This window comes from Camelus dromedarius, chromosome 2 (genome assembly GCF_036321535.1).
Source record: "Camelus dromedarius isolate mCamDro1 chromosome 2, mCamDro1.pat, whole genome shotgun sequence".
Lineage (NCBI taxonomy): Eukaryota > Metazoa > Chordata > Mammalia > Artiodactyla > Camelidae > Camelus > Camelus dromedarius.
Genome location: NC_087437.1, coordinates 31,890,965 through 31,951,629, shown reverse-complemented (window position 1 = coordinate 31,951,629; position 60,665 = coordinate 31,890,965). Strand labels below are relative to the sequence as shown.

The window sequence follows — 60,665 nt, the reverse complement described above, 5'->3', positions numbered from 1 at the left end:
ACGTTGTTATATGCGTTTCTGCCTGATTTTTATACTTCTTACCCACTCCCAGCCTCATCTAGCATTAAATGACACCATAGAAGTTACTTTAATTCCTGCGATCCCCTATTCCTATTTATATAAAAACAGAACTATAATGGCAATGCTTTTTCTGGGAAAATCTCCAAGATATTTAGACCAAAATTGTTATACAAATATAAAGTATTATAATGGTAGGTATTTATGATAAGATTTATTAGAATGTCAAGCTCCCCAAAATATGTGCACTGTTTGATACTCCTTTCTTCTGTGCTTACAAGACTGCCCTTCCCGACCTCGGGTCCAACTCTCCAGAACTATCTATGTTCCACCTCAGTGCTAAGCAACCATGTAGATTACACCTCAAGTATGATGTCACCTCTGGTCTGCTTACAAGGATGGAAAACACACAATTACATACCAGAAGAAGAGGGGCTCAGGGTAGGTGAACTGCACCTGTGTCACACATTTCAAAATGTAATGCATCCTTCAGGTGACTTAATGATTTCTGTGGTGTTGGGTGTTGGTAAACAGATACCACCAGATGTGTGTGATCTGGGCACAGGCATGTTAATTTCACTTCCTGAATCTGATATAACCACAGCAGCACTGACAAGTAAATCTGTCCCATCTTCCCTCTGTGCCCTCATCTTCTTATTTTCTTTCTCAATGCATATCCCTGGTCCTCTCTCACCAATGATTGCATTATGACTAATGAGTTCATTGACACTCAGAAAATAAATAGGCAAAGTTGAGAACTAAAAGCACATTTCTAGCCATCCTCTTTCCATTTTGAACAAGAGAATTAATGGAAACAAATAAGGCAAGGGTCAAAGAAATTAAAACAGCCAAAGTAGGTACTTAGAGCAAATATCCCCTAAGGGCTAGGTACCATTCAAGTAAGGCTCAAATAATCTGCCACCAGAATGATGCAAACAAATAACAAAAACATTTCTAATCTTATTACTTCCTAGTTTTGAGGCTGATTCTTCATAAAGAGAACAAATCAATTCAATAAAGGATTCAATCTGAACTTACTTTTGCCTTTAAATGAGTATTTCAGATTTTGCATTTTAATTACCTTGCTCACATTTTCACTTTACTTTGCACCTATAACACATTCTCAAGCATGGCTTTATTTTTCTATTCTTTTGATCAGAAACAAAATTAAGTACTTGATATGTCAAAATACCTTTGACCTTGTCCAAAAAATTTCAACACAGCCTCCAGAAAGCCTTTAAAACCTCATCTGTTACTTCATGGGATTGCGAGTACTGAGGTATTTGGTAAGTCCTGTGATGTTCAAGAGTATTATCTTCAGATAGTCTTTGACTACGAAAGATGCCCTCAGTACAACTAATCCAATCAGCTATTGCAAACACTATTTTCAAGCCTTAAAGTGGTCCACAAAATCTACCCTGAGAGATAAAGGCAATATATTTAAAATTCTTTGAGTCTTTCCCCTACTTTCTACACAGGAAAAAAAAAATTCTTCTTTAATTTTTTTCCCAGAAAATTACAAACTTACTACTTCTTTCTTCCTGTCTCCTCTTAATTGTATGGAATTTTCCTATTTTCTTGGGCTGAAATTTAATCCTTCAGAATTCCCAGTTTGTCCCACATGGTTGAATGGAATGTTCAGCATTTTGTATATTACGCCTCATTAGGCAAGTAATCAGCCAAAATAGATGTTTATGACAGACTTAAAATTCTCTCGTTTTAAGTAAACATGTACTCTAAATGTTTTAATAAATCATACTTTGAAATAGTCACTAAGGGTTTTACATTGAAAATAAACTACTAGAAAAAAAAAACCATGTAATACCTGTGTCCTCCAGACAATGTTGTTGCAAAAGGCAGAGAGATCTAAGTCTGAAGGAGTGAGAGTACCTCAGCAGACAGTTGAAATCACTGGCATTATTATAACTAAAATTTGGCCTTTTATTTAATTAAGCAAATAGCCTGAAGAAATAAATACATAGTCATAGAGCATGACTCAGACGTACAGGCCACGTTCTGTTTGTGGTGTTGGCTAATCCTACTCCGGGCTAATTAGCTGAGGAAGTACAGGACAAACCCAAGGAAGGCTAAAGACGATGAAAAGACTCCGAGGGAAAGCCTCCAGCAACCGAGGGAGAAAGAGGAAAGAGACTGAGGTTATTCCAGCGAGGGAAGAAAAATCGGGAGGCTGCTTCCCAGTCAGACTTCAGTTTAAATCGCTGTTGACAGGTCAGGGGCAGAATGCTCTCCAACAGGACAAAACAGGAAGGGATGTCATAAATGACAACACACAGAATCAGACACAAGATAGACTTCATCATAATGGGGCCTGTTCGTCTGCAGTCTGGGTCAGCACCGCGTGGAGAGTATGTAACCCCGAATCCTGCAGGTCCCAGCACACCCTAGTATCAAACTGGAAACTGTAAAAGAGGGGAGGGAAGAGGAGTGTGTTTGTTGACAGAAGGTCTTGAGGCAATCAGGAGGGTGTCACTCCAAATGTTACAGAGCAAGACTGCCTGAGAACCCTCTCTACTTCCTCCCCCCCAACCAAATGCCAGTCCTTCTGGCAAACTCCACCACTTCCATCTTCTCTGAGTCCCTCTCCCTGTAAAAGCCTCTCCTTCCTCCTTCTCTCCCCCTTCTCCACATCACTCCCTCCCTCCCTCTTTGTCTCCCTCTAATTTTCTCTTTTTCTCCCTCCCAGCCTCTTTCTACTTCCTCCCGCCTCCACTTCCCTCCACCCCTTCAGTCTTTCCACCCAGCACACACTGTTCCCACTGTGGGGACATGGGGAACTGAAAGAACTTCAGGTAGAATTTGTTTTTTAATGACACACTATAATTTATGCACATCAAAAGATTGTGGGGTCATGCTGTTTCTATAAATGATATAAACCTCCTCACAAGCCCACTGCTGTGGACTGAATTGTGTCCCTCGCCCAAATTCAGACGTTGAAGCCTTAACTTCCAATGTGATGGTATTTGGAGATGGAGCCTTTGGGAGATAGTTGTGTTTAGTTGAGTCATGAGAGTGGGGCTTTCATGATGGGATTAGTGCCCTTGTAAGGAGAGGGAGAGATGCCAGAGCCCTCTTTCTCTCCCATGTGAGGACATAGTGAGAAGGTGGCTGTCTGCAAGCCAGGAAGAGAATTCTCACCAGGAAACAAATCTACTGGCACCTTGATCTTGGACTTCCAACCTCTAGAACGGTGAGGCAATACTTTTGTGTTGTTCAAGCCACCTAGTCTGTGGTATTTTGTTATGGCAGCCTCAGAAGTCTATCATAGACCCATTCCCACTTTTTGAGATGGTAGGATGAGACAGGATAAGAGAGACACAAAACTTACTAGTTAAGAATCAGTCGGTCACTTTGGTTTAAACAGTCCCAGATAAATGTGCAGTCAGTCGAAGTTCAAACTCCCTCGAAGAGTTTCCCCCTCTCCTGTTCCTTCCTTCTCCCAAGATGGGGACTTACAGGTAGGGCAGAGATTGCATACCCTTGGGGGCAGCTGAAGGGTTTGACCCCAGGGCTGGCCTCCTCAGAGATGTTCCCTGTACCACCTGGTCATACCCTGCTAGACACATTCATGGTCAGTTCTTTTGGCAAAGCTGGAGGTCTCAGGGGCCTTTTTCTCTATGAACTAGCTCCACTGTAGCCTCTGTAGTAAATCCTCTGAGTCTATCTCCACCTCATCCTCTAGCCATGCCTGAAAGAAGCCTGCATGGGGGTCCCACTCATTGCTACCACAGTAGGCCTCTGGTTTCAATCCATTCATCAGGACAAGCAAGAACTTCTGGGTCCTTCCACATCACACAGAAGCCAAGGGATCCTTGGGACTCTGTATTTGATCCTGTCTATGTTTAAACACTACCTTCAACCATTTCTGCTTTCTTGCCTGGGTGATTCCATATTGGATACTGTGATTCTCTTAGATGTTTTGAAGTTTTCCCAGTCTGTATGTGATGAAACTAGACGCACTGGAATTGGTCATTAGAATTGTACCTGGCTTCATCCATATTCCACATTTCCCTTTCCTATTATTCCTGGACAAATTACCTCACTTTCTATTCACCTTTGGTTATTCAAAAAAAATGTATAAAATTTCAGTTTCAGACTCTTGTGTAAATTCCATCTCTTCCCTCTCCCACCGCTCCAGAGACAGAATGAGTTGAACTTTTGACTGCATAGAGTGAGATGGGGTTGGAGGGAGTCCTGGCTGTGAAACACCCACTCCTCTCTCTCCCAGCCTGGCTCCATCAAGTGTTGGAATCAGGAAGAAGGGGAAGGAAAGGAAGAGCTGTAGCCCTCTCTCTGTTGGTTGCTCTGCTTCTGCAGTGAGCCTGAGTGTGTTTTCCAACATCCACAGTCTGCCTTCAGCATGTGTGAAAATTAGCAAGAGAGATCTTCTCATTGGAAGATTCAGCTCTAGCTGGACCTCTCCCACCACCCCCTCCACTGCCCCAGTAACATACCCCCATCCATGGTGCATAGTCTTAGAGGGATCGGAGGGTTGTACAGCAAGCTGGCTCAAGGATAACTCCCTTCTATGTGTCCTCTTGTCCTAAGGAACTTCTCACACCCTGGCCATGCCACATAATGGTGAGCAAGATCACTGCTCCGCTGTCACCTCTTCTGCTTGGCCAGCCGGCTCTTCCCAGCTTTCATCTTATCTGCTCTGATAGGAATGGGTAGTCAGCAACTCTGCTGTCTAAGAAGAGGTCGCTGTGGGAGCCCATGGTTGGGTTAATAAATTGTAACAGACCCCAGCAGCTTGTGACCTTTAAGAAGAACAAATGTGCTTAGTAACTGCTTTGCTAGCAGGTGCCTGTGCATCCTCACTGCTGTCTCCTTGCCGTAAAAAGCAGAGACAATGCCTTGCTTGCATAGTTGAGGTTCTAGCCTAGGAATTCTTCCAATGGCAAAGCCATTGTTTGTCCCCTGCTATAAATGCAGGACACGTCTTGTTTATCATAAGCAAAGGTCCATAGTTCAGGGTTTACTCTTCTCGTTGCAAAGCGATGACCAATGCCCTCAGCTATAAACGCTGCGCATGCTTTCTGCTTTTTAGATAGTCTACAATCCCCAAGACAAGGAACTGGCTGGTCTGGTGGTTTGTTTTGTAATCAACGTCTTATGTCCGAAGAATTTACCTTGTTCCCCTCTCCCCATGTCTGTTCTGAAGATAAATTAAGCCTTTGTACTCATTGTTGATTCTATAATCTCTATCCGATCCTGTCTTTCCTCCATCACCTACCTTCCATGACACAGCTGTTGGTGATTTTTCCTTTGATTGTACACAATAAATGTGGGAGCATTTGAGAGGCTCGAGGAATTGGTGCCCGACTCCCTCTCGCTCTCTTGACTTTCCACAGAGTCTCGAGTAATTCATCCCCTCTCGGTGAGATTTCTGGACAAAACCCACAGGTCACCAGGAATTGATCCTAAAAGCCGTTGTCTTGGATCCTCTTTCTTCACTTGGTGATACGAGTCAGGAGAAATCCCTCCCTAATAGCAAGGAGAGGAATCACCCACCCTCCTCTTCCCCAGGCTTCTTTTATAGACTAGGGACTGGGTGTTAAGGGGCAGGGGGTGTAGGTGGGGACTGATGCCCAGTTCCTCAGCCCCTTAGGAAAACTTTGGAAAAAGTGGTAGACCCCAATTACTCTTCTTAGCTCTGGGCCTTTTCTGTCCATCACAGGGCAAGAGAAAAAGTTCCCCGTGCCATACTGTCATTCTTATACTTGAATTTCCCCTATCATGATAGAATCCCTTTCTTCCTAATTCTTTGAAAGCAGTTGGACTCACTTCCCAAGATGGATGAAATGAATTCTGACCAGCAATTGCTGAAATGTGTCTCATAAAATTTCAAGGTCCCTCCTAAAGATCCTGTGATTCTAGGAACACAAGGAAAGAAAAAGCAAGTTACATTTATAAAGTTAGGTAGATGATTAAAACTAATTCATTATCCTTATTTCTGAATGATTTGGAAGTTTTTTCTCTTAAGTTGATCTCTTATTGATCAAATATCTGTTTCCTATAAGTTAGCAAATATTGAATCATTCATTTTCCCTTCTACTCCATCTTCTGTTCAACTCTATATTTTGATCAGTATCTTTACTGCAAAAATAATTCCTACCAATGAATTTGGCTGCCATATATGCTATTTGTAATTTTAGATGTGTTTAATCTGAGCAGGATTTGGATTTTATAACTGTTCAATATGCAAAGCTCTAGTGATACCCAAGAACAATTGCCTGGAAAGGTTTTTGGATGTGTGTGATTAGGTAGTCTACAACTTTAAAGAAAGAAGAAGAAAAAAAAAAAAAAAAACACTTAGAATCTTTGCAGAACCATCAATTTAATAGTAAAATGCTGCCTCCTTCTGGATAAATTGTATTAGGCATGATAAACTTGTAAAACTGCTATAAAGTTATGTCATTTTATGAAGAAAACATTTTTAAAATAGAGTTCTACTTTTTTAATTAAAACATAAAATTAGAGGACTAGAGTAACTCTTGAAAGATTACCTAGATTCTGCCTTTGAGAGTGGAAACCCAAATATCTAACCTACAGTGCTGATTTGATCTCTGACTTTCTTTCGAACATCTCTAACAGTAACTGAGAAAGCAGGGAATAGAAGATAAAATTGCAATTAGCATGATTTTCACTTTAAATCAGGCAACCTTACTTAACATGCATTTGACGTCGTCATTTACGTATGCACACATATTTACACTAGTACCTGGAAAAATGTGTGTGTGTGTGTTAATAACACAGTGGAATGCCAGGTATTCTGGTCTTCATTCTATGCCAATATTCATGTGTATTTTGGCAAGCCACTTAATCTCTCTGAGTCCCAGTTTCCTTATCTGTTCACTGAGGATAATAAACCCATTGTTATAGACCTCAAAAACACTTTGTGAGGCTCATTGAAATCAACAAAGCGCTGTGTGAGGTATTAACTTGTTATCTTTAAGGCTTTCGCCTATCACATGCCTGAACTGAAAGAACAGAATCAGATTTGTGACCACCAAGAAGAAAAATGCTTATTGATGTCCTATTTATTGCATTACCACAGACAGGTAGTTTGCTTACATTCAAGTCAATCACCTCTCTGCTATCTGGAGTAGAAAGCTGGAGAGGAGGTTACAAATAACCCCAGGGCACAATTACACAAAAGTGAAACCTACTCTCAGTTCTCCAGAAGTTTACCCCACAGAGCCAAAAGAACAGGTAGGTCTAACCAAGGCTGATCTGATCAGGGACCCAGAAAGAGCCTTTTGCTCTGCCTCATCCCTGAGCCAATATCCTCAACCCTACCTGGCGCCCCAGGCCGCGATGATCAAGGCTGACTTTACTGTGGTTCTATTAAAGGGACTTTTTTCATTCTCCAAAAATCCTTCAACCAAGTGATACCAGCCAAAACTCAAACCAGCTAAGAGACCAAAGGACACGTCAAATATTTGATCCCTACTCAGCCTTTCAATAATGGGCACTCTATGCCTCAATTTTGTCTATAAAATTATAATAGTACCAACTCATAAGGTTGTTGTGAGTTAATATGGACGGAGCCTTCAGAACAGCGTCTGGCATTTAAGCCTTCAGCAGCGTCTACTGCTGCTGCCACCATTATTTATCACACTGATTTACTTGCCCATGGCATTCATTTATGGTCAAATGCTATGTCTCTCTCATGCACTTCAATTCTCTGAGGCTGAAGATTGTCGATCCTTTAAATCTTCTGGTCATCAATATTTAGAATTTTGTTCCTATACTAGTTACCTCACATTACATATAATACTGCTTTTTGTTTTTCAGTTACAAAGTAATAAGTTATAACTACTGGTGCTATTTAATGCCGTAGTCACCAAACCAAGCAACAGCTCTTTGTTTTGCAGCTATATAAGCAGATGCGCCTGGAGTAAGAGCTGGGAGTCATGTACATTTCAAGCTGTTAAATGCTTTTTATGATCAAGAAATATTCCAATTCCTTTTCACTCCAAGAGCAGAAGCTATAATATCCCTAATTCAAAACTATCTGGTAAATCACTCTAAGAAAAATACTAGAAGGCACCAAACCTGTTTCGATTGAGGACTAAAGATGACACTTGGCCACTAGATGGCATTTAAATTATGCAGCGGGTTTCAGCTAATGCTTGATCTATTTAAAACTTTAATTGGTTTGCACTTGGCTCAAGCACTAGCGATTCATATATTTTGACACTGTGGAAACTCACAATTTTGCTGAACTGAGGCTCAGGGATATCTACAGCAGATCCTGTAGCTATGGAAGTAAAATCATAAAATCCTTTTGGAGTTACGAAAAGAGAAAAGTAATTTTAAATTTCTGCCTGAAATCTTCAGATCAGTTTTTGGTTTGGTTTGGTTTGGTTTTAAGTAAATTATTGATGGTAAGACTGAGAGGCTGGATAACATGTCTTTTCAATTCACTGGGGTAACATGAAGTCTTAATGACCGCAGAGCAGCATAATTCACTGGCAGCTTGTCTCAGCTGGCCACAGGTACCTCCAAGCCTGGCCTCTACTGTTCAACCAGGTCCAGCAGCCTAATCCTATCTGCAGTTTCCTTTTCAATTAATTCCTAAGAGAGCCAGCCAGGAACTAGTGAAACATCCCAAGGGAGAAAAAAAATTGTTGAATAAAGAGGCTGTTATAAAGAAAGGAGAACCATCAGGTCAGTTTTTTTCATCTCCCACAAGGATATTAGTAGAGAAACATTCTAAATTTCAACAGTAAGGCTTTAAGATAGCCATAAAGATGAAATAGAATGAGTACTAAAATAAACGGGTGTATGACCTTCCCATCTAATAGATGAGACACTTCTATTTGGGGAGATTTTGCATAGAGACATACAAGGCATTATAAGTGATGCTTTCTAGCTCTTTCCATAGGTTTCAGAAGTTGCCCTGTTACATTTGAAATCTATGGTGCTAAATTCAAGTCGTCCACTAGATGGCCCTAACACACATGAGTTTCCTTTAACTGGTGGAACATTTAATCCCATGATAAAATAAAGTACGGCATATTTAATTATATCTGATTTGAAGAAGTCATTTTCTAAGGAAAAACCATGCAGTGATCATCTACAAAGTTTAATAATGAATTATTGATTACCTAAAAAGATGGAAATTGAACATATGCTTTTTATTTCTTCTCCCAAACTCCCCGCCTCAAAAGATAGAAAAAGAAAGTAAAAGTTATAAATCCACAGAGAAATAAAGAATGAGAAAGATAAAAACAGCAGACCAAATCACATTTTTAGGAAGATGGCAGCGTGATGGCTGAGTGTGACTAACCTAGGAAAAAGGTAAAATCCAAGCGTCACCAGAGAGGGGAGCAGTGATTAGCAAGCCTGTCCCATCCCAGGACTCTGGAGACTCAGAGATCAAGTGCCCCTCCCCCTCCCCAAAAGGCAGGGGCCAAAAGTGAACCGAAAATAGAATAATATTGGGGGACATCTTCATACTGGTCTGCAAGACATCCCAACCTCTTTGCCCACTCAATTCCCAGAAAGCTGTCAGATCAGGCCAATTTGCCACTCCTCCAAAACTAGAGCGTGACAGATCCTTCTGTGTGCTAACATGGGCAAGCCCTCTAGAAATCAAGTTACTCTAGGAGTGTTAATCCTCCATGCATCAGGCTTCCCCTTTACCACCAGAATCAGCCTTTTCCACCATACTCACTCTCACAGACAAAGATCACCAGACATTTTTAGAAAGCCTGCAACATAAAAAACACAGAGCAAGAGGAAAAGGAAAAAAAAAAATTAGAAAGAAAAAAGTTAGAAGAAACAGACAATGTAGATAGCAGAAAAAAATTTCAAAGAAATTAGTGTCCTCTGGAAAAGAAGACAGGCTGTCGCACCCATGACACAAGAATAAGGTGCCAATAATAGAGACTACACAGTAAAACTCAGCAGATTCACTTTTTTTGTGTCAAAAAAAGAAGGTGCTATTGAAAAGGTTTTTTAAAAAGAAGAAATCAGAGAAGAAGAAAGGGCTTTTGGAAACTAAAAGTATAATAACCTGAAGGAAAACTATTTCAATGGAAAGGTTAGAAGAGAATTTTAAGGAAACTTCCCATAAAATAAAAAGAAGAAAAAAGTAAAGAAATGGGGAAAATAATAGAAACATTAGGAGATAAACTGAGGCTCCACAACGTTATAATAGAAGTTCTGAAAAGAAATGAGGCTAAAGTGAAGGTAGAATATTATTGAATAAATAAAAGAACATTCCCCCAAACTGAAAGAAATGAGTCTCCAGATAGAAAACACCTACCTAATACCCGACTTATTGAATTAAAAAAAAAATCTAGGGGGGAAGGTATAGTTCAGTGGTATGGTGCATGCCTAGTGTACACGAGGCCCTGGGTTCAATCCCCAGTACCTCCATTACATAAATAAATAAATCAAATTACCCCCCACAAAAAATATTTAAAAAAAATTTAAGACATTACTGGGACAGTTGGGGAACTTTGAATAAGGGCTACATATTAGAAAATAGTGTGTTAGTGCTAAATTTTTGAGGTATGATAAAGGAATTGTGGCTAAGTATATTTAAAATCAACAGTATAGGTGATAGCCTAGGGAAAAAGACTTTTCCCCATAAAAGGTGAGTCTGAAGAAATAAATACTGTGAAGATGGGAGGAAGGGCATTTTAGGCCAAGACAACATAATACCTTGGAACGTACGGGGTCAGGACAAATCAAGACTGTCTTCCAGTTATTCAACAAATATTGTTGATGGACATTTGAGTGATGGCCATTCTGACTGGTGTGAGGTGATACCTCACTGCAGTTTTGATTTGCATTTCTCTGCTAATTAGCAATAGTGAGCACTTTTTCATGTGCCTATTGGCCATTTGTATGTCTTCACTGGAGAATTGCTTGTTTAGGTCCTCTGCCCATTTTTGGATTGGGGCGTTTGCTTTTTGGTATTAAGTTGTATGAGCTGTTTATATATTCTGAAAATTAAGCCCTTGTCAGTCACATCATATGCAAAGATTTTCTCCCATTCTGTAGGTTGTCTTCTCGTTTTGCTTATGGTTTCCTTTGCTGTGCAAAAGCTTATAAGTTTAATTAGGTCCCATTTGTTTATTTTTGCTCTCATTTCTACTGCCTGGGTAGACTGCCCTAGGAGAACATTGCTAAGATTTATGTCAGAGACTGTTTTGCCTATATTTTCTTCTAGGAGGTTTATAGTGTCTTGTCTTATATTTAACTCTTTAAGATTTTGAGTTTATTTTTGTGTATGGAGTGAGAGAGTGTTCTAACTTCATTGATTTACATGCTGGGGAAAAGGGAACTCTCCTACACTGCTGGTGGGAAGGTAGTTTGGTGTAGCCATTATGGAAAACAGTTCGGGGATTTCTCAAAAAACTAAAAATAGACTTACCATATGATCCAGCAATCCCACTTCTGGGCATATATCCAGAGGGAACTCTAATTCAAAAAGATACATGCACACCAATGTTCATAGCAGCACTATATACAATAGCCAAGACATGGAAGCAACCTAAATGTCCATTGACAGATGACTGGATAAAAAAGTTGTGGTATATTTAGAATGGAATACTACTCAACCATAAAAAAGAATAAAACAATGTCATTTGCAGCTGCACGGTGGCCCTAGAGATTGTCATTCTAAGTGAAGAAAGCCAGAAAGAGAAAGAAAAATACCATATGATATCACTCATATGTGGAGTCTTAAAAAAAAAAAAAGGAACATTGTGAACTCATCTACAAAACAGAAGCAGACTTGCAGACATAGTAAACAATCTTATGGTCACCTGGGAAAGGGAGTGAAAAGGGATAAATTTGGGGGGTTGAGATTTACAAATGCTAGCCACTATATATAAAATAGATTTTTTAAAAAGTTTCTTCTGTACAGCACAGGGAACTATGTTTAATATCTTATAATAACTTAATGAAAATGAATATATGTATGCATATGCATGACTGGGACATTGTGCTCTACACCAGAAATTGACACACAGTAACTGACTGAACTTCAACTTAAAAATATATATATATTGGAACAGGGCCCGCCCTGCATCAGGCCCAGTCCTTGGCAGTGAGATTACAGCAATAAATGAAGAGACCAGCCTCCCTGCCTTTGAGGGGTGTCAGTCTAGTGGAGGGGGATGGAAGGAAGGGAGGAAGGGGCAGATAATAATGGTGGAGAACTGGCTGCAGAAATGTCCTGAGGGAAACACGCCCAGGTCTGAAGGAAGAATAGCTGGGAAGCTGATGTGGCTGGATGGGGAGTGGTGAGGGAGAGAGAGCAGCAGGGGTTCCAGAGAGTTCCTGAGAGACAAAGTCAGAGGGGCTTTTAGGGCATGATATGGATTGGGGCTTTAATTCTGAATATATTAAGCAGAAGAATGAAATGAGATAATGTAGGTGTTAAAAGGATCACTGTGGCTTCTGTGTTGAGAGCAGACAAGCTGGGAAGGCAATTAGGATGCCACTGGGTCACAGCTGCTGATTGGTCCAGAAAGGTGATGTGCAAGAATTAGCCAGTCTGTAGAGGTCTTTGTGACTTTGACAAGAGCAGGTTTGCTGGCATGGCAAGGCTGAGACCCGGTTTGAGTGGGTCCACAAAAGAATGTAGAGGAGCTGGAGGGATGTTGAGGTGTCTGCTGTGAAGGGGAACAGAAAAACGGAGCAGTAGCTGGAAGAGATGTGAGATCAAAACAAAAGTTGGCTTGTTTTCTAGTTGGACAAAGCACAGATTGTGTACTAGTGGAAATAATCCATTGATGATTGTATTCATTGATTGATAATTGATCGTGGACACAAGCAAAACAGCCACCCTTTGTTAGGAGCATGGATGGTCCCCCAACAGAAGCAGAGGGAAGGCAAAGTATGGAACCCAGATGCAGATGGCAGGTGGCTCTGGTGGTGAGAGCCATGGAAGTTCTATTTGGATTGCTTCTGTTCTCTTAAGAAAACGGAGAGTGAAGATAGAAGAAGTAGTGAGTTTACAAGAAAGAATGGAAGGTGTGGAAACTAGTTGTCTGAGAGAGTGTGCATGTTATCCAGAAGGGTTATCTAGGAAAGGGTGAAGATACCAGGGAAATGGGTGGTTGCCAGACAGAAGTAAAGATCTACTGGGAGTTGGAGTCATGCATTTAGAATAAGCCTAATTGGCATCGTTGTGTTTTTCTGCGGCTATGTTATGCTGAGTGGGTTTAGGTTGGGCACTGAGAGAGTTATGCAAGACAGTGATTGTAAGGACTGATCATAGAATTTAAGCCAGGTAAGTGAATATGACAGGGTGAAAAGAACTGCTAGGAAGGAGTTAGCTGTAAAGAATGGAGATAGGGGAGTGACACTGATTTTCTGGCTAGGATCTGGAATGACAAAATATAGGCAGGCCCATGGGAGGTGAACAGCTGTTAAGGGGAAAGGACCTGATTATTAGATGGAGAATCAAGGAACCATGAGGCCTGGCTACTGGATGCTCATCCACTCAGATCCTGAATTCAGGAGTTGCTTCCAAGAGTGGACATAAGCCTGGAGATAAAAATCTGCAAGAAATGAGGGAAAGGCACCAGGGCTCCGTCACTGACTGCATTATAGAGAATAGGTATAGTTGATAACAGAAGACTAACAACTGAGGTGGGGGGGTGTCCCGGTCACCCCACCTTTATTCCCAGGGATGGCCGGAGACCTGTGAGCAGCTACCAGAGAGGGTGACAGGGAGCAGTGTCCTCAGGGAGAGTGGGATTTCTGTCAGAGCACAAAAGTGAAGGCAGTGTTTACGGATGAGAGAGAGATAGGAGAAATCTGCTTAGGGCAACCAAATTTAGCAATTCCAAACATCAAAATATAATGTCCAAGTCATGCTGACAATTACAGCATTATATGTAATTCATTGTACTTTCTGCACCAAAATATTCTTAATATCTAAACCTGCAACAAATTCACAACTCCTTATTTTCCAAGCAGATCACAATCAATATAATATCCTATTGGAACATCTCTGTTTCTGGGCTGATAGCTGCTGTGAACTATGGCAGAGTATGGTGATCATCCAGAAACCTCTCTGGGGTGAAACCAGATAAAGTGTTGAGGGAGCAGAAGAGGCCAGAGTGGAGAAGGACCCTCAAGGGTGTTTGTTTGTTTGGGGCTGGAGGCAAGCTGGATGAGCATGCCAGTAAAGGAGACAGAGAAAGAGGACAAAAAAACATAAAAGCTTGAGTAAGATACAAGTTCAACTTGAGATGCCTGCAGGCCAGTAAGTTGGGCTCTCCAGGAGCCATTGGAAAAAGGAGTCTGGAACTCAGGAGAGCAGCAAGGTTGGAGATATTCTGGAGTCATCATTCAGGTATGTAGAAGCTGAGGCAGGTGAATGGGTGAAACGTCTCAGGAAGAATACACAGAGAGGCCTTCTAAGTCCTGGGCCCCAAAGCTGATGTGACAGCAGCTCACCTGGCAGTGGCCAGCCTATGCCAGCCACTGAAAGGGGGGATACCATGCTGAGCCACCTTGGATCTTGAGGCAAAAGGAAAACTCAGTACTACTGAGCCTGCCTGCAGTGCTGAATACTGTCTCCCAAAGATTTGTGTCCACCGGAGCCTCAGAGTGGGCCTTTATTCAGAAACAGGGTCTTTGCAGATAGAATTAGGTTGAGATGAGATGAGATCATACTGGATTAGGGTGGGCCCTAAATCCAATGACTGGTGTCCTTATAAGAGGAGGAAAGACACACAGACACCCAGGGAAGGAGGCCATGTGAAGATGGAGGTAGAGGTTGCAATGATGCAGCTACAAGCCAAGGAACACCCAAGGTTTCGGCAACCACCAGAAGCTAGGGGAGAGGCCTGAGGTTCCCCCTGAGAGCATCCAGCCTCCAGAAGTGGAGACAAGACACTTCTGTTCAGCCACCCAGTTTATGGTACTTTGTACAGAAACCCTAGGAAATTAATATGCCTGTATTGAAATTTTAATATTTTATTAGAGATTTCTTACTATTAATTTTGATTTTTTTTAATATTGCATTAAAATAATATTGATTACTGAGTGTTTTGGTGCCCCCTCAAATTTTGCCCCTAAAGCAAGTCTCACTTGCTTCACCCAAATCCAGGCCTTGGGGCAGGTTTTCACTACTTTTTTTGAATTACTAACACACAAGTTTCTCCTCAGTCAGTCAGTTTGGAGACGTAGAATGTACGTCCAAAGAACAAAGAGTAAAAGCAAGCGAGCATAATTTCTAAATAAAAGTGTTGATTTCTTCGGCAAGGGATGATTACATGTTCTCCTCCCTCACAGCAGGAATGCAGCCCATCTCTTGGAAGGGACACACAGATATTGGCAAGCCTTATTAAAAACAGTGGGCACAGTCTGACAATTCCATCTGCTTCCCTGGGAAAGAAAAATCATTGCATGGCAGTTTCAGTGGCCTTGAACCCTAAATAGGGGATTTAATGACTATGTTGTATTCACTTTGAGAAAACAGCTAAAGGAAATTTCTCTTAGAGTTGAATGTGAGTATGACAGAGTTGGGTATAGAATAAGTGGCAGTTTTAGAACATGGCCCCAGGACTTACAGGGTAAACATATAACATTATACAGACATTATGGGAATAATAGAATTTATCATTTTTTTTCTCTTTTCACTATTCAGCTACCAAATGTCATTAAAATAAATCATTCTTATTTTCCCCCAGCTTTACTGAGATATAATTGACATATAACATTATGTAAGTTTAAGGTGCACAATGTGATGATGTGATACACATGTAAATTGCTAAATATTTACCACAATTGGGGAGGGCGGGGATAGCTTAGTGGTAGAGTGCATTCTTAGCATGCACAAAGTCCTGGGTTCAATCCCTGGTACCTCCATTAAATAAATAAACCAACCCCACCACCCCCACAAAAAGTCCTGATGAAATAAAATTTATTTTTTAATAAAAAGAGTAGTTAACACATCCTTCACCTCACATAATTACCATTTGTTGTTGTTGTTATGTTGAGAACATTGAAGATCTACTCTGTTATTGGGAAAACTGGATAACCACATGCAGAAGTATACAGTTTGACTCTTATCTTACACTACTCACAAAAATGAACTCAAAATGGAGTAAAGACTTAAGCAGAAGACCTAAAGCCATAAAACTCCTAGAAGAAAACATAGCTGAAAAACTTGACATTGGTCTCAGCAGCAATTTCCTGAACATGATACCAAAGGCACAAGCAACAAAAGCGAAAATCAGTAAGTGGGACTACATCAAACTAAAAAGCTTTTGTGCAGCAAAAGAAAAAACCAACAAAATGAAAAAGCAACCCACAGAATGGAAGAAAGTATTTGCAAATCATATGTCTGATAAGGGGTCGTTTACAAAATATATGAAGAACTCATACGACTCAGTAAAACAAACAAAAAACGCAATTAAAAAGTAGGCAGAGGAACTGAACAGAGTTTTCCAAAGATGATATATGATGGTCAACAGGCACATGAAAAAGTGCTCCACACCTCTAATCATCAGGGAAATGCAAATCAAACCACAAGGTATCACCTCACTCCTTTGGGTATCATCAAAAAGACAAGCGATAAATGTTGGCAAGAATGTGAAGAAAAAGGAATCCTTCGAACTGTTTTGGTGGGAATGCAAATTGGTGTAGCCACTATGGAAGATTCCTCAAAAAATTAAACATAGAACTACCATATGACCCAGCAATCCCACTTCTGGGTATGTAAAGGAACTGAAATCAGGAAGCAGAGCTATCCACACTCCCACGTTCACTGCAGGATTATTCACATTAGCCAAGATCTGGAAACAACCTAAGTGTCCATCAATGGATGAATAGATAAAGAAAATGTGGTGTATATTTATAATGGAATGCTATTCAGACATGAGAAAGAAGGAACTTAAGCTGTTTGAAACAACTTGGAATTGAGGGCATTATGCTAAATGAAATAAGTCAGACAGAGGAAGACAAATACTGTATGATCTCAGTTATATGTGGAATCTAAAAAAGCCAAATTCAGACAGTAGAGTCACCAGGGGCTGGGGGGTAGGGAAATGGGAAAGGGTATTGGTCAAAGGGTTTGAACTTCCAGTTAAAAGATTAACAAACTCTGGGCACCTAATATGCAGCATGGTGATTATAACTAATAATACTGTATTACATATTTGAATGTTGAGAGTAGATCTCAGTGTGAATGCTGAAAGAGTAGATCTTAAGTGTTCTTGCCACACACAAAAAAAGGTAATTATGTAACAGGATGGAGGTGTTAACTAACTATGGTGGAAATAATTTTACAATATATAAATGTATCAAATCAGCACATGGTACACCTTAAACTCATACAGTGTTGTCAATTGTATCTCAATAAAGCTGAGGGGAAAAAGATTTACTCTCTAAGCAGCTTTCAAGTATACAGTACGGTATTGTTGACTACAGTCACCAAGTTGTACATTACATCCCCAGAATTCATTGTAACTAGTTTGTACCCTGTGACTAATATGTCCTCATTTCCTCCACCCCACCTAGCCCCTGGTAACCAGCATTCTACTGTGTTTCTGGGTTTGGCTTTTTAAGTTTCCACATGTAAGTGTGATCATATAGTATTTGCCTTTCTCTGACTCATTTCACTTAGCATAATGCCCTCAAGGTTCTCACAATTTTTAAATTATGGAATACAGAGCAGTGCATTTTCTTTCATATAGGGAACTAAAACATAAACCAAACTTCAGGAGTACCTTCAAATGTTTTGGCAAAATACAAACTATGTTCCCAACCAACTTCTGCAAGTTTTTGTTGACCAAGCACAATAAAACAACACCAACAGAGAAATTGGTAATAAGAGAGCATACATCAGTCAGCTGGCAATAGTATATGTTAGTGAATTGTATTACTCATTTTAAATTAGATATGAATTCCTTATTAGTAGGCATGTTCGCTCAGAGACCACAGAATTGGAAATAGCAGAAAAGGCTCTGCCTCCTGTCATGTTAAGCAAGTGACTCCCTGTTCTTTAGGTTCCCCAAGTGCAGAACAAGAGTAACAACATCCACTGGCAGAACTGAGAACAGGGGCCACCACGTTGAGAAGCCTTCAGGCTGGCATGTAGTCTGGAGCCCCTGGTATATTATTATTTCACAGATAGAACCCCTATGATTATTTCTTCTGGGGCAGCTAAAGCTACAGGTTTACTCGGTGAAAGACACATCATCTGAGGCAATGTATCACAGAGGCGTGCACAGGGGTTGACTGGAAGTGATGTGTCTCTTGGGTTTTATAGAACCTACTATGTTGTTATTTCCGAGTTGAGTCTTGTAGCATTTAGAGCACCTCTCTGTTTATATAATTTTTTTCTCCTGTTTCTGATTCTAAACCGCTCACCACACACTCCCTCACTTTTATTCACTATTCTCTCTCTCCTCATATACACTTCCTGCTTTCCCTGAACATCTACAGAAGAATGTAGGAGGCAGCTATAAGAAGAAAATGTGTATCTAACGATACACGAATTTACCCCTCCCCCCCAAAAAACACTTAAAGCAAAAAAAAAAAAAACAACTTTAAAAAATTCTTCTGTTTATTTCCTTTTATGGTCATCTAAGGGAGAGGCATTTAAAGGAGGAAGGAAAGGCTGGCTCAACTATCAAAAAAAAAAAAAAAAAAAAAGAGGAAGTCAAAGAAATAGAGAAAGCAAAGGAGGAGTGAGGAGATACAAGAAGAGACCTCAGGAAGAAAACCAAAATCATGGAAAGTAGAAAAAGACAAGTGAGGGAGAAGGGCAAAAAAAAAAAAAAAAAAAAAAAAAAAAACAGGCAAAAAACGCTTAGGCCCAGCGGGTTCTAAAGACAGCCTTCGTCAAGCTGGACACAGTATTGACCTGGCCTGAATTCCACCCCTCTGGGGCAGATCACAGAAATCTTTGGGTCTATTTTATCGTCTGTAAAAGGTACGCAAAACCTTTGCCCCTTGTAAGTTTAAGTTCATATTTTATTTTTGATACACCTCTTTTTTTGTGTGTTGGCTTTAAGGTTACAAAACTAAATTGAAATCTCATCAAGCCAGATGAGGTAATGCTTATCCCAGCCTCGATATACAAAGCTTTCATTTTATGGATGTCAGTCGTCCCCTTTACACACTAAGGGAACACACAAAACGACAAGCAAAAGCCTCCAAATACACCCAAATAACACAGTTTGTAGTTCCCTTTTAACAGAGCTCCCAGGTTGAAAGGAGATCAACTAGGGTGTGGGGTCGTTTTCACCCTTTTCAGGAAACGGGCACAGTTTAAAGGCTTAATTTGAAGTCTTAGGAAATTACAAAAGAGGTTTCCTTTCCAAGAGCTGTTCAGGCCAGAGGAGGAACAGACGACCTCCCCACCCCGCCAGCCCCGCGCTTGGCATCAGATTACGACTAAGCGGGAGGATTCTTCTAATGACGTCACAAGAGGCCGGCGCCGCGGGGGGCGGAGGGAGGGGCCGGTGACTAGCCGACCGCGCAGAGACGGAAGGCCGGCGGATGGAGAAGGCCGACGAGCTAGATCCGGCAGCTGGCGGAGGGAGCCGCAAGATCGCGACGCGAAGGCAGAGCGCGGCGCGCGTGCGCGGGGCGTGGCCCTGGAGTCGCCGTCTTTACGGCTCGTGAGTGGTTTTTCCCGGTTGCCGTCGCGGCCTGGCAGGCTGCAGCCTTCCTAGAAGTGATGAAGAGGCGCGCTCCTCCCTCTCGCTCGTTGTGAAATCATTTCGCCCCCGGAGTCCACGCCAGCCCAGCCAGGTCTTGCACGTGTTCAGTGGCAGAGCTGAGCGCTGTTGTCTGCGGGCTTGGCGGGGGCAGCGGGCCCTGGGGTGGGATGGGGCTGGGGGTGCACTCAGGGCACTTGTGTCCGGGTGTGGGCACCAGGCTGGCGCCGAGCTGGTTGAGAGGGGAAAAGGACTTTCTAGTTGATCGTCCCCTTCGTCCACTTCTCCCACGGCAGAGCCATTCGGGAAACCTGCCTCTAGATCTGAGGTGGCCCTTTAGCAGCTGGAGGAAGGAGTTATCGCCAGAGTCCTTACGTAAAAATTGTAAATGCCGTAATGATTACCTGTTTAATTAAATTCGCTTCTTTAAAGGAGGCGGAACGTTGGTTCCTTATTGAGAAGAGTGAACAAAGGGCAAATGATACGTGGCCTTCACGTTTAAAACCAGTTCCTGAAACTATTGAGAAGGGAGTACAATGGAGCTTTTCCGGCTTTTGTCTTCCCTGCAACCACCTATTTCTCCCTGAATTCCCTCAGCTCAGGGAAGAGACCAGGTTGGGACTTCAGGGTCTACAGAGCCAAAACAGCCGAAAAGAAATCTCATCATTCACCAGAATAATGCCTAAAACAGCCCACCTCCAGATCCAGCTTTTAAGTTGGAAGCCGCGATAATCCTGCTGGAACTGAATGAAGAAGTATAAACTGATGATTAAATGTATGTATAAGACTATTTCCCTTATGTGTCTATTATGAAAATTGGTTATACTCTAGATACATTTAAACCTAAAGGCAAACAGTAACCCAGCAGACATCTCCCACCCATCTATGCTTCCCAGCTTAAGGAGTCACTGGATTGCTTTTGAGATTCCGGTGATAATGTATGAAGAGACTGTACACTATAAAGCAATTATGTATCAGCTGTAAGCAGTTGCTCATAGGCTGTAGGATTTAGATAGCTCTGAATTGTGTCATGATTTGTGAATAGTAGAAAATTGTGTTCTGTTGTAGTTTCAAGGTGTGGCAGGTGAGCAATATCCGGTTGTGTGTGTGTGTGTGTGTGTGTCACTGCCACTATGAGGAAACATTACCCTGGGACAAAACTAGACTAGGTCTCCAGTGAGTTTAATGTCACAGGGTACATTATTTAAATCACTCTAAATAACAGTTCTTCTAAAGCACCTGTGGTGGGCCTGGAGAAAGCTTGTTCTTTGGTTACACAGTAAGGTGAATTATTCTTGCTGTAATAACCAATGTTACATCTACCCCGGAGAAACAGCATTACCTTAGAGCCTTTGGATGCTGTCACGGACTGTCACTGGATTGGGCATCAGGAAAACCGGAGTTCTAACCTCACCTCTGCTACTCAATCTAAAATCTTCATCATTTCATTTCTTTGAATTTCCCTTTCCTCACATTTAATGTGGTCTTTGTCACTCTACGGAATTCTGTTTACTGGCCAGTCTTCCCCTCTTTGGTCTTAGCATGTAGTGTAATATAGTTTAGTGGGTACTCACTAGAGGTTTGTTGAAATAATTCTTTCCAATTCTACAAACTTTCATATTGAGCCATTTTTCTTCTTTGAAATAATGTATATAAAATCTGTTAGTAAGAATGCAAAAAAAAGGGGGGGAGGGAGGGCATAGCTCAATGGTAGAGCGCATGCTTAGCATACACAAGATTCTAGGTTCAATCCCCAATACCTCCATTAAAAAAAATACTACTCACTATCAAAGAATCATCCCATAGATGACTTATTACAGAGGTGTAAGGGTACCTTTCCAGTGGATAAACCTGGTGGACACCACCTTAACCAAATAATCAAAATTAACTGAAAAGTGGACAATAATTGGACATCAAGTGTCACTTGCTGTGAAGCTTAGAGAAAGATTCATCATCTATGAAGTGTTTCTGGGAAAACATTTAACCTGAATCTAATAATAATTTAATCATTAACAACTACAAATTAAGGGACATGCTGCAAAACAGTTGACCTGGAATCATGAAAAATTCTATAAAAGACAAAAACTCTAGGGAATTGTATATTAAAGAGATGTGGTAACTATGCAGGGAACTTGATGTGAGGCTCATTTATCTTTGTTTTATAATATTCAAAATAGCTAATGTGTTACTCAGATTCCCAGAAGTTACCTCCTGTTCCCGCTGAGAAAACTAATTAAATGTGAAGGGAGCTTCAGAAAAGCTGATTCTTCCTATTCCTAAAAGTTTCTTCAGTGAAAGACTGCTTGTGTTGAATGCTTATTGGAAATAGAAAACACTACTAAATGAGGTCAGCTCCTTCACTGCTCAAAATAAAATTATAACTCTCAATCCTTAAAAGGAAAATGGAATCATTTTTTAAAATGTCATTTTCAGCGACTTGCTAGGTCCTTTCTATTTTTGATTGCCTAGGCCCAGTTAGAGGGAAACAAACAAAGGGGAACAAAAATGGAGCTACTAAAAAGCTTGAGGAAATAAATGGTCTTAATATTAGAGTTTCTGATTTATAACTCTTAATTTTTCTTGAGGCAATCACTGCTTTACACCCCCTAGAGCTCATGAAAGCCTCCAAAAATGAGGGCCTGTTCCCCAGCCCCTCACATTCCAGCCCCTGCCCACCTCTGCAGCCTCTTCAGTCCCTGCTGTACAGACACACACTATTTTCTAGAATGCCAGAACATTCCTCGTGTAAGTCTTCTTTCAGTTAATATAAGTTTAAGATAAAGGAATAAAAAGGAAGTTATTTGTTCACATAACTGAAAATCCCAGGCGTAGAATATACAATACGGCTAGAAAGAGGGGCATAAATGAAGTCCTGGATTGGGTTTCTATCTCTGCTCTCTGCTTTTTTCTGCTGGCTCCATTCTCAAGCCGGTTCTCCTCTGTAGCTCCAGGCTGACATCCTCCTCAGCAGTCCCAGCAGAAACAAACACCTTTCTCCCTGTCCCTGGCCAGGGCTACAGCCAAGTCCACTTGGCTGTTGTCTTGAACCAATCACTAGGAGGAAGTGGAGGGGGATGGGAGATGCTGGGGAAGAGGTCAGCCCCACCCAAACCACCTACACTGAGAATGGAGAACTTGTGGGTCCCTATGGAAAAATGAAAGGAGGGAGACAGGATGCTGGGCAGGCTAAAACAACAGATGTCCCCTGCATTTCTCAACACACCAAGCAATCTCATACCTCCCTGTCCTGGCTCCTGTTTGTCCTCTGCTTAAAATGCTCTTCCACACTTACCCTTCTGACAAATCCCTGTGTAGCCTTTGAAACCTAGATCATATATTGCCTCCTGTTTGCCAGCTGCTTTGTTCATAGAATTACCCCATCCACAGAACCATTTCTTTACCTTGTACCTATTCCTGTTATCATACCGAATTGGATTTTTAATTAATTGCAAATATACAAGTTACATATGTTCACTACTGAAAAATTCAAAGAGTAATACCACTCAGAGTGGCCCATGGACTGGCACCAAACTCTGAACTATTTGTTATGGTCCTTAATAAGTACAGAAATTGAGAGTGAATGTCTCAGAATTGTTAGGGTTATTTGACTGAATAATTTTGTCTGTTGAATCTAATAATAAACAATACAGGCTTGCATTTTTATTTTACTAGTAATTCATCATATATGTAGTTAATTTCATATAAAAGGAATCACAATATACATATTGTGCTGGAACTTCCTTTTGTTCACTTATTAATCTATCTCAGATATCCTTTTTATTTTCCTTTTTTAAAGCATTAACCAGAAGTATCACATTTGTATATCTGTGTATCATCTACAAACTCCTTGAAGGCAAACTCTGTCTTGTTCATCACCATATCCCCAATGCCTGGAATAGAGCCTGGTACTTAGTTGTCAATAAATAATAAGAGTTTAAAAATGAATGAATGAATACAAACTCTTCACATCTGGCAGACCAAAATCCTTGGGTCCAAAACAACAGGCATCAACCATTGGCCAACATCAGGTAAATAATTTGCATTTCCAATGACTAGAAAATTAATTAACATATAACCATTTCACCTGACAACAACAGTTTGTGGTAGGTGTTCTTAGTATCATCTTATTGGTGAGAAAACGGAACTTTTAAGTGCCTAAATAATTGAAGCAAATTAAGTAATTTGCCTGAAGTTGTAGCATGACAGGATTTTTCCCCCCAGTAAGTTAACTCCAGAGCCTCCAGGACTCTTAACCATTGGGTTTTACTTCCTCCATACTGAGATTAGCAAAAGAGATAAGATCATCTAACGTGCTTTAAAGCCTTGCCGTGTAGCTCTTCAGCTAGCAGCCTCAGCATCACTTGGGAGGTTTTTTAGAAATGGGGCTCTCAGGTTCCACCCAGGTAATTTGTATGCATCTTAAAGTTTGAGAAGCATTTCTTAAAGAATATCAGGAAATGGCAAATCTCACTGCATTGGTTTTCTATAACTGCTATTTAAAATTATAACAAATTTAGTGGCTGAAAACAACACAGATTTACATTATCTTACAGTTCTGTAAAGCAGAAGTCCTAAATCAGTTTCCCTGGGCCAAAGTCCAGGTGTTGGCAGGGCCACACTCCCTTGATGTGGTCTATATGGAGGTCATGCCAACAAGCTCTCCTTACTCTTAAATTGCTGAGTAAAACTAAGACTAGTTGGCCAATTTCTGACACTAAATACCATAAAGAATGAATCCATCCAAAGGCCGTCTTGATTGGATTGTTTGCAATCCACAGATAATTACTGAGTAGCTATTTGCAGCCTCTCTTTGGACCTTAGTTTCCTTACTTGAAAAAAAAGAGATGAGACTAGATAATAACTTTAGCTCCAAAAGCAAACCTGTGGTTTTGTTGGCTTTATAGTGCAGTTTATCAAATTGGCACTGGCCTTAACTCTTAGTCACACATGCCCAATTTCTGGACACACCTCCAAAAACTCAGAGCCTCTGCCCACACTCACACACCAAAGGACTTCACTGTGTTGCTTTCTGTGAGCTCCTGTACCCCTCTTCCCCCCACACCTCTGGGTATAGCAACTCCAACAGGCCTCCTGTTTTGCAGCCCAGACCTGTATAGAACAGAGGTGGTAGGGTGTCTAAGTAGCCCCACTGTAAGGACACAGAATAGAGCAGAAGTGGAAACAAGGCTGATTTGTACAAAGTGCTCCAGAAATAACAGGATAAATGGGGGCCTGTGGCTCCCTATTAGGGAGAGAGGGTTGTGGTAGAAGTAAGATACTTCAGGATGGAACTGGCTTCTGGATGGAAAGGAAAAGGCAAGACCAGGCTACCTATACAAGGCACTGGGGAAAAACATGCAATTCAGTCCACAAGCTCTGATTAAGTATCTACCACGTACACAGTGTCCATCAGGTTCTGTGGAGATGCAAAATAAATGCAAAAATGGTCCTATTTTTAAGGAGTCAATATACTCACCCACGGAGTGATCAAGTGCATGATGCATGATGTATGAAATCACGTGTCAAAATGTATACTCAAGGTCATAAAAGCTAGGTGTGAGTCCAAAGAAGGGGAAACTAGTAAGAGCTAGATAGGTGGAGAAGGCTTCTGGCAAAATGTAAAAAATTACTCTGCCTCTCAGAAAGAAAAAAAGGATTAACAGAAGAGTAAGAATGTTGCAGCCTTGAGAAACAAAATGAGGGTAAGTGTGAAATCAGGAACGTAAAGTGTTGATGAAGAGACAGGTCCAGCTGGGCTCAGTTCAAGTTGAGACATAGAGGGGAATTAGGTGAGGTGGTAATGGGGTAACGAAAGAAGTGACATGGTAAGTTTAGATCGTGGAAAGCCTCAATTGACAAAAGGTGTCTGATCTGTCTTTTATCGCTAACTTTTTTTTTTTTTGGAGGAAGTAGAAGAAGGAAATGTATTTTAAGAGTGATTTAGAGATGTCCCAGGATGAATAAGAGATGGGAGAGACTGGAGGCAGGAAGACCATTTAAAAAGCTACTGTAATGGTCCAGGCATGAGATAACAGCAGATAGAGTAAAATAGAACAGGCAGATTCAAGAACAATTTCCTCCCTTGAAGGAAGGAACAACAGGACATCTTTACAATAAAGAAGAAATAACCAAAGATGAGTCAAGATATCTGGATGACCAAAGTCAAAGCATTTTAGACCTGCCCAGTTGGACTCCCTCATTTTAAAAAAAGGGAAAACTGTGTTGCTTAAGTGTCAGAACTAGTTCTCAGCAGAGCCAGCAGCAGAATGTCCAGGCCAGGGCTGTTGTGAGATTCACCAAGCAGTATAAGCCTAAGTGTTAATAACATATATGTCATTTTCAGAATGACTATTTTTAATGATGAGAGCAACCTGACCAGAATATATTGTAATATAACTGCCATGAGAATAAAGGAAAAACAGTCATGTAACTATATGAATAGTTCATGCCTGAAGTCAGATACTCTCTGATTTCTGCTGTAAATAGAAACTTGAATAGCAACTTAAGTGTATAAGTTCTCCCTGTTGACATTAACCATGATGAGTTCTGCCTTCTTTGCCTGCTTTTTGCACTTACTGATAGCCTTAACATTTGTCTTTGTGTACCATTCCCTTTATTTAGAGGGTAGCTCCTTCTTACCCTCTAAGTGGGGACTTGCATTTCATTTACCCTTTGCCTAAATTACAGTGCTGTGTCATTAAACTCTGCTGGTCTACTTATGGTTAACCAATGGCTGAAGAAATTAATGAAATTATACCAATCATAATTTTAGGATTAAAAAACCTGAAAGTTTAAATAATAATGAAAAAACATGCTCCTCTGAGAGGCTACAGAGACTACTGTAAAGAGAACTGATTTAAGCATCAGGAATATGATTGTTCAGTAGCCCCAGGGGGGCACAGATATTTCCATTTTTCTCTTTAGACATCGTCAGAAGCCTGCAGGTCTTGATACCTAAAAATGCAATTTTAGTTATCACTGATTTCCTTTTAGACATGGGTGAACTCAGGGTCTACTAGCAGGACCTCTGTTGGTTGAGAAAGAATACACAAAATGTCTTAGACTTAACCATTCTGTTTCTTCTTCCAATGACAACTCGATCTTTTACCTTACTAATGGAACAGTCTCACTTGCCTGAACTCATTGCTACTAAAGCTTTCATACGATTAAAACATTCTTTACCCCTTCCAATTCTGGATCTTTTATAACTGAATATGTCTTAGTCTTTCCACATTTTAATGTTGATGTTTTGGAAGTAAGTTCATGGAAAAACAACTTCTTTCAAAATAACTCAGAAATAATGTAACAAGTTTTCCAAACCATAATTTTCTGGAATTTGACCCTTAAAAGGATAGTCATAATTTTTTTTTTTTAACATTTGTCCTTAGACAACCTTGTGGAGCAGAGCCACTAGACCCATTAGTTTCCACCTTTTGGATTAGTCATGGAATTTTTTTTTAAGTTAAAATGAAAAATAACATCACAGTTTGATGAGTTACTGCTAAGCATATAAAATGTTGGCCCATCTCCTCTACCACCTTTGTTGACGCTTAATGAAGGAATAGTGAAAATGGTCATATCTAGTGGATATAATTTGGGGTGCAGTCAGAAGGGACTGAGAAATGGGCACAAAGTTGTGGAGTAGTCTGGGTAGTTCTGCTCTTCTGAAATGACTGCCAGACACACAAGGTGGGGAACAGGGAGGCTCACTGGGAAAAGATATCAGGAATAGAGCAAATAACCCCTCCCTCTCCCAGAACTTCTCACTCCTATGCTTGGGAACTTTCTTAGATTAATCATGGACCTAGAGATTAAAAATGCAAAACATATCAAGACATCACAAAGTCGGCTTATTGGAGAGGCTTGGTGGGAGACCCTCTAAATGTTAGAAAATTGTCCCATTAAGCAATAGTCTTAAAAATGAGTTATGTTACTCTCAAGTCATTACAAATAGAGGTGGTGATTTAATTGAGGCTCACTGTTTCAGTGAAGCATATTACCAATTAGGTTTTTTTTTTTTTTACTTTTTATTTTGAAACAATTGAAGACTCAAAAGAAGTTGCAAAAATAGCGCAAAGATCCTGTGCACCACTCACCCAGCTTTCCGCAGTGACACTGTCTTACATAACTATACTGGATGCTCAGAACCAGGAAAATCACATACCGTCAATTAGTTTTTAAAGGTTTCAATGCTTGTTACAGTATTTTAAATCCCTGCTGAATGTTGGACAGGGAAGTTTCCTGGGAAGCAGCCTAGTCAGAAAGGGGAAGGAGGTAACATACAGAGAGGTCAAGTGTTTTAACCAGCACCAGAACCGCACTCTCTTAGAGTAATGTTTCTCAGTCCTGGCCGAACCTTCCAATCACTGGAGCATGGGCCCACCCCAAATCAATTACATCAACTCCTACAGGTAAGGCTCAGGGCATCAGCGTGTTTTAAAACCCCTCCAGAAGATCCAAAGCTGCAGCCAGGATTCAGAACTACAGATGTAAGTCTTAACAAAGGTTGATTTAATGTTTTTTTTAATGAGGTTTTTGAATATGTTTTGCTTTAGTGACATCACTGACAATATTGAAATGTATTCAAACTCCCTTTGCTCTATAGATCCAAATTTCAATGCACTTTTCATAATTAAACAAATTAAGCCTTAAAACCGAGCGACGTAATAGAAAGGCAATGGGGCGTCTCACCCATGGACGATGTCTCCGAGGAGGTCTAAGAATGGGATTAAAAAAAAAAAAAGGCTGGAATAAACCAAGATCTACTCCTTTTTCTCTAATTCTAGACTCTAGTAGTTTGGATCAGTTTCATTGTTAAATCTAAAGAAATTTGGAGCATTGCTAAGTAACATCAGAGGAAGAAAAATCACAAGAGATTGATTTCCCTCCTACTACCTAACTACAGTAACCACTTATGAATACACAGACTCCCGGGCATAATCACATTACCTCTGTAAAGTCTCACCCTAAAACTATTTTTGGAAACTAGGGATATTCCAGATTAATGAAATCTGTGCCGTAGTCGCTGGCTCAGGCCTGAGTTTTGCAAGGGAAGCTGCTAAAGCAGCCGCCCTCCCAGTCATTACGAAGCTTTCGCCCTACTTCGATACCCCTGGGAACCACATGCTCATCGAAGAGCTTTTTTTGGGAACCAATGTTGTTCACATTCCCGTTTCCTAAAAATACTGAAAAGCAGTCCTCTCCGGATTCCTTGCGGGTCACTTTAAGTTACAAGTTCATGGGTACACGACCTGAGAGAACCATTTCCACCCGCCAATGCGGGCGAAGGTAAGCCAGACGCTTCCCTTTGTATACTCTCAACCTGCGCCACCCAGATGCGGAAAGTTAGAATACGAGAGACCGGGACAAAGAGACGCACGTTCTAGACAAATTATCAAAGACGCACCGAGGTTATTGTAAATCTTGCCGACTAGAAATTGGGGGTAAAGCTTTTAAAGCTCTCTTATTGTGGTTAAAAATATTAGAAACGAGGCGGCTTCGACTTGTTTTAGCTAAACAGACCACTGAGGGGGGGGCCCCAGCGGAGAAGTCGCGCGGTCACGAGGGTCCCACCCAGCGGCCGCCGCACCCGGGCGGGCGCGAGCGCCGACGAGGCCTGAAGGGACTCGTTGGAGCGCGCCGGCCGGGCGTGGTGACGTCAGGGCGGAAGCGCACGCTGCGTGAAGCGGCCCAGAACCCGGCGGTCACGGGAATATCCGTCGCGCCGAGGACGCTGGTTAGTCTCAGTTCGGGTTCCGGCTGCGTTAGGCGTGCGTGCAGCTCGCTGACTATGGCGTCCGGGCCTCACCCGACCGCGACCGCTGCCGCCGCCGCCTCGTCGGCCGCCCCTAGCGCAGGCGGCTCCAGCTCCGGGACGACGACCACGACGACGACCACGACGGGAGGAATCCTGATCGGCGACCGCCTCTACTCGGAAGTTTCGCTCACCATCGACCACTCTCTGATTCCGGAGGAGCGGCTCTCGCCCACTCCGTCCATGCAGGACGGGCTCGACCTGCCCAGCGAGACGGACTTGCGCATCCTGGGCTGCGAGCTCATCCAGGCCGCCGGCATTCTCCTCCGGCTACCGCAGGTCAGTGCTCCGGGCCGACCGGGTGCGCCTCCCCGCCCCGCCGTTCCCTCCGCTGCGTCCCGGGACCGCCGGGTCCCGGGACCGGGTGGGGATACCCCCCGCGGGCTTTCCAGCCGGGGCCCGGGGTGCCGGGGCGGGAGGGTGCGGGGCGACGGGAGGACCGGCGGGGAGGGGGAGGGAAGCGAGCGGCGGCACAAAATGGCGGCGGCGCCTGGTGCGGGCCCGCCTGACCCCTGCGCTTCCGTTCTCCTCTCTTGTCTGCAGGTGGCGATGGCAACGGGGCAGGTGTTGTTTCATCGTTTTTTCTACTCCAAATCTTTCGTCAAACACAGTTTCGAGGTAAGCAGAGCGGGGGCGGGTGAAAGGGGATTTCTTCATCCGGAAATGCTTGGAAGGAGGGGGCAGTGTCAGCAGCCAGCTTTTCCAGAATGGGAGTGGTTAGTTTAGGCCTTTGTACCCAGCTCTCACCCACCGGGAAGTAGGGACTTCTGAAATGTTTTAGAGCTAGAGGGTGGATCCTGGCCCCTAGTGTTCTATTATCAAGAATTAGAATTTTCAGCCAAATGCGAAATTTTTGTGAGATGGAGCTTGACTCTGAATTCAAAATGAAGGGGGATTAAGCAGTAACAATGAAGTATCATACTAGTGTAGCTAGTAGGCCTATGGCCTAGAAATGTCAGTGGTAGTTTTATTTCACCAAAAGTTGTCTCATTTGTGTTCTAAAGTTTTATCATCAGAGTAAGTTCGTTAGACTTTGAGAGGGGCACCTTTTCCTAACTATATAGTACCATAATCTAACAACTTTTTTTTTTATTGGATCCTGGTTCTTTTCAGATTGTTGCCATGGCTTGTATTAATCTTGCATCAAAAATCGAAGAAGCGCCTAGAAGAATAAGAGATGTGATTAATGTATTTCACCATCTACGCCAGTTAAGAGGAAAAAGGTAAGATTGGCATTATTGAACACAGCATCTCTTGATACTACTGTACTGTGCACCAATCATCAGATCAAAACATTCTTTCCTCTCAAGTTAAAACCGATGCAAAGGAAAACTGACTTTAATTTAGGTGTTAAAAATCACATAGGAACACGCTGATACTTTAATTTGAAAAACCACCATTAACCAGTTATCTAAAGTTTGTAGAGGCAGTTGCGTTTATGGACAATCCTAACAGTGCTGTGAAGCCAGTCCTGTGGTTTAAGATTAAACAAGAAAGGGAATACGTTGGGCTCAAGTGTGAGAGTATTCTGTAAGTTATTTTTCCCCTCCCCTCTCTGGAAGACTGAAGGCTGGAAGTTTAAACACTGCAGTTCAAGTTAATATTGTGGCAAAGTTTTGTGTAGATTGTTTTTCACCCAAAGTCCCAGTTAATTCTTTGTCAATTGAGGTTGGCTTTTGTTAGAATACTTTTCAACATTGAACTACGAAATATCCCATTATACTGGATCTGAAAGGACTGAAGGATGGTAAAGTTTGAAGTCAAAAGGGATTAAACAGGTATTTTGTTTTGGTCAGATACAGTCTCAGTGAGTGGTTTAGAAAAATAACTGATTGGGTTGCCTTTAGATAAGGCCCATTTAGCTGATCTTTTAAGAAAATAGACCAAAAGAGTGTTGTCTTATAGGTGTTGTGGGTACCTGCTAACACTTGATGTGGATCTGTGTGTTCCTGTAAGGCCATACGGAAAAGTTTTAGTTGCAGTGCTTCCTGCACCTACAGATGACTTCTAGTACATGTTGTGGGAGGATGTACTTGGTGTAGGTTAGTTCTTGTGTTCACTTTCTAAGGGACTGTTGTGATGTTAGAGAAACTTGTACTCCGTTTGAAAGGAAGATATTAATAAAAGGATTTTATTTGGGGGTTGGGTGTTAGTACTAAGTTAGTGTCCTGTGTGAGTGGTCTTTTTTTTTTGCTGATTCCTTAAGTTGGCAGTAGTGGAACCATTCAGAGACAAGCTAGTCTACTTTAGAGTCTGAAACATTGCTATCCAGATGGTTTTCACAGCATTTTTCAGTTTTCTTACATTCTTTATTCTGCCATCTTTTCTTATTCACTGTAACCATATCCAGGGATAGACTAATTTTTTATTTCAAAAATGAGTCTTTTGGTTTCTTGATGAGGAATCCCTGAAAATTGGGAAGCTTTCAATTTAAAGCTTGGTGTAGTTTAAGCCAAAATTTATATTTGGATCTGGCTGGTTCTTCAGAGTGCGTAAAACAAAATGACACTAATAAAAAGGCTCTTTATCTTTTAGTCAAAGGATTCTCTGTTTGCTTAAAGGAAATAGTTTTCTGTTAGTATTCTTTGAATCATTGAACTATTATCATTTATGATTATCTACTTTGAAATTTTTCTTTGAGACTTAAAAAAGAGTATTCTGTCTTGATGTCAGAGTAGGTCCTTTTAACTATTAAAAACCTTGGGATTTAAAACATCTCACCTGATTTGACTGTCGTGTCTGATGTAACAGTGCAGTTTTTTTTGTCATTATTACAGAGAAATTGATTTTGTTTCAGTCTTTGAAGTCTCATTATAGCATGAAATTTAAAAGGAGTTGTTAATTGCATGGAAGCCTTTTTTTAAAGCAGGATGTAAAAGTGTTTCTATGCATATTACAAGTTTACTCAGACAGGTAGCTTGTATATGTTATTAACTTCAACTCTTTTTTCCCTTGCAACCGACTATACAGCGACCAGCTACATTTACCAAAGCCTGGGTGATGTGGAGTGGTACATAGCGATGAAGCTGTCGTCATGGCAACAGTGAGTGAAGTATCGAAAATCCCCATGGAGAAGCCAGTGCTCTGAGAATAGGTCACTGGAATCGGGGACTAACAGGTTGGCCACTGGTGAACCATTTAGAAAAACTCCTGTTTCTTGTTATAAGCGTTTGTCTTTGCTGTCCAAGTTATTAGAACTATAACTTAGTAATTTTTTTGCATAGGTCAGTGTCGTTAGAAAGTATCAGTATTACACTTAGTTACATAAAGTATATCAGTTTATCTTAATGGTGCTATTTATTTTAATTTAGTTCATGCATAGCTTTAAATTATAGTGTGACATGATGTGAACAGAAGCATTGTTTTTGTGGCCTTTATGTCACTTTTTCAATTTTGGCTACACGTTACAATCACCAAAGGAGCTTTTAGAAAGAACTAATGCCCAAGCCCTATCCTGGATTATTTGATTTTTTTTTCTTTTCAATTTTTTGTAGTTTGATAATGACTTTTTTTTTGAAGCTCAGAATGAGTGAATTTAAAGAGATAGCTTTTTTGGTTCATTAGTTTCCAATTTTAATTTGCTTTTTAGATGCAGCATATTCCCAGCCCATGAATGGCTTACTGTAGTGTTAGGGCACCCACTTTCAAACTATAAGGATTGTCTAAAAGAAGACAACTATTCAAAGAATGGTGCAGCCCACTCATTGGTGAATATGGTGTGGTATTTTCAGCATGAAGTTAGATCGTAGATAAGAGTTGGGAGGATCTTAAAGTGATCTTGTCATTTAGTCCAGCCTTCCTCTGCAGTTTTGGTGACTCTGAAAAGTAGACTTCAGTTTGTTTAAACACTGCCAAAGAAAGAATGTTCCTTTGAAGTAGGAGTTACAAGTTTCTGTATGTTGAGTAGCAGTTGGCCTTTTTATGAACTATTGATCTCGTTTAAGTATAGTCTCTTGAAGAACTTGTTCCAAATTTTCTTGGTCCTTTGTACCATGTGAGTGAGACAAACCACGTTCGGATCCCCTCATCCTTAATCTGTTGCTCTGGTTGTATTTCAAGGAATGTGCTAAAAGAAAAATAGCTATTTTGAGAGACCAGACAGTAAACTTCAAATGACCAAAGCCCCAAATTTCATATTAAGACTAAAACTTGAAAGTTGTTCTTTTCATATAAATTAACCTGAAAAAAATCTGACAAACTTAAAAGCAGAGGAGGTGGAGTGAGTTAGTTTTGAGTGTTTTTTTGATACTGGAAGGTTTTTTTCTTCTGAACAGGTGGTTTCTTTTAGAGATTCTAAAAAGATTTTAAAATGTTGCCTCTTCCAACTTTTACTGGAAAGGAAAGGTAACTAATTGGAGGAAGAAATTCTAGCAAGCCTTAATTCAGTGTGCTGTGCTTGTTGCCGTGGGAGTACTAATCGATGCTTTGTTAATACAAAGAAGCCACTTGCTTAGGCAGTTTGAACCTTTTCTTCCTGCTCTATTATGTATGGGGGCACATTTTTTTATTTCTGATACAAAATAATCTTTGTAAGTTAGTGAAAATTACATGTTTTTGAGCCTTCTTACATTTGTGAGGTAAAACAAGTTCTGAACAAAATAAAAGTATCAGAGTTTACACCCACAAAGTTAACTTGGAAAACTGCAGGTAACAGTAGGCCTAAGCAAGAAGTTGGATATGTATGTAATTTAATTATAGTCTGTAATAGATTTGGTTTCCTTGATCAGTTTTAATGTTGAGATTTTGACACAAAAAAATGGGAAAGCAGAGATTGTGGCAGAGTAGATGGAAAATAATTCACTTAAGCAGAATGAATGATTAAACCTGATTTGGGACCAGATAACAGCCGTAATTCAAACAAATCCTTGGTTGATTGTAAGAGAATGAATTTTAATAGAAGTTTAATAAAGCAAGTTTAGAAAGAGATGTAATGAATTTGTTAAACATAAATGGGAAAAAAGTGAGACAAAACTGCTTTTATAATAATACAAGGATTCTAATGGTGCAGTTTACCGTCTTGAGTTGCATGGGGTTAAGAGGTGAAGTGATGTGGAACTATAACCCCGGAGAAACTGTCTCCTAATGAATGCCTAATGAGAGGACTGTCAGATAACTAGTTCATCAGTTAAAGAGTCTGAAGTAGATTTGACTTTTTCCAAATTGCCTGTTTACATCATCTGAAAAATCATAAACCTTAAGATCTTTGGAATGTTTTCATATGTACATTAATTGCTCTATTTTAGTTAAATTTGATTTTTTTCCAAAGAACAGTGAACTTGTAGCCTGTTTGTCCTGATAAAGTGGGTTTTCTATTATGTCAGATATCAGTCCCCTCCTCAAATGGGTGGCTCCTGTCTTACACCTTTCATAGCTGTACAAAGAATTGAGTAAAGGCCATTTTTAGCATTTCATTAGTTTAAATAACAAGTTATTTTCCATCTTGTCAGCTGTGCTAACTTTTGTCTTATCCAACTTGGTAAAAATCAAGTAGTATAGAGTAGTTTGAAATAGTTCTAGTAAGCATTCCAGTCTTTACAATTTTAAATTAAAAAAAAGAAAGGATAATAAATATGATAGCTGATTTTTACTCAGGTGGCATATCACCACTGGGTAATGTAGTTTATTTCAGATTCCCTTCTAATCTTCAAGTGGATATATAGGTTTTTGGTTAAAGTATGAACTTATATTTTTCTGGATTTGGTGTGCATGGTAAAACGAGTTGTAAGTTGGGGGCAGTATTCAGAATGACTGTCTTTTAAAGTTAGATGTTTTATTCTGCCCAGAGCAAAAACTCTTAAATCTTTTGGCTGAAAATGAATTGAGTATGGGGAAAATATTTAAATATTCTGCTCATTTATATACCATTCAATCAGAGTCTTAATAAAAACATATTTTTTATTGGTTGGATCTAAGAATGTATCAGAGGACGTTGGGACATTTTGTAAGCTTTTAAATGAAAGTCCAAGTCCTGACTAACTTCTGATTAAGAAACTAGTTTTAATTTTAAGACCTAAATAAGACAGCTTTTAATTGAAAGCGTTATTTCCAAAGCGTTGAACCAGTGATACATACCCTTCTGCATCATAACTTGAAGCTGTCAAGATTCAGTCTGGCACAGAGACTCAGTGCTCCACTTCCCTCATAATGGTTGGTCTTACCTTCTCTTCGTGTTTGTAGGATCCTGCCTTAATAACTACAATTCTGACCACATTTTGGCCTGGTTTTTATTGATCACTTGAGTTTTGAATCTGATTTTTAAAATTTTAAAACATTTCTTTGGTAATTGAGCTGAATCTTTAGTTTCCAGGTTATTTATTTTCCTAACAGGGATAGATTCTTGAAATTAATTTGTTTAAACTAATTGCCCATTTAGGGGAATCTGGATTAGCAACCCACCCATTTTCCCCTTAAATTTAATTTTGGCCTTAAACTAGCCAAGAATTGATATTTTATAAAATGAGTAAAATCACTGTAATCTTATGAGGTCTTTATAGTAAATATTTTCAAGAGCACATCAGTTTTGTCATTGGAGTTTGGAGACTAATGAGGTTTGTGAAAATACATCAAGGTATCTATCACATAATAATATCTGGATAAAAAAATTAAGGATAAATCTAAGCATTAGAGTGAGTTTTCTTTACAGGGTTGAGTCAGTTTCTATAGGAATTAGTCTAGAAAGTATATATGTAATTAGCATAACTTGGACAGCACAAGATTAATGCTTTTAACTTGTTTGCAGGAGTTTAAAAAGCTGGTTTCTGTTGCCAATAGTTGGTTGGAAGGGAAAATGGAGATGCCACAAATAAAATTTTTTGGATGTGCAAAACAGTTTTGATTTTATTTCTTACAAACTATAGGACTCCAAGCCCCCTGATCCTTGATCAGAACTACATTAACACCAAAAATCAAGTTATCAAGGCAGAGAGGAGGGTGCTAAAGGAGTTGGGATTTTGTGTTCATGTCAAGCATCCCCATAAGGTGAGTTGTAGAGTACAGAAATTATATTCGTAAGTATTAGGGTTTTTCTTAAAATTTTATTTTACATGAATTTGTATTTGAGTTAACCCTTGGTTTTAAAATAAAGCAGCTTCTTGGATATTGAAATTTTATCAGTAAAATGGGAGTCAGAAAGACTTGGGTTCAAATCTTACTCTTCATTGTGTGGGCATAGATAAGTTCTTCTTGTTTCTGAGGTACGCCAGTTACCCTACCTAGAAAATGGAGGTTTTTAGATAGTAACCAAGGAATAAATAATACATGTATCTGCAGAAGTACCTGGCAGTGTGCTACCCTGTCACATAGTGAAATGCTCAGCGTGGTGGCTGATCACTTTCAGCATTATTGAATGTTCATAGGTTTCTCCAGTGTCTCTTGGCTTGAAATGCTAAACAGAAGCCGTAGTACGATGGTTATGAGAGCAGGTGCTCTGGGGGCAGGACTGTCTGCACGTAGAAACTTATTTCTGTCATTAGCTGTGTGATCTTGGTGGGTATCTCTGTTCCTCAGGTTACGTATCTCTAAAATTGTAAAATGAGAATGATGATAATACAGGTCCAGAAAGAACTGAACTGAGGTAAACTCATTTGAGTTCAGTTTAGTGATAAGCTTCACTGTAGAATAGTTAGTGTTTGATTACTTATTGTAATACCTACTGAGTTGTACATAATACGTATCATACCCATTGTAACTTTAAAAACGTTAACAGTCTCTGGGGTTTTTGTACCTGGGGAAATTAAGTGAAATAATCAGTTCCTGTCACATAATAAGGTGCTCATGAAGAATTAGATACTGTTTTCAGTTGATATGATTAACTTCCATTTTTTTCCCTGCACAATTTTGGAACATGTGTGTCTGTATAAAATCTAGTAGCATAATAACCTATGTTGACTCTCAGGTACATTTTAGGTTGGTCTGTGTTATTTATGCAGTTTATAGAAGAATTAAAACTTGTACCTCACATTTTCAGTTACTTATGTTCATTGAACTCTACTCTGAAAGAACCACTGATATGCTAAATTGAGTTTTTTTTCCCTTGTCCTTCAGATCATTGTTATGTATTTACAAGTCTTAGAATGTGAACGTAATCAAACCCTGGTTCAAACTGCCTGGTAAGTTGCTTTTTTACATTTTTTTCCTAGCCAGAAAAACAGAAGCAGAAATAAAGTAAGTTTCATTTTCCCTTTCCAAAATAATGAGATGAGTTTGTTTTGGTGCTTTTTGTTTTTTTTTTTGTTTGTTTGTTTTTTAATCAAAAGGTAAATAATGCTTATTTCTGCTTCCTGTTTTCTTGGCTTGACTAATTACTTTTAATGGAGAACTCAATTTAACTTTGTTCTTTTTTCTACTCTTTAATTAAAGGGTAGTCCATGATGGTAAGTCATAGAACTCTGCCCTCTGCACTTCAGCCCATGACCTCAGGATGGCCTGATTGGCTGCCCTGCTCTCCAGCCAATCCAGTGCAAGCTCTCATCCGAGATTCACTGAAGTGGTCCATATCCATCTGGCAGCATCTTCTAGTTCTGTCGGGGTGTCAAAAGGATTTGTATATTTGCTTCTAGAAGTAACTATTCAACATGCCTGTGTATTTAATGTATACCTGTAACTATCAAAATGAATAGTTCATTTTTGATAGATTTGTTGTCCAGCCATTATGAATTAAATGATTTTTGTTAGGAGTTTGACTAGATTTCTATTTTTAGTATGTATAGCATGAATTCTGCCAAAGAAAACAGCAGCTTAAAATGGGCGCCAGGCCCATACTTGATGAATTTATAGCTGCTCCGCTAATTGAGAAGAAAGAAGTACTTTGTTTTTAAAAGATGTTCATATTAACATAAGCACTTTAGAACTTAGACTTTGGAGGTACAAATGTGTGATTTGGAGTGCTGACTTATTTAAAGGTAAAACGAGTTGTGGTCCAGCCACAGCTTCTGTCATAGACTGTTGATGTGCAGTACTGAAGTGATACAATTCTTACATCCTGGACTTAGGACTGCCATGCCGCTTTAGGGTCTCAGTAAATGTTAGTGATATATAGATATATAGACTACTTTATAAAATGCATGAAACTTTATATATGTTCCATAAAACAGATTTTTAGCAGTTTTCATGGGTAAGGACTTTTGAAAAATAGTCTTTTATCTTCAGTTTAACCTTTTAAACAAGTAAAATTTCTTCAATACTTTAGGGATATTGTGGGGAGGATTCACTAATACAAGTCCAGCAACTTATTAACTGAAACAGTTACTGCTTTTATTTATACTTAGTCACAAAAAGGTACGTAAACAAGGCTGTTGTATGTTTATTGCTCTTCACTTCCCAACCTAGGTTTTCTGAAGTAGCTTAGTTTTCTTAATATAATTTGGTGACTGCTTATTGGAAAATGCCTTTTTACCCCTCTCACAGTGTTGAGTTTTTGAAGAACTTGATTGACACTGCTTTTCATTATGGATAAAGGAGAGATGGTCAATAATTAATGGCTTGAAGTATCATGGGAGTGGTACATCATTTCTGAAACTAATCATGTCAGAACTTTCAGAACATTGCTTTTCATAGAAATGTTTTTAAAAACCTTTACGTTCTGCTTGGAAGAATAATACGGAATTATTTTAAAGGACTTTGGTCATATAAGAAAGCTGACGGAATGATTCTGGTGTTAAATTCTTATCTCTTACTGATTTCTGAGTTAAGAATTGTTATATGCTAGAATATGAAGATATAAATATGAGAAGAAAAAAGAATAAAGTAGATTGAGTCTCCAATTTTATGTAAGCATCAGAACTGGTTTGTTTGCATACAAAGCTTATGGTTGAAATATTTTTCAGGAATTATATGAATGACAGTCTTCGAACCAATGTATTTGTTCGATTTCAACCAGAGACTATAGCGTGTGCTTGCATCTACCTTGCAGCTAGAGCTCTTCAGGTAGGCATATATGTATGTATAGAGCGTGATACATAGCCTATATTCCAGAGGATAAATCACAAGCATTATCAGTTCTCTTAATAAAAACAGTGAAAATCTCATCTAAACTATTCTGTTTTTATGGTTTAGATTCCATTGCCAACTCGTCCCCATTGGTTTCTTCTCTTTGGTACTACAGAAGAGGAGATCCAGGAAATCTGCATAGAAACACTTAGGCTTTATACCAGAAAAAAGGTATAAAGGTTTTCTAGTGTTTGTGTTAATATCTTGTCAGTGCTAAGAATCTTAACTACTGTAAAAGAGAAATACTAACTTCATTTTCATCCAATAGCCAAACTATGAATTGCTGGAGAAAGAAGTAGAGAAGAGAAAAGTGGCCTTACAAGAAGCCAAATTAAAAGCGAAGGGATTGAATCCTGATGGAACTCCAGCCCTTTCAACCCTTGGTGGATTTTCTCCAGCCTCTAAACCATGTAAGATTAATTCAGGATTGAAATGGGTTGGGCCCTAAAGCTGTGTGGTTACTAGAAAGCTTTATTTAGCATTTAACAGTTGCATAGAAACGATGATGTTAAGACACTATTAATGTTTTCTCTCATGACAGTCAGCTGTGGACTGATACTTGAAACATGGTATTTGGCCGTCTGTAAAATCTAATAGTTAACATGTCTTACTGTTTTTTAAAAAGCTTCACCAAGAGAAGTAAAAGCTGAAGAGAAGTCTCCCATCTCCGTTAATGTGAAGACAGTCAAAAAAGAGCCTGAGGATAGACAGCAGCCTTCCAAAAGCCCTTATAATGGGTGAGTATGCTTGAGTTAGAAGCCTGGCCTGAGGAATCTTTCGTGTGCTTAATTTCTAACACTAAGTATGTAACTAAAATATTGCATGGTATTTTATTTGAAGGGTAAGAAAAGACAGCAAGAGAAGTAGAAATAGCAGAAGTGCAAGTCGATCGAGGTCAAGAACACGATCACGTTCTAGATCGCATACTCCAAGAAGACAGTAAGTAAATATTCTCTTGGAGAAAGCAGTCTTATTTGGAGTCTTTAAAGGTTATGGCTTTTTTAAAAAATGCACATAGACTGTTTCCAAAGTTAGGGCTAGATTTAGTCTTTTAGTATGAGGTAAATTGTAAGAAGTGAGTTTGGAAATACACTGGTATATGTGGCTTTTTTGTTTTGTGGTTGTGTATGGCATTCTATTTTTGGACATTTTTAAACATAGCATCCATGTATTTTGGGGAGGTGTAGGGCCTGGCCAGCAGTTACTAATAACCAATAATGTCAACCATACCCAAAGAATCTTCACTAGTTAGCTTTATAATTAGATGGCTAGCTACTTACTTGTGGCTCTTCGGTGGTCCTTTTGTGCAAATGGGGAGATAATGCAACAAACAGCTTTCTAGGACACTCAGTGAAAACTAATTTCTCCCCTCTTTGGAATATAGACATGTAGTAAATTGTTAAAAATTTGTCTAACATGTTAACAGGCTGGAGGGGAGGTATAGTGAGGGGTGGGAAGATTTGGCCTGTCATTGATACCAGTCGATAGTTTTGTTTTGAGCCTATGAGCACCACCAAAATACTCTGTTACCGGTAGAAACTAAATCTAAACCTCAAATTTTTATTATCTTAAGTTATAATAATAGGCGGAGTCGATCTGGAACATACAGCTCGAGATCAAGAAGCAGGTCCCGCAGTCACAGTGAAAGTCCAAGAAGGCATCATAATCATGGTTCTCCTCACCTGAAAGCCAAGCACACCAGAGAGGATTTAAAAAGTTCAAATAGACACAGTCATAAAAGGAAAAAGTCTCGGTCTCGATCTCAGAGCAAGTCTCGGGATCACTCAGATGCTGCCAAGAAACACAGGCATGAAAGGGGACATCACAGGGACAGGCGTGAAAGGTCTCGCTCCTTTGAGAGGTCCCACAAAGGCAAGCACCACGGTGGCAGTCGCTCAGGACACAGCAGGCACAGGCGCTGACGTGCTCCCTCGAGCCTGGATCAGCTGCTGATCCTGCCAGTCCGTGGCGTGATGTACGGACTCACAATCAAAACATTAAAAGCAAACTGATTAGGATTTGATTTCTTAAAACCCTCTCTAGGTCTCTAGAAACACTGAGGACATTTTCTTTCGAAAAGAACTATGTTTTCTGGGTTTTTTTTTTTTTTTTTTGGCACATAAAATGCCCTAGCAGTATCACATTGAAAACCATGGTCAGGTCCAATTGTAATTATTATTATAGTTGTGTATTGTTTATTGCTATAAGAACTGGAGCGTGAATTCTGTAAAAATGTATCTTATTTTTATACAGATAAAATTGCAGACACTGTTCTATTTAAGTGGTTATTTGTTTAAATGATGGTGAATACTTTCTTAACACTGGTTTGTCTGCATGTGTAAAGATTTTTACAAGGAAATAAAATACAAATCTTGTTTTTCTAAACTGCTTCAAATATCTTATTTAAATAAATTATTAAAAAGCAAAATGTTAATAGTAAAATGACTGATTTTCTGACAAACCTGTTCTTTCCTCCATTATATAGTTAGTTTGAGATTATTAAAATGTAATTCTTACCTGCATTGGGAGCTATCCTAGAAGTCTTCTGTACATATGGAAAAAGCTAATGCGAATGGCCCAACAATGTATTACATGAAATATTTTATCACAGCATTAAACTAATCTTCAAGTCAAAACCCGATTTGCACATAAATGGTACCATAAAGTTAAGTCAACTTTAAGTACTATTTCTGAAGTAAACAAACCAAAGCTTTCAGCGTAACAGCAAATCAGAGCCAACTATTGAGCATTAAAAAAAAGACTTTAATTTAGGTATTTAATGGTTTTTGTCTAGGCTAGGAGAATTCAGCATCAAGGTGAAGCACTTGGGACCTGGCTGGCTGTTAAACTCTGACCACAAAGGAAAAAAAGCCAGAAGTCATAGCCAGATGAATAGGTTTTGAATTATTCACACAGGTTTGTTTTCCTAATGTAAAAGGCCATAATAAAATAGTTCACTGCTTTATAGTTCAAGGTTTTGCATTAAAATTTTTACGCATTTGACAACTTAACCTTGTCCACTAGACTTGGCTCCAAATGATTTGTTGCTGTTTCAAAAAAAGTAACACTCAAAAAGATGAAGATTTACACCACCCAAGGATGTTTTAAAAAATACTTAACAGCTTCTGAAGAGGACTCCAAAGAAGATATCCAAACTTTCACAGTGGTGGGCAGTGGGGCTGGACAAAGTAGAAAGCCTCACAGGGAGACAAGATCCACTTGGATATAAAAATGCCGGTATGATACGTAAATCAGTTCCATTTCTAACTAAAAACTAACATGGCTTAGCAGGAATGAGTAAGCAACTGCTAAAAACGTAAATAGTTCATTTAGAGTGTTCTTTCTACATGTGCTTTTATGATACATATGCTGAGCTGCACCAGGGTTTCTGAAAAGCTAAACTGCCTCTAAATACAAAGGAGAGAAACTTCACTAATACCTATTGGCATTGAAGGAAAAGGTGAAGGCAGACACCAAGGCCCTGGTTAGATTCTTGATAGTGTAGAAATGTGTACCTACCTTATCCTTGTTTGGAAACAGCACATGGGTGAGGGGAGTTCTGAAGGTAACGGGGGATACACCTGCATGTGGGGTGAGGGTTGTGTGTTAGAAGTTGCTTTGGGATGATGGATGATGTCTTTCTCCCTGTGTCCTAATTTTGTGCTGTTAACCGAATCTGTCTTTTGGGTTCTTGTCAAGAGTTTGACAACCTTGTGCTGCTCTCCCCAAACATAAAAACTTAATTTTCAGACTTACTAATGGGGAATGTTGAGTAAGTACCTCATTTCCCAGCTCCAAAAACTGATCAATCCTAGGTCAGGCAATCTTGTTTATACCTCACCAACTCACCATTCCACCTCCCACTCTTATTTGGAAGAAAACGACTTCATCCCCAAGTATTAGGTAAGGACTTTTAAAACATATCCACGGTACTTAAAATTTAACAGTAATGCCTAAGTTGGTATTCACATTTCCCTTACTAATGATTTGTTTTTATAATTGGTTTGTTAAAACAAGTCCATATTTGGTTTTAATAACAGGCTGTCCATCTTTTCCACCCTTGAAATTTAAAGAAATTGGGTCATTGGTCTTGGAATTTTCTGTAGTCTGGGTTGGCTGACTGTAAACCTACATGTCCTTGAACACATTTTTGTGTCCCTTGTAGATCTCAAGGCTTGATTAGACCCAGGTTTGGTAACTTTAGTTTTTGACTGGTCTGAAGTTGACACGTCTAGGGCCCCAGGTTATGTACTAGATTGCTGCGTTGGTCACCGGGTATCACCACGTTCCTGATCCTTCTTAGTGTATCACTGCTTGCACCTCAGCAGGCTCGTCTGTATGCTCCCCAGTCCTGTCTGTATGTGTGTTCTCTCATCTTTGTTTCCCACCACAGCTGGAAATCTGCAAATAAGCTACTTAGTATTTGTCCTAATTATCTTGATTCTTAATACAAGTCCTTTGTGTTTTGCAATGTTACATTTGTCATTTACAATTGGTATCTTAACCCTAAAGAAAGACCACTGAAATTCTTAATCACGTTTCTATTTTAAAACAAAATGAAGTTCTAAGTTTTGCTTTATAGCTATAAATATCACTGTTACTACATCAGTTATTAACTCCATTATTAATGCCCACAGCCTGCAACAGAAGCTTTATTTAAAAATTTAAAGTTTTTTCATGAAATTTTCCAAAAATAAGATAATTTATAGTAAATATTCATTGTCCTAAGAGGCATTTCTTTTTTTCCCAGAAAAAATTTAACAGGTTTATTTTTAATTGCCATAAAGTTAAACTGCTATGCTGAAACTTGTTCACTGAAACATTTTGATTTGCATTAATGCTTTATGTCCCCACATTTATATTGGAAATTCACACACAAATGAAAATGGAAAAACTGCCAATACCTGATTTCTGTCCCTTATTTTTCCACTTAAAATCATATACTAAGAGCCATTTCTTAACTCACCATGGTTTAAATAGATAATTATGAAGATTCAGGGTTTTGAAGATTGAGACTAAATCATGTTAAAAGAATAGGCGTATTGTGAACTTGGTTTAGCTGGAGAGACGAAGAATGTACGTGGGATTTGATAAGGAAAACCATCACTTACCCTACTGGGAAAACTGGAAGGGGACCAGCTTTCACTGTATGGGCCTCGATCTTCTCATATTCCCTAGAGTAGCCACTGTGAGTGGAAGTCAGAGCTGGACTTCGTTTGTAACCATTTAAACTGTCCATGTCTGGAATGAAAAGAACATGGGCTTCCATGTCAGCTCTGCAGCACTCAAATCATTCTTCTACTGAGGTAGCCTGGCAGGCCACTTAATCTCTTGTCTGCAAATTGGTCTTACCTTGCAGGATTGTGCATACAGGTTAGGCAGATAAAAAGGGGTTCTGTTTTTACCCCTGCGATCCAAACAACTCATATTACAAAACACCCCGCTGCTTAGTAAAGTTTGAATTCTACATTTCCTATGAACACAATTCAAAATACAGCTGTTTCAGAATGTTACCTCATTGAGATTAGGTCTGAATCTGAACAGTACAAGATTTTCATAATTAAAAAGCATGAGATCAACCCTGGGCTCCTTAATTCCAGCTATTCTCTTGACCCTTCTGCCCTTGCCACCTCTGCTCAGTAGAATACTAACCCAGTTTAAAGACAGAGGAAATTCCTACCCTGCCTTCTTTCATACATCATCAAATTCCCTTCCTCTGTACCTGCTATCATCTCAACAGTATGCGTAGTAGCATTTCTATTTGTACATCTTTGTCACAATCCTTCAAACAGGAGCTAACAACCTACTTAAAACGTTAATTAAAACGTTTACATGTTGCTCTAATACATAATGCTTCCAATGGTTTCTCATTTCACTTTACATAAAATACAAACCCCTGACCCTGCCTGTGTATGATCTGACCCTTGACAGCCTCTTCCATCAACCAACCTCTCGTCTTCCTGAAATATGCACATCTGTTCCTGAGCCTTTACACGTGCTGTCTGTCCGCCCTGCCTGGGATGCTCTTCTCCCAGACCTCGGGTGATAGGCTTCATCCTTCAGGTCCCCTCTCCAAAGTCACTTCTCCAAAGCCACCTCTCCAGAAGGGCCTTCTTTCACACCCTTTCTAAAATAAGCTCCTCTTGTGGGGAGGTTATAGCTTAGTGGTAGAGTGCATGCTTATCATGCACGAGGTCCTGGGTTCAATCTCCAGTATCTCTATTAAATAAATAAACCTAATTACCCCCCGCAAAAAAAGAAAAAAAAAAGATTTTAAATTTAGAAAATAAGCTCCTCTTAACATCGCCCCCTCCATCACTATTCCTTAGCTAACGCTTTTTTCATAATGCTTAGCACTATCTGAAATAACCTTACTTTACTTTATCACTGATTCTTACAACAATCTGAAATTACCTTATTTTATCATTGAATACAAGCTTCAAGAGGGCAGCAGGGATGTGTTTTTCTCATTATTATATGCCCCTTATCTATTCCTACAACAGTGCCTGGCCTGTATTTGGGTATGCAGTAAATATTGAGGAATGAATTTCATACACACTAATTTGCTAAGCTCTCATCTTTCAAGTTTGAGCATGTGTTCTTTTTCCAACTGCCCTTCCATGAGTGTGTATATCCCTGCGCAAGGTTCTAGGCTCCTGGCGCTCACAGATGAAAGGGGGCAGACAGACACTTAGCCGACAGCTGAGCAGAGCAAACTGGTGAGCCACGGGCCGAATCCTAGCAGGCACAGGTATCTGGTTTATTTAATGTTTGTTTTAAATGAACTGGTTGCTAATATTTTTAATTGGAAATACATAACCACCTGGATTTTCAACTTAAAAAAAAAATTAGAATACATGAAATCTACAGCCCCTCAAGGCCAACAGTCGACTAGCACCAAGCGGCCCTCTGGCGGGGCGCGTGGATGACGGTGCATTATAGCTCTTTCTACGCTCCCTTAGCCGCAGCACGGAAGCAGATGCCAGTTTTCATTTATCGCTATGTTGACACTGGTGTTTTTCTTGAATCCTGCTCCTTTTGCTCATTGATATTATCTGCCTGGTCCTTTCAAAAGACCCCTGACATCTCAGAAGATGGTCCAAGACCTGCCCGCGTCCCCACAGCTGTGAGTGTGGCATCGCTTGTCCAGGCTCCAGGGCCAGCTGCAAACCAGACCGTCCGCCGTGCCCAGCACCTCGCCCCCGCTTGACCCAGCGTAACGCAGTTCACCTTCCTCATCTGCATTTTCTCACCTGAGCGGTTCCTGCGCCGCTGGAGCACGTGCCGGAAGTTCCACAGATGGATCCTTCCGGTTTCTATATAGAGCATATGACACGTCAGATCTTTGTACAGCACACAAGGTACATCATAAATCGAAGCCACCATGAGGTTCAATATTCCACCCGGAACGACAAAACTAATTTCCTGCTCAAAATGTATTATTCTTGTGGGCCTTTCCAAACCAACCAAGTTTTACTGATATGATAACTGCAACCAAGACTAGTGTTGAAATTAGTTAGCCAAGCTTTCCACTCCTAGCAGACTGTATTTGTTTTTGAGCTGTGTTTCCCGTATTAAAATAGAAAAAAAATATATATATATATGTCTACATATATAGGGGGAGAGAGACAGAGGTGTAGTTGATGTATCAGTTTCAGGTGTACAACAGCAATTCACAATTTTTAAAGGCTGTGCTTCATTTATAGTCATTATAAAATATTGGCCATACTCCCTGTGTTGTACAGTATATCTTTGTAGCTTATTTTATGCATAATAGTTTGTAACTTTTAATCCCCTCCCGGACCCGTGCCACTCCCTGCTCCCCCCGCCACTGGTGACCACTAATTTATTCTCTGTATCTGTGAGTCTGTTTTTGTTATATTCACTAGTTTATTTTTTTTAGATTCTACATATAAGTGATACCATATTGTATTTGTCTTTCTCTGACTTATTTCACTAAGCATAATACCCTTCAAGTCCATCCATGTTGTTGCAAATGGCAAGATTTCATATTTTTGTTTTACACTGATAATAATATGCCACATCTTCTTTATCCAGTCATCTGTTGATGGACACTTATGTTGCTTCCTTATATTGACAATTGTAAATAATGCTGCTATGAACACTGGGGTGCATGTATCTTTTTGAATCAATGTTTGCATTTTCTTCAGATATATACCCAGGAGTAGAATTGTTGGATCATATGGTGGTTCTATTTTCAGTTTTTTGAGGAACCTCCGTACTGCTTTCCAGTGGTTGCCCCAATTTACATTCTCACCAACAGTGTAGAAGGGTGCCCTTTTCTGCACATCCTCCCCAACATTTGTTATTTGTTCTCTTTTTGATGTAACAGACTACACTTTATACACAATTGAAATTGAGAGTCAGCAAATGAACTTTCAACTTGAAAATAGTCAAACTGCCAATGTCAAGGTTCTACTGTAATTGCATATATACCTCATGAAGCCTTCCATGATGGGTTTCTGCCTAGAGAAATAAGGTCAGGGAAAGTCTTGATGTCTAGACATATACCAAATACCTACTTACAATTAGTATCTGTTTGCAGGGTACTTGCTACCCAAGTGGAGACAAAACCAATTTTTTTAAAAAGCCAAATACATCCAGAGTAATCCTGAGTATGTTTCAGGGCCAAGCAAGCAGCACACTGAGGGCTGAGTTAAAGAAGAAAGAGGGACGCCTGTGGTCTAGGGGGCCTTGCAAAGTTCATAGAGGATAGGGAACATGGGCTGGGCTTAGAATGGGAAGGATTTAACAGGACAAGGACGAGGAGGCAGTGTCCTACCGAGGCAAGGTTCTAGGTGTAGATTCAGGGCAGCTTGGAGGGTGCCCTGGGAGAGACCAGATGTGTCTGTTCTGGCTGGAGAGGCTCATGCAGGGAGTAATGAACAATAATACTGGACTGGAAATGGTGAGGCTCATGCAGTCAGACTGTCTGGGGTCAATGCTTAGCCCCTCTAACTACTAGCAGGCTAATTTTGCACACACTACTTAACCACTCTGAGCTTCCATTTCCCATCTGCAGAAAGTCATTGAACCTGCTGAATTCAGATGCTATGAGTAAAGGAAATAATGTAACTGCATTTAGTGCCATGATAGGCTTGTAGTGAATGTTAAATAATAATGGTATTATCATTATTAACATCATCAGAGGCTTCAGACTAAGGTATCTTGTAGCTGTGTCACTGCATTCTCTGCCTCCATCTTCCTGCAGCCTTTTCCTGTGTCCTCCCCTCTTACAAGGACACCAGGCATTGGATTTTGGGCCCACTCCAAACCAGCATGACCTTAACTGATGACATCTACAAAGACACGCTGTCCAAATAAGGTCACATTCTAAGGTTCTACATGGACATGAATTTTTTTAGGGGGGAACTATCCAACTCACTACAGTGACATAGGAAAAATGATGTTAATAGAAACAAGTCAACATTTTAAAAAACGTTTTCATTTTGAAATAATCATACATAAAAGAGTTGCAAAAATCCTACAAATAATTCCTGTATTCAGAGTCCCCAGATGTTAACATGTGACCACATGTGCTTTATCCCCCCGTTCTCTCTCCACATGTATGTCTACGTAATGGGTTTTCTGCTCTGCTTGAGAGGAAGCTGCAGTCATGATGTCCCTTTCCCGGTAAGTATTTCAGTGCATACTCCCTAGAGACAAGGGCATTAATCTTACACAGCCACAATGTAGTTACCAAAGTCAGGAAATTAACATAACTGGCCCCAAACTATAATCTATTGACCTTTTTCAAATATTGCCCATTTTCCTACCAATGTCCTTTTCCTAGTCCAGTCTAATCACATGTTGCCTTTAGTCTCCATCCATCTGTAATAGTTCCTCAGTCTGTCTGTCATCACTCTGATACTTTTGTTTGTTTTTTGTTTGGGGGAGATTTTCTTTTCCCACTATTATAGTTTGATAAATTTCAAATGTCTAAGGAAATTTTTAATAGTAGTACAACTGATACCCTTATATTCATTACCTAAGATTCATTAATAGTTAACATTTTGCTATACCTGCTTCATATCTCTATGTCTACGTAGCAGACATATGTTTTTCTTTTTCTCTCTTTTCTGGACTATTTGAGTTACTTTACCCCTAAGTACTTTAGCATGTAACACCAAGGATTGAGGACATCTGCCTACACAGTCACAACTGTCATCACACTCAGGAGCGTTAACACTGACACAATTCTGTAATACACAGTTTGTATTTGAGTGCTCCAGACCTCTGTAGTAATGTTTTTTATACCTGTGGGTGGGTTGGTTGATACAGGATCCAACCAGAGATTATCTACCGTTTTTAGCTGGATATCTCTTAGGATGCATTCATTTAGAAACTTCCCTGTGACTAGATTCATGTTGAACATTTTTGGGAGGCATATTACATAGATGATATCATGTTCCAGGGTATCACCAAGAGCACTCACATCAATTTGCCTCACCATTGGTGATGTTAAGTTTGATCATTTGACTGAGGCAGTGTCCGCCAAACGCCTCCTCTATAGAGGTAACTTTAATCTGTACTCTGTGTGGGGTTATACATGAAGACTGTGTGAACTTCCTGTTCTTTGAGAGTTTTTACCAGTGGCTTTAGCATCCATTAAAGGTCTTGCCTGAATCAAGCTCTTTTGCTTTTGTCTTTTTTTTTTTTTTTTTTTGCCATAGTGGTTGGAAGATGGTGATTTTTCTATTTCAAGTTTGTTTAAACATTTTTCTGTAAAAAAAAATCTTTCCCTTCTCCACCTCTTTTTAATTTTTAAAAGTATCTATAGATTTACAGGTTTTTAAAATTCAGTGTGTTATAATTTGTTCCTATCATTATTATGATGCTGAAAGCATTCCAGATTAGGCCAGTGGAAACTCCTGTGAGCCCGCTCCTTTGATCTTTCAATATGCCCCGCCCCCCACTTAGTTTGGGGGCATCACATTACTTTCCCGTACAACAAAATTATCCAGGCTCACCTGGTACTTTCTCTGCTTCAACCCAGGAATGAGCCACTCCCCTAAGAAGCATAGGTTCCTCTTAGTGAGCCATCAAACTCTGATAATTGGAATGTCATTGCTTCTACACCTTTTTGTATGAATCCTTTGATTCCAGTCTGTTGCTACAGGGTTCCTTCCCTCCTCCCCACTGGTGTAAAACAGTGGTTTTGTAGAATGTCCCTTAATTGGAGTTTGTGTGATATGTCTTTGCGGTTAGATTTGGGTTTTGTGTTTGGGGCAGGAATACAACAGAGGTGAGGTTTTGTCATGTCGATTTGTTTCACTACTGATGGTGTTAACTTTGGTCATCTGTTAGGGAGGTGTCTGCCAGTGTCCTCTACTTAAATGTTACCATTTTAACCTTTGCAATTGATAAGATACATTAAGATATATTTTTCATCATAATTCTGACTGCTAATTTTGGCATACCTTGATAATTTTGCCAGAAACATTTATTGAAAACAATTTTCTAATTCTACTATTCCTTCTACATGTATTAGTTGGAATCCCACTGAAAGGAAGAGCTTTTCATTTATTCATTTGTTCATGTGTATTACTATGGACTCATTTTGTGGGTTATAATTCATTAATATTATTACATAATTTTTTGCTCAAATTATCCCAAATGTGGCCAATGAGAGCCCCTTTGAGCTAGTTTATGTATCCTTTCAGGTGAACACTTTAAGACTTTCCTTTGCACGTGCGACTTTTCAAAAGATCCCACCATGTGAATGTTCTGCAGAAGAATAAAACAAGCAGCTCTCGGGCTTTCTCGTCAGCACTGGCTTTGGAGGGGATGAAGTGACTTCCGAAGGTCAGGATAACTACACTGCCAGTTCTTAGGGCTCTCGTGGCTGAAATTTCCAGAACAACTGCCCTTTGGTGCAGGACACCCTCCCTCCCTCAAGATTAGTTCCCTGACTCTTTGATGTTCTTTCCTGACAAGCCTTTTAATCTGCGGTACAAGGTAGCAATAAGTACTACCGCCACTAGAGGTCACCATTTGGCCGGACGTGATGAAGATCTCTCAATCTCTCATCAGCTGACTCTCAAGCCTTATTAGGAACACAATAAGGACTTGTTTGTTTCCCAAGGGGCAACAGTATCTCTATACATGTCCACTTAAGCCTTATTTAGGCTCTTAATTCAGACTTGAACCTTTGCTAAGTTCTGCTTGCAGAAGAGTAAACACAGCAACCCCAGTTTATACAAGCACTATGTTCCAGGTACCATTCTGTTTCTCATATATTGACTCATTGAGCATCTTTCAAAAACCCTATGGTGGTGTGATGGTGGGGAACCCATGAGGAAGTGATTTCACACAGCTAGTAAGTGGTTGAGCCAGGATTCAAACCCAGTTTGTCTGTATACTTAACCACTAAACTGTGTATCAGCCTGCACGGCTTTGCCGGCGTCCCATTTTCATCAGATCTTCCCATATAAAGCCTGGAGTCACCGGCCTCTTTATTAAAGTGTCGGCATAATAAGATTTGAAATTGTCAGGTCTTTAGGGAGCTTGGCAGTGGATGCCGACTACCAGCTGGGTGCCGCCAGGACCTTGCCCAGCAGTCATCCTGACACCCACACCTCAGCCCAGCCTGCCCTCCGGTTGCAAGCTGGCCAGTGTGGGGCTCGATCCCAGTAACCCTGTGGCTCCACTGCCACCCTATTCAGTGTCGCGCTCAGAGAACCTGGGGCCACCAGCTCTTTCCCACGTGGCCCTGGCTTCCTAGAAGCAGTAGCAGCTTGCTTTGGAAGCTGCTTCAAATTAAGCCCAAAGAAAGGTACAAAGGTACCTGATAAACTTTGAGATCTTTCCTCCTTGGCAGGCGGTGGGGGAAGGGGCATGGGTTCTGGAGTTAGACTCACCTACACTCGAAGCCTGTTGGTCCTGCTCAGTGCCGTGTGGCCTCGGATAGAATTGCTTAACTCCTCTGAGCCCGTACGTCCTCATCTGTGGGTAGACAATGATAACACATCCCTGGCATGAATGCGGTGAGAGTTCATGACACACATAAAGCACACTGCTACGGGGTAGGAGGTACTCCACAGACTTGACTGTGATCACTTCCTTAAAGGCCCAGCCCGACTCCCACCAGTCAGAGAAGCTGACCCTGAGGTCACGGCCTCGGAGGAGCTCTCCTTTCCCCCAGACACCGGTGCCTCCTGCTGCCTGTGTTATTCCTTGAGCAATGAAGCCACTATCAAGTGTCGTCTCTTGTGTTGGCCTAATTCTCCAACTTGACTCCAGTCAGAGCTGGGACTGTCTTTTATGCAAACTTGAGAGGCCTACTCTGAACCGGCGACCCCATACAGTCAGTGCTCAGCACATGCCTGTGGATGACAGAAACTAACTGAAGTCAGTTCACAAGACTTTACAGAGGATTTACTGAGTGTCAGGCAATGGGTCGGGCTCTGGGAACGGGGAGGTGATTAAAACCCAGCACCCCACGAAAGGCGCTCCTGCACTGATTAAACATTTCTGCAAAGGCCTGGAGCCATTCGTGCACCTTTTCCAGGCATCCAGTTCCCAGGGAAGGACTGTCTTTGTTGAGGCAGCCTGGTTCTCTGTCTCAAACAGGCAAAAGCCAAGTCCACAGCCCAGAGCCTCACACCCTGGAGAGGACATAACGTGGTCTTTAGTGTCCAAGGACCCTGAGGCCCCTAGGGACCTCACAAGCTGTTCTAACCACCTGCTCCTTAAGACCAGCCAGCAGCCCCTGCTCTCCCAGGGGTGCAAGATGGTGAGGGCGGAGCCAGTCGCCTCTCCTGACCACGAGGTGTCAGTGTTAAACTGCGCATGGCTGAGGACTCAGTCAGTGATGGAGTCCCCGTGACTCACCCCAGCAATGTGGTATCTGCATGATTTATTCTTGGGTGGAGTGAAAAGGCGGAGAGAATGGGTCGGAAAAAATGAAACCATCTGTTGAATTCACAAGTTGCCACAATCATGGGTTCAACTGATGTTCAACTGACTCTGACTAAGTATTTTTAGGGCAAAGAAATAAGGTAATTGGAGGGTTTCAGAAAGCAAGAACTGTCCGGAAACCCAAATGATAAATGGAGAAATACTATGCAATAGCAAAAGCTTTACTCTTTACTTAGCAAAAGAAAATTACATTTTTTTTCCCCTAGGAAAAAGGCAGCTTTCAGAAGTTAAAAGAAACAGAGTTGACAATCCCCCCGCCCCCACCGCCCGCAACAGAATAAGGAAGCATCCCTTTTATCTGGGTTCAGAACTGGCAAGCAACCCCAGCGTGGGCACTTCACAAACATTCATAGTGATGAAAACGTCGAGAGTGCAAGGGAACTGTTTTGTCATTTCAAGAACCCTTCTGAAATGCCAGTGATTGTAGCAGGGTCCCAACTACCCTTTGCAAATCTTGAACAAGAAAAGCCCAGTTCAGCTGGTCACATGGGATGAAACCAAACAAGGACAGTGGGTTAATTTCTCCCGGAGTCTGGGGTTATGACTGTCCTTACAAAGAGCAGAGCAAATTGAAGCAGTGGATGGGATTTTTAAACAACCACTCCCAAAACACCCAAGCCACTAGGATCCAATGAGTCTACTTTGTGGGGATAACCTGGAAACTGCCTCGCTTGGCGGTGCATTGGCTATGCAGGCCGTGCCCACGGACAGAGTTAACGTCGGAGCAGGGAGTGGCCGTTCATCTGTCATCTTAAACCATCTAGATCATGCTGTATCAACTGAGCTGAGGGACATTCAGAGAGAACATGGTGAAACCGATACATTGGTATGCTGCCCGGTCAAGGTCTGCTTGTTTTGGCCCAGGTACACCTGGCCTTGGCCGGGGTGATCTTGATAAACAGAGAGGAAGGCACCTCAGTAACCATCGCCCGGACGGCCTGGGTTGGAGAAGCTGGGTTCTGGCGGAATCATGCCAGTCAGGCTTGGAGACCTTCCACCGGAGAGCTGGGCTCCGTCTGCCCCTACAGAGGCTTCTTTCTGGTTCTAGGAAACACTCTCCATTTGCTGGTGGTTGACTCAAGCCAGAGCAGGGGTGGGGCAGCCCCTGCTTGGACGTGGGCCTGGGCTACCTTCGGCCTGGACCAGAACAGCTCTATTTCCTCACGCCAGCCCCCACGCTCCACCCCACCCCCAACAGTGGGTAGCCTCAGTCCTCTCAGCGCTGGAAGGGGCGATAGGGAGTCCCTCCTCCCCGCCAGTGGTTTCCCAGTCATCTGGGGCTCCCCGGTGCTGGGAGGAGCGCTGAGGCTGACATCGTGATGTCAGGGGCAGGGGGATCCAGAGCCCTGCTCATGGCCTTGAACCACAGTCAGTCAGTATAGCGGTGCCTGGCGCGCAGGCCCGGCCCCAGGAAAACCGTGGCCCTGGCCTTGCACACACACCTCTATTTCTAGCACTCCCTCCCCTCCCTCCTGCCGCCACTTTGTCAGAACCCGCCCTTCCATTCCACCCTCAGACCCTGACTGGGCACCTCTGCTGAGAGGTGGGCTGTGCCCTCCCTCCTCACAGATCCACAAGGCCAGGAAGGGAAGGAGCATTAACTCGGTGCTTTTTGTGCCAGAAGCTTCTGATGCCGGATCTCTTTTGATCCTGCTCTCACACCTAAGAGGAAGGCCTCGTGACTCCCACCAGAACCTGGACGGTGCAGAGGCCCCCGAGCAGGGACCTGCCGCCTGCCTGCCCGAGTTCAAAGTCCAGCTTCACCCTTCACCCTGTGTGACCCTGGGCCGGTGACCTGACCCACATGCCTGTCCCCTGGGAAAACAGGAACCAGGCTATTGTGAGCATAGAATGTGTGAACTTAGGTAGAAAGTGCCCAGGGCAGCCGTGTTAGTTACCATTATTAACTTTCTATGTTAAAGACGAGAAAACAGGTCACGGAGAAGGTGCAAAGTGTGGGTTCTGGTGGGCTCCATGCAAAAGCTTCCCCCAATTTCAGGCTGTTTCTCTATCACGTTGTAAATTGTCGTCCTCTCCCAGGGATGGTTACCGTAAGCCTTAAAAGTGAGTTTTAGACCAGGGTGTGGGACAGAACTTGGAAAAACAGGGCCGCCTGAGTCGTATTTGGGCCCTGACATTGTGTCCCTGGAGCTGAGGGCTACCAGCTGCCAGCAGTGGGCTCACACCGGGCCTGCTCCAGCGTCTGGCCCAGGCTCCCACCCCCTCCGCTACCCGCCGGCTGAGACCACAGGATTCTGACTCTAAGCCCCTGGTCCCCATCCTAAAATCTTGAGTAGTTCTCCCTGAAAATATGGCAGAGGTGGAATTTAAACCAAAGCCTGCCTGGCTCCAGAGCCCATGTTCTCTCCACTATCTTGGTCTGCTGCCCACAGCTGCCCAGACATCTGTGGCAGACAGACAAATGAGGCCACAGGGACTGACAGTCCGGACTTGGCCTTCATGTGCAGTGGGAAGGGAACAGGAAACTGGGACAAAGGCCAATGCTGGGCGCAAGCACATGTGCACAGAACTAAGTTATCCAATCACTCAATTTAGAAATCCCATCAGTGGGAAGATCACACGCATTCACCTAACATGTAGGCAGGACTCCCTTCAGCCCCAAAGCAGAAAGGCATCCAGAGGTGTCTTGGGTCAGGCACACTGTGGTCTCAAGGGTGCAGCATTTTCTGGAGCTTATCTCATGCCCTGAATTGATCCTCTCCTGATTAGCTTTGAGATCTTGGCCAAATCTCTCAGCCTCTCTGAACCTCAATTTCCTAATACGGAAAGCCGGGCAAGTAATCCCCACCTCACAGGAGTAAAATGATTTGACATATGCAAGAAGGCCAGGGGCTGGCACGCAGAGATGTTTATGAAATGGTGAGCTTTTCTGGCCTGGGTGAGAACCCATGTACACTCTAAGTTCCACCCCAGAGAGGAAAGATCTGGAAGAAGGCTTCCAGCGCACTTGCCCGAATGTTCACTTCTCACGTGTGGGAAGAAGCCTGTCTTTGTGTCACTTCCCTGCACTGTGGGTATCAGACCCCCTGCTCAGCAACCCAGCACCTCTGATGGCTTGTCCACTGCCCTCCTGGGCCCCCTGGGCCTCTGTGACACACACAGCTGCCCACCTGCCCCTCCACTGGCAGACCCTCCACGCGGGTCAGTGCTGTGCTCACTGGCACCATGTGACATTCTCAGTTCTGCCCATCATCCGGTCTGCCTACTGAGGAGGAGGAGAGGACACGGGCTGGAGCTTGGGGTGGGGGTGCTCACGGGGGGGAAGCCTCCAGAAGCCCAACAACCTTTCATCCCAGGCCCAATGCCAGGAAGCTGAGTCTAAAAGGAAACCCTCAGGGGAGGGGGCCTGGGAAGAGGCGTGCATGGGGCGTGGAGGACTATCTGGAATGTCCAAGGCTCTTCAGGAATCTCTGTCAGATGAGAAAGGAAAAGGAAAGCGGGTAACCAGATCAAAGGGCACGAGTGTTCAGCTGATTATTCACCATGACTAAAGGATGACCGTTGACTGGATTGCTAATTCCACAGGTATGGAGGGGAAGGGCTTGTTGGCTTTTTTTTCCTCCCCACCATGCAGGGCAGGGAGTCATTCAACTCCTAGCACTTACATGGTGAGAAGGGCGAGGGGTCTGAAGCCAGGATTCCTGGATTCGAGCTATGGTTCCACTAGCATGTGACCTTTTAGACCCCAAATTCTTCATGTGAAAATAAGGGCACTGGGGGGCTGCAGTGAGCAGTCTGTGAGAACATGTCCCACGAACAGGGAGCCCAGCAGTTAGTGCTCACTTGTTACTGTTAATGTGCAGGAGCCCTGATTTCTCTCCAGGCCATCAGTGTCAGCAAGGAGGGAGGGGGCTCTTCATCAAGGCGTTTTGTAATCTTTGGAGGTTTTAAAAGGCTTTTTAAAGCCTGAAGTAAAGCTGCCCAGTTGCTTTGGTTTCTCCATCTGATCGCTTATCATTTGGGGGGGAAATATGGGCCCTTCTGGGGGAAGCCTTCACGAGTGGCCACCATCAGTCCCCAGGGAGGCCTCCCCGCAGGATTGGAGGAGCAGCCAGCCGTCTCGTAGCCGCCTGAGGAAGGCAGGCTGCGACATGCCTCCCACCTGGGGTCCAGGGCTGCCTTATTCACTTTTACCTTCGTGGGCCACTTCCGCCACTAAAAAATATTTCAAAATATATTTTACGACTGCATTGGTATAAAAATAGATCTAATTCAGGCTGGGTTTATTATGACATTCATCCTTAATAATTTTTCCTACATTTTAAGAGAATTGACATTTAATTGGAAAGAAATAAATTATGAGGAGCGATTTGGCCACTAGGGGGCAGCACGAGCTCACCAGATGCTTAAGGGACCTGGGGTGGCGGGTAAATCGTGGGGAAGGACCCAGCAAAGACTCCCACCCCTTGACTCACAAAGGCCTTTTGCTTCTCCCAGCGTTTCCTCGGAGAGGGCTGTGTTAGCGCCTCACACCCTCAGCCCCAGGAAGCAGGCGGGCGGTGTGAGAGTTACGGCCCCACTCGGGGCAGGGAGGCTCTCCCTGGGAGGTGCAGGGTTGCGCGGGGTCACAGGGTGTCAGAGGCGGGGCGGATCAGAATTTCCTGGCTCCTCCTACGAGACTCTCCCCGGGAGCCTCCGCGGGGCTGGGTGCTCTGAAAACCTACGGCACTGGTGATGTTGGCGGCCGGCTGGCCCAGCCCTACCCCTAATCCCAACACTCACTGGGGAGCAGCAGCCCCCCTTCCCATCCAGGCTCGGGGAAGGGTGGAGCGGGGACCCTGCATTGCGACCCGGGCCCTGCCCCCAACGTGCCTTTGTTCACTCCCTCTGCCCTTGCCCGACACCAGCAGGTGGGGGATGTTCACTCCTCTCCCCAGAAGTGAACGCAGACATCAAAGGCACACAAAAAGCGTTCGCTGTGCAAAGGGTACAGGAAGAACTCAGTGCGGCTCGGGAGGGCTGGGGCCTGAGCCAGGAGGTACAGCAAAAAAGAAAAGAGCAGAAACAAAACCAAACAGAACAGCAGGCAGAAGATGATCCGATCTCCAGGCGCTTTTCTACCTCCCAAGGGGAACACCCAGCACGTGGCGGCGGGAACAATGGGCCTTTCTCCCCTCTGGCAGCTGAGCACACACCCGGGAGCAAGGGAGACCCTCTCCAGGAGGTTCCCTCTGTGGAGGGCCTGGACTACGGGAAACTAGTTTACAACACACATAATTTGTGTTGTTTCCTTCTGCACACGTGAGAGTAGTGCCTAACCCAGTGAGATACATAAACGCTTTTCCTTGCTGGATAAGCAAAAAAAAAAGATCGCTCATTTTTTAGAGTAAACAGGAGATGCCGGGTGACTCTGAAATGGATGTGGCAAAGGGCAACCCTGCTCTCTTTCAGAGAGCACCTGCGTGGTTCACAGGAGCCAAGAAGGTTCTGGAACCCTGGCAAAGTGTGGCTAGGGGGACAAGACCTTACACAGAGGCCCTGGAGAGGTGGAATGGGTGGGAGGGTAGGGGTTCTGGGTGCTCCAGAGGCTCTGGGGACAGAGGTGACAGCCACCCACTGAGCAGCACCAATGCCTGCCCTCAGGGTTACCACCATCTAGGCAGACGCCTCTCCCGCTCACACACACAGCGACCCCAGCGCTGGTCTGGTCAGACAGGCCCAACTAGGAAGGAGAATGCTAGGCCTGTCACTGGGATGAAGAGTAAGTCACAGTTCAGTGTCCGGTCTCCACGTCACACCTCTGACCACACCCCCAACACCAGGGGATCTGCGTGCAGAGGTGACCATCTGGTCTAGTGGGAGGAGCAGGACTCACAAACCCGCTCAGGGAAGGACAGGGGCCCTCGGCAGAAAGCCTGGGCATTCCTGAGGCGCTGGATCAGGAGCTTCCTGGGAGGAGGACAGTCATGGTGGTCTCCAGCCACAGGAAAAGGCTAATCCAAGGAAGGCTTGCATTTGGGGGCAGCCGTGGTCTTCCCGAGGCTGAGCCAGACACGCCGTATTCAGGAATCTGTGATAGAGGACTTCTGGGATGATCTACTCTGATTCTCTCGTATCACCACAGGAAGGGACTTAGGAGGAAATATAGCTAAGCTCCAGTGTGGCCCAAAGGGATGGTATGACTTGCAGAATGCCCCACAGATGCTCAGAGGACAGGAACAGAAAGCCCTGGTTTCCTGATGTACGCCCAGAGTCCTTGCTGGTAGATGGCACTACTTTGAAAATGGAGCGTATGGGTGCCCTAGAGGAGTCCTGAGAAGCTGGGGTGTCTCCCTGAAGCCCATGGGGCTGAGAGTGCAAAGGGAACCTTAATTTTTAGGCCAAAGAGACAGGTAGGCCACTAAAACAGTGCAATTTATGGGAGTAGCTAGAAAGCCAAAGCACACACCAGCTCGAGATCACATGACAGCGAAGGACATGGGTGAGAGGGTGTCCAAGGGTCCTTCCATCTCCAGTGTTCAGAGAACTGCTGTCCTAAGTGAGGCCCCAGGAGATCAGAGGGCGCCCGTGTGCTGACTTGCGAGCAGCAGACCCGGGAGGGCCGTGACTCACCCCGCAGGGCTGCCCTGGACCACTAGGGCCGTTCTGAGTCAGCAGCCATCTCTGAGGCCTTTGATGGTGACTCAGCAGAAAGACAGAGCAACGCACTGCCTCCCCTTGGAGAGGCCCCTCAGCTGGAACCTCCCGCCTGTGCCTTGCGCTCCTTCCTCTGCCTCTGGGAAAGCAGAGGGCCTCCTGCTTTCTCCCAGGCCCACCGTGTGGGCTGTCAGAGCCTCCCCCGCCCAGGGTGGGGCTGCGGGGCTGGCAGCACGCACTGGAACAACACCAGTTTGGTTTCTCAGGTTAAGCAACCAGCCTTCTTCAAATGCTTATTTTGCCAAAGAGGAGAGGAGCACAGGGTTTAGATCTGGAAGACACTTCAGGGAACAGCCAATTCTATAATTTCCTGAGTGAAGAAACTGAAGCATGGATAGATTATGTGCTGTCCCCAAGATTACACAGTCTCTTTCCTCAAGCTACCGGTTTGCTTGGCTAACCAGCAGGCAGGGGCGAGCGGGTCCTCTGAGGAATGAGCCACAGCCCAGCTCAGGTACCTGGGCCTTTCCTGTGACAGGCAGAGCAGTGACCCCAGCCGCACTCCCTGGATGTCCACTCTACGATCCCTGGGACCTGTGACTGTATCACTTTACGTGGTAAAAGGACTCTGCAGGTAT

General features: G+C 42.0%; 1 protein-coding gene across 4 annotated transcripts; it reads left to right on the top strand.

Annotated features, from left to right (window-relative positions):
* Window positions 1-19,873: 19,873 nt before the first annotated feature.
* CCNL1 (cyclin L1) lies at window positions 19,874-41,874 on the top strand. 4 transcript variants are annotated; one of them, XM_031449711.2, is made up of 11 exons: window positions 29,374-29,781; window positions 30,046-30,120; window positions 30,616-30,725; window positions 36,360-36,480; window positions 37,546-37,610; window positions 39,327-39,426; window positions 39,556-39,660; window positions 39,758-39,899; window positions 40,115-40,226; window positions 40,330-40,428; window positions 41,063-41,874. In XM_031449711.2, exons 1-11 carry the CDS (start codon window positions 29,479-29,481, stop codon window positions 41,409-41,411), a joined length of 1,581 nt encoding a protein of 526 aa, XP_031305571.1. In that variant the 5' UTR covers window positions 29,374-29,478; the 3' UTR covers window positions 41,412-41,874. The 4 variants fall into 4 exon arrangements, 2 of the variants coding, with proteins under 2 accessions (XP_031305580.1, XP_031305571.1); XM_031449720.2 differs by lacking the exon at window positions 40,330-40,428 and having other exon boundaries at window positions 29,364-29,781; window positions 41,063-41,625; XR_004136156.2 differs by lacking the exons at window positions 39,758-39,899; window positions 40,115-40,226; window positions 40,330-40,428; window positions 41,063-41,874 and adding exons at window positions 19,874-20,463; window positions 37,861-37,874 and having other exon boundaries at window positions 28,294-29,781; window positions 39,556-39,575.
* Window positions 41,875-60,665: the final 18,791 nt, after the last annotated feature.

Excerpts from the sequence above, each read along its gene's own strand:
- CCNL1 (XM_031449711.2), top strand. The coding sequence starts at position 29,479 with ATGGCGTCCGGGCCTCACCCGACCGCGACCGCTGCCGCCGCCGCCTCG. Across the intron at positions 39,427-39,555 it reads TTGCAGCTAGAGCTCTTCAG|ATTCCATTGCCAACTCGTCC; the intron begins GTAGGCATATAT and ends TTTATGGTTTAG. Across the intron at positions 39,661-39,757 it reads GGCTTTATACCAGAAAAAAG|CCAAACTATGAATTGCTGGA; the intron begins GTATAAAGGTTT and ends TTCATCCAATAG.